At 46.4% G+C, this 72,089-nt stretch overlaps 1 protein-coding gene across 1 annotated transcript; it reads right to left on the reverse strand.

The window, feature by feature from the left end:
- Window positions 1-17,308: 17,308 nt before the first annotated feature.
- LOC126234165 (skin secretory protein xP2-like) lies at window positions 17,309-52,849 on the reverse strand. Its single transcript, XM_049942910.1, has 3 exons — window positions 52,723-52,849; window positions 39,489-39,775; window positions 17,309-17,347 (listed from the first exon to the last, which is right to left on the reverse strand). The coding sequence occupies exons 1-3, from the start codon at window positions 52,847-52,849 to the stop codon at window positions 17,309-17,311; spliced, it is 453 nt and encodes a 150-aa protein (XP_049798867.1).
- Between the last annotated feature and the right edge of the window lie 19,240 nt (window positions 52,850-72,089).

A 72,089-nucleotide genomic window follows, 5' to 3' on the forward strand; every position in this document is an offset into this window, starting at 1 on the left:
CGTGAAGACCCGCCTTAGTGTCGGTGCTTCACCCTGTTGACAGTGGCCCGTATTCTGGTGCTCTGTGCCACTTTGACTGTCCAGCGACGAAATCTTGGGTTACCGGACTCTTTGCCTCTAATTTTATCTGATAACGCCTCATCAGCTGATGTAGTTTTACCTTTTATTTGTGAGGGTGAATTTTATTGTCTGATCTAAGTTATAGCACATGTCCTTTGTCCCTCTGTGTCCACCCTAGTTCTTCTAGGGTTGAGGCTTTAAGGTTTTGCAGAGTGGCTGGCTTCTTTTTTATTCTCATGGCCAAGTAGCCATAGTAAACTGCTGTTTTGTTTTAATCTCTTCATCCCGTTTTTTGCGTATCTGGTTTTCTTGCCCTCTTTTGTCCATTTACATGTTTGTTGCCATTCATCGTTCTTGTGCTTCTTCCTTTCATTCCGTATTGAGTTATCTGACTCTTTTGTTTTGTTCTCACACATGTGGCATTGTTTTATTCAGAAAAATTGTCTGATGACCTCGAGTTTGGTCCCTTTCCCCCTCTTTCAATCCAACCAATCACGCCTTGGCAGACAGGTAGAGTTCGAATGTACCTACTGGTACAAGCCAGGCCCAGGGAGGGGTTGTCGCCTGAGCTGATACCTTCCCATACTGCCGATTGGTCCCTCTGTCAGGTGTTTGAATGCCTCATACGGGTGCACACCTCGCGAAGACCCTCCCAGTCGCACCACGGTTCCTCATGGTTGCACTTAGAGAAAATGGTCAACGCTTTGCTATGGTAAATCCGTTTGTTATTCAGAAAGGTGTTGATGCAACTGATGGCCCTGTGAAATCCTGCTGTCGTTTACTCGATGACACTACTTTTGAAGACTACTTCTGATTCTCGAGCACAACAACCGCTTGCAACTTCGGTCCTCCACGGCTATCCTGTTCAAGTCGAGACCCATCAAACACTGAACTCTTCCTGTGATGTTACTTACACTAGGCTGCTTAGGAGAGAAATCATGCCTTCATCCAAGAGGTACGTTTCGATTTGAGTCCATAGACGATGAAAAAGGCAGACGCATCATTTGTTTTCACCTGCACTCTTTTTCTCACTTTTGATATTGTGGTGTTTCCATCGAAGATCAAAGCAGGCTGTACAACTGTCGCAGTCCGACCGTACATTCCAAACCTGATGCGCTACTACCAGTGTTATCATTACGACCACGTTCAAATGTCCTGCGACACCTGGCTGAATACTGACGGCTCCAAGACCACCTTTGGAGTCAAGAGTGCCTGTATGATTGACTACACTCGTATTAGATTTCGGCTTCCATACCAGTGTTCGGTTTCTACTGCAGAGCTTTATGCCGTTCTCCAGTCTGCGCACTACATCCATCGCCATCAGCGGATACAATAAATTACATGCTCTGATTCGCTCAGCTCTCTTCTCAACCTCCAGGCTCTTTATCCTGTCCACCCACTGGTCCATCGGATACAGGTCTGCATCCACATGCTCCACTTGGGGGAGCATCTCTGTGTCATTCTTTATCACGTATACTAGCATGGCCTGTGATCCAATGAGGCAGCCGATACAGTGACAAAAGCTGCTGTCTCTTTTCTTTGGATCGCTGTTCGCATGGTTCTCATTGCTGAGCTACAGAGTGTGCCATAAAAGAGCAATACAACGAGATAAGAAAAACCGATCGGTCTGAACTTCAGGATGATAAAATTACCTCCTTCCAACGACGAGCCCGGGAGGAAGAGGGTATTTAACTGTCTTTTTAGGTCTTTTTAGTCGTAGACATGTAAGTGGCGATCCTCCCCCGCTTTGCCCCACTGCTCTCAAACGTGGATGGTGAGACCTTTTTCTTCAGAGCCCCTATTTTAATCCGCTATGCACCCGTTTACAGCTGCCGCCTGATATATTTACCCCTTTAGCAGATGTCGCGTGCTCAGCCTATCGCGTTCTTGAGCTTATAAGTGTTAGTGAGATGCCATAGGTCATTTGAAGCTCTTCGGGGAAAACAACCCCTCTTCAATAGCAGAGTTGTAGGATTTCCTTCCATTTTTTGTTTCCCTCCTCCTCGAGTTTACCTCCTATATCTGCTGACTTAAATTCTGTTTTTACCCTTAACTAAGCCACAAGATGGGCTTACGACATAGTGGTTTGCACCTTAAAACCATAATTAAAAAACCTACCAAATGTTTAAATTGGGGTAGTACTGCTCACAACAGCGATTGTCTGCCGCCTCCTCCCCACTGTATCAATTGCAATGGTGACCAAGCAGCCTACTCTTGATTGTCCTGTGTATCTCGACGTGCCGGCCGTCTGGGAGATCTGGGTGGAGGAAAAAGTGCCGTGCCGTGCCTTGCCTTGTTGCTCACAAGTTGTCGGCTACTCAGAAACCCTGTGTTCTGCCATTTGGCACTTACAGTACTGTTCTTGCTACATCTTGCTCCACGAAGGACATGGCCACACAGACATGCGACCTCAAATTTAGCACCATAGTTGTAAAATGGAAGTGTCATGGTAGCATCCTCCTCCAGCTATGCAACAAGCCACCAAACTTTCATCTCATAGGGCGGAGTCAACTGCTACAAAAATGGCAGGCCAGAAAAAAAAAGAAAAAAAAACAGAATACTCCCACAAAGACCTTTCACGTCTCTCCAGCCAACATACATCTGAGAATTCCTCTGCCAACCGTAAAGGCTCCAAGAAATCAAACAAAGGCAAACAGTTGCCTCCTTCACTGACCTGGAGATGCTCTTCAAAGGTGTCTCCCCGTGAGACTGTCGCACAACTGACCTCTGTCACACCGGTACACACCATCAAGGGAGAATGCTGACACCTGTGTAGATATTATGGAGCAGGATCCTCCAGTCTCTGTCCCCTGTACCAATGAGTCTTCGAAGGCTGGTACTCGGCAGTGCTGAGCTAACACCTTTTATTTTTCCCTCCTCCACTTTCCTAGTCATTTCTCTCCTCCAATGGAACGTTCATAGCCTTAGATCCGACGAAGAGGAATTACAGCTGCTCAAGAACATGCTGAATGGACCATTCAGGATTGGCATCATGTTCTCTTCACCAATGAGTGTTGCATATGCCCTCAACCAGACAATCGTCAGAGACGTGTTTTGAGGCAACGGGGTCAGGCTGAACTCCTTAGGCACACTGTCCAGCGAGTGAAGCAAGGTGGGGGTTCCCTACTGTTTTGGGGTAGCGTTGTGTCGGGCCACCGTACGCCGCTGGTGGTCATGGAAGGCGCCGTAATGGCTGTAAGACATGGATTCCATCCTCCAACCACTAGTGCAACCATACCAGCAGCATATTGGCGAGGCATTCGTATTCACGGACAATTCGCGCCCCCATCGTCCACGTCTTGTGAAAGACTTCCATCAGGTTGACGATATCCCTGGACTAGAATAGCGGCATGTTCTCCAGACATGAACCCTATTGAACATGCCTGGGATAGATTAAAAGGGCTGTTTATGAACAATGTGACCCACCAACTACTCTGAGGGATCCACGCTGAATCGCCGTTGAGGAACTATCTGGACGAACAGTGGCTTGATGAACTAGTGGATAGTATGCCATGACGAATACAGGCATCCATAAATGCAAGAGAACGTGCTACTTGGCATTAGAGGTACCAGTGTGTACAGCAGTCTGCATGGTGGTACAACATGCAATGTGTGGTTTTCATGATCAATCAAAACGGCGGAAATTATGTTAATGTTGCTCTCTATTCCAGTTTTATGTACAGGTTCCAGAACTCTCGGAATTGAGGTGGTGCAAAATTCTTTTAATGTTTCTATGAATAATCTTGCCTTTCTAATAATTTCTATAACACTTTTAATACACGGTTGTAATACACATTTTGAAACAATACTGACACGGCGGAGTTAGTCATACATCCTCCCTTTATCACTTATCGATACAAACAGGTGAAGATACAGAAATTAATCAATTCATAAGCGTATCTCTTCTCTTTTTTGTATCAAAATGTTCTCTCTGCAACAAAATAACTTGTTACTTTACCGTTGGTTTATATACATATAGCTTATATGTATAAAAAGGAAAGAAGAAAGAAAAAATATTATCCATTACAACGTCCCGTTCCGTTGTTGCACTAATGAATGCCACAACGCAATCCGCACTTTTAACCATCATCATACAACGGCGAAATGCATTCGTTACAAGCAATTGTGTGCCCAGCATCGTCGCCTTCCTCAAGATAGCAAAAACATAGCTGGATTTCATTTACTTGTTTAACAGTTCCACACACTTTTCTGTCGTGTGGGACACATCCGACGGCTCTTTGGGATCAAGGTCCATTCCTCAGTTTCCGGCGTGAATGTAGCAGATGACGTAATAGTGCTCTATTGCTTTCTTCAGCACCTTGCGCCGCTATTTTGCGATATTCACCCACCATCACCCTGTTTTCTCCATCGGAAGTGAGTAGAGGGAGCTCGGGTGATACCCTCCTCTTCTCAGAATCGTGAGTGCTACAGTCCCGCCTTTACCATGAGGTTGCTAGATCGTGCTCTCACTTCCTCCATATACTCCACCCCAGTGCCGGACGATGTTCACATTCAGATGGTTCAGAACCTCTGTCTTGCGCGCAAGCGTTTTCTCCTTCATCCGTACAATTGCATCTGGGCAGAGAGCACCTTTCCCAGATGCTGGCGTGAAGCCACTGTCACACCCATAGCTAATCCCGGTAAGACAAACACCTTCCTTCTAGCTGCTGCCCCATTTCTCTCATCAGCTGTGTTGGCAAGGTGATGGAATGCATTCTTCATGCCCAGCTGGTAAGGTGGCTAAAGCGTCGCAATTTATTAACTACTGCACAATATGGATTTCGAGCGCGTCGATACGCCGGTGACCATCTTGTCACTTTGTCAACCCATGTCACGAATTGTTTTCTGCGAAAATATCAGACTGAGGCTTCCACATAATCGAAAAATAAGGCCAAAGACACCTGCTGCAGGACTGCTATCCTCTGTACTCAATACAAATGGGGCCTTGAAGCCCGCATGTTCCACTTCCTTCAACAATTTTTAAAAGATCGCGTCTTCAAGGTACATGTGTGTTCTGCCCTGTCGAACGCCCTCATCCAGGAAGACGGTGCCAGGGTTCCGTCGTGAGCATCATCGTCTTCGCTATAGTCATTAACCCTGTTATGGCCTGTCTCCCGCCATGCATTATTTTGCCATCTTTTGCAGTTATGCACGGCGTTGTCTCCTTGAGCGGCGCCTTCAGCGATGTCTCTATCGTCTTTACTAGTGAAGCATCGACAATAGCTTTCGTTTTTCCACTGATAAAACTGTTTGTACGCATTTCTAGCGGCGCAATTCGTTTCTTCCAGTGTCTTTACATCATCGTCCTGTTGCTCTTCTGTTTTCTGAAATAACGAAATTGCTCATGTTTCATCGGAAACTTTCTCGGTCCTCCCACGTGTCTTACCTACCCGCTCGCTGTACGTGGTTCCTCGGTGTTCTATGTCCTCTCGGCAGTAGTTCCTGGGGAGAGTGTTGGACCACCCTCCTCCGTTTGTACCAATTTCTAATCAGTTCGAAACTAAGTTATGGGTGTTTCGTTAATGCATCTGCATGTCCGTCCATCTTACGCTGTCTAAATACTATCTACCATTCTGGCATCTGTTTGGCCATTGGCACCTTTTACACTAGTCCGGTTGAGAGAGTGTGGCGAAGCAACTGAGCTACCAGCCGTAACACCGTGACTTTCTCCTTGGCAGATACACCTGCCGTTTGTATGCCATGCGTGGTCACCCACCCTCTGCCACTTACTTCGACGACTTCTTCTTTGATCGCCAGTATGGGGCACATCCCTATTTTCTGTTACTGCTTCTACTCCCTTATGACTACTGCTCCGGCAGTTTTTCATGCTACCTGCCAGTTTCCCAATGGGCGTTAACCATTCACCACGTTGGCTTCGTGCAACGGCCTGTGTTGGTCTCTGATTTCATTCGCTTCCTAAGGACACTAGTACTCCAGACTCGCTCTATTCCCTTAAGTTTCTTCAAACAGAACTTCGCCATAGTACCTTTGGATACACTGATGGTTCTGACAGTGTGGCGTCGGGTGGGCCTTCTTCATTGGCACCGACATTTTTCAATATTGACTTGTGGAACACTGCTCAGTATTCACAGTGGAGTAGTTCATCCACATTCAGTACAATCAGCGACATAGGCTTTTGAATAGCGTCATCTGCTCCACCTCTGCGTCCTTCACAGCCTCTGTGTGCTGTACCGTCCAGGTATGCTTTCACTTGCTCACTCTTGGTGCAGCCACTATGATGTTTATGTGGGTACTGGTCACATCGTTCTGACGGGAAATGAGGCACTAACGCTGCTGCCAAGGCTGCAGTCCTCACACCTCGGCCTGCTAGTCCTTCCAGTCCCTCCAACTACTGACAGACAACAACACACAGATCATTGGTGTCACTTCCACATCTCCATTGGTCCTCCCTTCAAGGAAACAAGCTCTGGCGAATCAAATGTCCCCAGCTGCTTTGACATCATCTCTCAGCCCTCTCGCCCCCAAGGAGATCAGTTTACGTAGGTTGCGTATTGGGTACTATCGTCTTAGCCATCGCCATTTGTTAAGTGATGATCCCACCACTGTGCTCATTGCCCTCAACATTTGACAGTCTACCATTTCCTGATAGGATGCTCTTTTTTATCCACCTTCATTCTCATTTATGTTTGCCATCTTAGTTATAGGCCATTTTAGCGAATAACGCTTGTGCTGTTTTAGTTTTTATCCATCGTACCGATATGGCGAAGGAAATATGATCTTGTGTCAGAACCTCCTTTGCCTCTGGGGAGCATTTTATGGACCTTTCTCTAAGTCCATGTTTTTAGCTTTTTTTCCTTCTGTCGATTGGGCTTAACGTTTAGTCGTTTTTAACTCCTGATTCATCTTCGTGTTTTACACTTCTGACACGGGCGCCCTAAAACAAAACAAACGCAAACCGTGCCAACAAATACCACTGCCGCCAGGACCATCATCGTGGTACTGACCGGTGATACCAACTGGTTTTGCAATGCAGCTGTACCCTGGACTGTCTCGCATTTCCAGTCTGCATTGCACATGCCTTCGACATTCTTTTGCATGTAGCAACAGCTATCCCCTACCCACCCTGTAACAGATCACCAAATAAGCACTGCAGCTGCATTTAAATATTATGATAGCTGTCACTTCTAGGACAGGAAGTTACAAACGTTTGTTGGTATCTCGATTATGAAATACTAATATCCTTACAACTTCCCATAATACTTGGGAAGCCATTGTGGAAAGGATGCTCTCTTAAATGGTCAGATACCTGTGGTATACTTCCATGAAATGGAACACAGCTCTATATTGTGAGCTCGAGCACCCTACAAAAGAGGCAGTGATGCTGTTGAAGAGAAGACCATCACCCAAATTCGAGTGAGAACTGGCATGATGTAATGGGGCTGATAAATAGCACAGTGGTTTGGAAGTTTGCTGAAAGCATGGTTGAATGTGACACTCTTAACATTCAGGAGAGGGGTTTGCGTAAAGCATTCAGCCATGTATACCTCTATATCTATTCACGTATTTGTGATATACTTTATGGAGGTGAGGTTTCATCCCTCTTTCGAAAGATATTGTCACTAAAAGAAAAAGGATAGATTAATGTCTAGTCAGAAGTGGCCATTCAAAGTAATATTAAACCCCCTTTATCTAGTTTCAAAAGATAGAAGTTAGATAACAAATGCAGTCCTTTGTAATAATTCAACTACATCTAATGTCCGTGGTCATTATAATCTCTAAGCCATTTCGTTCTTAATAAAACTCCAGGACATTTCAGAAGCATATTGGACTCGCATTTAGGATGACGACGGTTCAATCCCTCGTCCGGCCATCCTGATTTAGGTTTGTCGTGATTTCCCTAAATCGCTCCAGGTAAATGCCGGGATGGTTCCTTTGAAAGGGCATGGCCGACTACCTTCCCTAATCCGATGAAACCGATGACCTCGCTGTCTGGTCTCCTCCCCCAAACAAACAAACCCCAACATTTCAAATTCTTGAGGGAGTACTCTGAATATTCAGTTTATATTTACAGACTTGGAGTTAATAGGAAGCCAGAAGATGACCATGAACACACATTGCACAACAAAGTAGTAAAGCATGAAGTAGTTCGACCACTCTAATTTCCAAAATTCGCTCCCTTGGCACCCCAAACATGTAGATGTCATGCAACTACCAAATATTGGGAAGCAACACTGCTCGTGAATCAAAAGAATGTCGCTCCTAATTTGTCAAAACATTTTGGTACACGACATTTGTCACAGATGCGTCAAATCTTTCACCAAGAGATATTATCTAGGAGGACACCTCATAGTTTGCTCGAGCCAGGAACAGCCTTATGTGGAACTGCCTGACGTCCTTAAAGGTGAAGAACACCCACTACCAGATCCAATGTGCCTTCATTGGGCGTATACAGATTAAGTTCCTCCTAGCTCCTGTGACACGTTTCTGATTATGACCCCACTGCCACCCATACAGTCGTCACAGAACATTTACCACCATACTCAGCAGAATATGAATTTGTATACTCGTATGACTCGTATCACCAGTTTGATTCACATGTCGGGAATAATCCTGTGAGACGGTGGTTGGCTTAGCTCGAGAACCTGGTATGGAAGTTGATGGGATTTATCGCAACAACATTTTCGTGACTGACTCGTAGAACAATGATGTCCTGTATGAGCAGGCAGCCGATCGTCGTGTTGGTGGGCTGCCATTGCATAGAGAAGACGAAAGTCCTTGTAGAGACCATAGTGATATATGGGGGAGGTTCCACAGTGCATCTCACAACTAATGCAACTTAGAGCCAACTATCAAGCTCTTCTCCATCCTCTTTCACAATCTGAGTAGGCGTGATGCCCACTTACTCGTTCAACACTTGGTTGATTCTGGGTTGAAAGGTGATAAGGTTAGTCATTCCTGCTACCATTGAAAAGAACATTTCATCTTCCAAGAGAACCACACCAAATATATTGCTTTGATTCCTGGAACCGCGTTGCCTCGTGAACGTGTCTCTTCACAGTCTTCGCCCCAGGAATACATGCATGTCACCAGACCACATATTCCAATGATGCAAGATTTCAGCTTGTGATAGAGAAGGGGTCTGTCCACATGAAATCCTGGATTTGTTGGAGACGCTCTATGAAACCGCATTGCCTGACATAACCACACTGTCCAGTATACTAATGGGCACTGCAATAATGGAAGTGGAGGATGTGCAAGATGGGAATGTTTGTTTGGAGTTTAGCGTCCATTGCTTAGGAGAATATGCTAGATTCTAGACGAATACCAATGTACGCTTCATCACGTACATTTTAGAGTAGTTCTGCCTGAGAACATAGAAAGCAGAATCCAGAGACTATTTCGTCATGCGAGGGCTTTCGTGGGATTCGGTACATGCAATATGTCAGCATTGAACGGTTGACTTGTGTTAACCTCTTTCTCTTCTATGAATGCAGAATTCGTGGGAAACATTCCCAGTGACTACACAGTACGCCAAGATGAATAACCCATGAATTAGTGACGAGCAGTACAGGCGATCTAATGATTTATCTAATATCATTTACTTAGATGTAAACCACCTCTGTGCGTTCGCCGCACAACTGTTAGCCATTTCCAGGGTCCCGATAGATGTGTAGAGGAGAAATTGCGAGACTGAAGGATAAGATCCATGAACCAGGTGGGGATGCCGGTTAAAGAAAGATCCTGGCCTTAGAACTGGCGTATCTCGCCCATTTGCATGGTGAACAGTCAGGTGCCAATATATTAAGAACTTCGGTATGGAGCCCTTTTGTGGGACTGGGCTCTCTGGACACGGCCGGGGAACAAAGATCATTATATTCTGCCCCGTAGAAACTTCAAGTAATGCCACAGATCTTGTATGGAATATGTTAGAATCACGCGCAGAAAATACTCCGAGCAATGCTGCCATGTGAATTTTAAAATTTTCCCGGTGAATTGACTGTTCAAACAAATTTCGGGCTTGCAGCCGGTCGTCGTTCAATACTTCGCACGATTGTCTGCGACGGCTCACCTGAAGATCTGACAGGTGCCCAGTTGAAATACAGGGCGAAGTATTGAACGACGACCGGCTGCAATCCCGAAATTTGTTTGAACAATGTTGCCATGGGTTTCCATGTTAATGAAAGACTGTAGAGATGTCCTAGATTCCAGTGCAGTCCATGAAGCCTTTCTAGATTGGTATGTGTGTTGTGGACCTCTCCAAACTCCGCATGTACCGCTTTCAGTATGAGTATGCGAAGCCAAACTTCGTCAATCCCAAGTTACAGTGTATGGCTGTAGTCAATTTAATCTACTGGGTTAAAGGCAGCGATCCATCTGAAATAATTAGATATTCGTGAAGAACTGAACACTTCTGGACACGCAGCTAATAGTCCTTTTGAAATAATACCAGAAAACAAGTAGGTTATTGGCCTAATCAAAGATGAAGTGAATGGATCACAGAATGTGGAGTTTGTTGACACTCATATGAAAGATGTGCGAGTACTGTGTAGATGCAGATGCCACCTAGTGGCGGGCTAATAGTGCGCATAGTGTGATCTCAAATGTTATCTCGATAGAGAATTAGTGTGCCTGCTTTATGGGATTGGTGCGGCTCCTCAAATGGTCAGTCTATAGAGATGTGATGAGGGCTGCCGCATCATAACATACGGTCCATCTGTGCAGATGGGATTGGCACCATATGGTATTCACAATACTCACTGGAGTGATTGTGTGGCTCACTAATTTATTTGAAGGTGGGAGACGAGTGTGTGTAATAATAGGATGAGCCACTCTGTGTGTGTGTGTGTGTGTGTGTGTGTGTGTGTGTGTGTGTGTGTGTGTGTGTGTGTGTGTGTGTGTGTGTGTAAATATAACACCAAAAAACTTGAGAATAAATGACACTATGTGATCAGAAGTATCCAGGCATCTGCCTGAAAATAACTTAGAAGTTCTCTGCACCCTCGACTGGCAATGCTGGAATTTAATATGGTGTTGGCCCACCTTAGCCTGGTGGTTTCTTGGGAAATGGCAGCCCGTTATTCATGGAGTGCTGCACTGAGGAGAGGCATCGATGTCGGTCAGTGAGGCTTGGCACGAAGTCGGCGTTCCAAAACATCCCAAAGGTTTCTATAGGATTCGGGTCAGGACTCTGTGCAGAACAGTCCATTACAGAGACGTTATTGTCGTGTAACCACCCTGCCACAGGCCATGGATTAGGAACAAGTGCTCGATCGTGTTGAAATACGCACTCACCATCCCCAAACTGCTCTTACACAGTGGGAAGCAACAAGGTGCTTAAAACATCAATGTAGCCCTGTCCAGTGATAGTGGTACGCGAAACAAGGGGTGCACGCACACTGCGTGAAAACACGACCACACCATGACAACAAAGCCTCCGAATTTTACAGTTGGCACTAAACACACTGGAAGATGACGTTCACTGGGCATTCGCCATACCTACACCCTGCCATCGGATCGCCACATTATGTACCGTGATTCATCACTCATCACAACGTTTTCCCACTGTTCAATCGTCCAATGTTTACTCTCTTTACACCAAGTGAGGTGTCGTTTGGCATTTACCGGCGTGATGTGTGGCTTATGAGCAGCAGCTCAACCATGAAATTCAAGTTTTCTCAACTCCCACCTGACTGTCATAGTACTTACGGTGGATCCTGATGCAGTTTGAAATTCTGGTGTGATGGTCTGGACAGATGTCTGCCTGTTACACATTACGACCCGCTTCAATTGTTGTTGGTGTCTGTCAGTCAGACGAGGTCGGCCTGTGCGCTTTTGTGCTGTACGTGTCCCTTCCCATTTCCACTTCACTATCACACCGTAAACAGTGGACCTAGGGATGTTCATGAGTCTGGAAATCTCGTGTACACACGTGGCACCCAATCACCTGACCATGTTCGAAGTCCGTGAGTTCCGTGGAGCGCCCCATTCTGCTCTCTCTCTCACTATATATAATGACTACTGAGATAGGTGATATGGCGTACCTGTCAGTAGGTTGCAGCACAACGCACCTAATATGAAAAAATACGTTTCTGGGGTTGGCCGGATGCTTTTGATCACATAGTGTAGTAAATAGACGCATTGTGTGTACATCAAATACATACCATTGTGAATAAAAATGAAAAATATTAATAAGCAAAAACAGTAAAAAATGTATTACAAAATCAAAATTGTTCATAATCTGTTGGCTAGTTTGTTGGAGGGTCTATAATAGTTACATCCAAATCCCGCAGCTGGATGATAACTAGTTACAGCAAACATGAGTTTTTTTCCCAGTAATGCTCAGACCTCGAATGGGAAAGCCTACATAGTCGACTTAGTTATGAAGGGTTATAATAAGGGGGGCCGAAGGTGAGCTCGAATGTTATTGGTCCACCTTGGTTTCGTACTATTTTATTGTGTTCCAATTGGCTGAGAGAAGTGGAGTGGTTGCATGCGAGTTTTTAAGAGTATATCAAATAACCTTCATCGAGTAACGTCATGGTCTTGAATATAACTCGCACAATTGCCTAAGGAGTGCGGTTAGTTCCCATGGATGACCTTGATGAAATCCCAGTGGTTTCCTGTGAGAATGGGAGTGATCTTGATTGGCGAAGTGGGTAATTTGACTCTGGATGTTCAATAAGTGGTTAGATTATCTTTGCTGAAACATACATTGCTATACTGTTGCCCTTTAAATCGCGTCCCCTTAAATCGTGTTCTCTGGAGATGCCTGTCCCTCTGAATCTAGAACATACGCTGCTATCCTGTCCCCAGACAAAGCTTATTTCACTCGCATGTGACACTTATTGGGATAGAATTTTTAGTATCATTAGTGCATATAACTAGTGCATAACATTTTTGCAATTAAATGATGTTGACTCAAGGAACCAGATTCCTGTGTACTGTAGAATAATTTTTACATATCAGTAAATAGTTCATTAATTGTAACAAAAGTTCCACATTATTTTGCCACTGAAGTTATGTTTTATGGTGGTTTTTGTTTTGAAATGAGTTTTCCTCCGGTATTAAGATGAGCACTGAAAGGAAATGCATATTAACATTTTGAGGACTGGGCAGCTAGGGTTTCTTTACTTTGTAAGAGGGCGTTTTGCCTATGAAATCCTGCAAAGAAACAGACTTAGTATTAGAATTTGTTATATATGCCTTAATATGAAAAAATTGCAAACATTTTGCAAATGAAGTCCTGTTTTACTAGCACCAGGGATATTCTTAGTGTTGTGGTTAATTATGTTTCTGACATTACTAGCAAATTACATTATTACGTTGTACAATGTGTGCTCATTCATTTCTTACAGTTCCCTACACACAAACCGTCCAGAAGGCTAACGATGTTGCCCTTGGAGTTAGCAGAGGAGGTAAGTGTTTTTGTACATTATTCAGTCATTACTGGGGGGGGGGGGGTGACATTGACATATTAATAACTAAAATATGCAGCGTTGATATTGCTCAATGAAACTAACTGAAAATGCAATTTTACATTGGAAATTGGTTACATTTACCTCACTGTGTAGAATTTCCAAAGGTTTTGGAAAATGAATCTGTATATCACAATCTTCAAAATAGTGCATGGCATCTTCTCTCGCATTTGTGGAACATCATTACTGTGTATTTAAGTTTTTGATGAGTGTATTTCTTTTACATGGTTAATTTCTTGGAAAATGTACTTCTGTGTGTTTTCTTCATAATTGCTAGGAAATCGTATCATATTGCTCAAAAGTGTAAGTTGTCTCACATTTTTTCACTTGACCTTCTTTGTCGATGAATTACGTTGAAAAATGAAAAACGTAATGGTAGGACACACAAATGTTATTTTCGGTGTCTTATGTATGGTCTGTTATCTACAATACTTATAAAAGCAAACACACTTGAATGTATTTCTAGGTTGTTAATATTTTATCTCATTGTCGATGTACGCACATAAAAAACTTCTGCATCACCGCAGTTCCCAGAACTCCTGAAAATAGATGTTGACTGAAGATGTTGTATTACAGGCAGTCTGACTGTTCAGATAGATCACTAAACCCACCCAAAGATGTAAACAACCATGCATGAGCAACGCCTATTACACAGACGGGGTCCGACAGCCGATCAGTTCTAGTCATTCCACCAGGAAGGAGGTACATGCTCGTGTTGTCTGTAGGTCAACCATGCTTAGACAGTCAATACCGCGGTTTGGTCGCTTCCACATTGTTACTTTGTGCCAGGAAGGGCTCTCAACAAGGGAAGTGTCCAGCCGTCTCAGAATGAACCAAAGCAATGTTGTTTGGACATGGAGGAGATGGAGAGAGATAGGAACTGTCGATGACATGCCTCGATCAGGCCGCCCAAGGGCAGAGGATGACCGCTACCTACGGATTATGGCTTGGAGGAACCCTGACAGCAACGCCATGTTGAATAATGCTTTTTGTGCAGCCACAGGACATCGCGTTAAGACTCAAACTGTGCCCAATAGGCTGCATGATGCGCAACTTCACTCCCAACGGCCATGACTAGGTCCATCTATGCAATCAAGACACCATGCAGTGCGGTACAGATGGGCCCAACAACATGTAGATTGGACTGCTCAGGATTGGCATCACGTTCTCTTCACTGATGAATGCCCCATATGCCTTGAGACAATCGTCGGAGATGTGTTTGGAGGCAACCCGGTCATGCTGAACGCCTTAGACGCACTGTCAAGGGAGTGCAGCAAGGTGGTGGCTCTCTGCTGTTTTGGGGTGGCGTTATGTGGGGCCGACGTACGCCGCTGGTGGTCATGGAAGACACTGTAATGTGTGTACGAAACGTGAATGCCATCCTCTGACCGATAGTGCAACCATATCTGCAGCATACTGCCAAGGCGTTCGTCTTCATGGAGGACAATTCGCGCCCCCATCATGCACGTCTTGCGAATGACTTCCTTCAGGATAACATCGCTCGACCAGAGTGGCAGCATGTTATCCAGAAATAGACTCTCTCTAACATGGCTGGGATAAATTAAAAAGGGCTGTTTATGGGCGACGTGACACATCAACCACTCTGAGGGATTTATGACAAATCGCCATTGAGGAATGGGACAATTTGGACCAACAGTGCTCTGATGAACTTAGGGATAGTATGCCACGACGAATGCAGGCATGAATCAGTGCAAGAGGTATTAGAGGTATCAGTGTGTACAGCAATCTGAAGTACCACCTCTGAAGGTCTCGTTGTATGGTGGTACAACATGTTATGTGTAGTTTTCATGAGCAATAAAAAAGGGGGGGGGCATGTTTATGTTGATCTCTCTTCCAATTTTCCGTACATGTTCCAGAACTCTGGGAACCAAGGTGATGCAAATCTTTGTTTGATGTGTGTACGTAGTTCTTGTTTATTAAACACGTTTTCAATTTTTGGTCTCCCCACTCCCTGAGGCTCGGGGTTCTATCATGAGCTCATGCATGGCTTATACAGGACCCAGAGTTATTCCAGCCGTTTTTTCCCTACCACTCTGCATTTCCGTACCCATTATCCTCCTTTCCTCCCTGTCGTAACTCCTTCCCCTCTGCCCCCTCTTTCCTCTCTTGGTTTTTGTACCTACAGTATGTTGACCTGGCCAGCCATCTGGTTTTCTGTACTCCTTCCAGTTTTGTTGCCATTGCTTTTTCTTTTTGAACCTTCCTTGTTTAGTGTGTCTGGTCCCTCTTTGGAGTTTGACCTCCACTTATAATTTTTCTCTCTGAAGCGTGAGATGAACAATTTGGGGAATAACTCCCTCCTAGTACCTATGGCGTCGATACCTCTCCCCCTTCCTTCCCTGGGGTAGCTCCACATGGCATTCTCTCCTTCAACTCTCCCACTGCCTTCAACTCTCCCACTGCCATTTCGTATTCGCCATACTAGGTTGACCAGTAGTTTTTAACCCAGCAGTGAGCGCCGCCCCCAATCCCCCTCACCTTGTAGTTGCGCCCCTCCCCCTCCACCACAGTCATCCAGATTTTGCTGGATTGCCCCTGCGTTTCGGCCCTTCTCACTACATATCCCCTCCAATCTTCCTTGTCCTGCGTGTTAGCAGATGATCCTCAAACAGTAACATCGGTTCTCTTCGCGAAAATGGTGTGTCTTCCGGTGTTTAAATCTTCGAATATTCGTCTGGAACTGGAAGCCATTAGTTAGCGTTCACATTGCTTATGGAGCCCTTGGCCTTGCCTCCACAGTGGCCGGGTTCTTCTCCCCTTTTTTCCCCTACATTTTGCCTGGTTTCTCTGCCATTTTGATTCCCCTTTTTTGATCTTCTTCTCGTGGTGTTGCCCACATTGTCACGATCATGGGATTGCGCATGCTACGGTATTCTGTATGGAATGGTATGGTGTGGTGTATATGGTGTGAGTGGTGGAGCTGATGCTCCAAAGCGCATTGCGTATCTGTGATGGTCCTGCTCTCTCTGTTTGCGCCCACCCCATCCTGATCTTTCCTCTACCTGCTGACCTTTCGTACCTTTAACCTCTTTCTTTGCCCATTTCACCTTCCCCTTGACTGACTGACTGACTGTCCTTTGTGTTGTCTCTCTTTTTCTGCCACCTTAGATCACAGGACTGATGGCGTTGCTTTTTGGTCCCCTCCTGCCACCCCCGCCCATCCCCAATCAACCAACGAAACAACCAAACATTCTTGATCTGCCCTTTACACTCCTTGATGTCGCAGTTTCGCTGTTTTGGAACAAATATCTTCAGGTACTGTTTCCTTAAAATTGAGTAATTTACTTTTACTAACTTTATGGTTAAGGCTGTGAGATGCTCTGTTTTGTGAAAACTGCCTGCATGTTAATTCCACTACATGGGCTGACTAGCAATTACAGAATATGCAAGTGGGAAACCGATCTACTGTAGAAACACAGTAGAATCTGTACTATCGCATAGCAGTGTTGCTCTGTGCCATTCTCTCAAAAAATGAGACTATAACAGAAATATGTGTCTGTATAAATGGTCCAAGTTGAATACTTGTTTAGTTTTTCTTTCGTTCTTCATATTGATTTTATTACCTTTTTTGTTCTAGGAAAAAGCTTCAGCGTATCCCATAAATACTTGTCTCTGAATGTACAATGGCAAAAAATGTATGCTAGACTTTCGTACTGTCAAACCCTATCTTGGAAAGTTTTTCCTATATAAGTCAGTACTTATCATTAAGTTCCTTCCTTTGAAGAATTTATGTAACAACATTATAACAGAACTCGCTCCGTCCATTTTTCATTCAATTCTGATTCTGTTGTTTACTTGTCTAAAATCTTGACTTGGCTGCAAACAAACACCTGCACAATAACAATACTGAATTTGTTCTTACTTTAATGCAGATCAGTGTTGTAGTAGTTCCATGTAGAGAGCTCTGTTTGAGACTTACCTACAATGGAATAATTACTACCACCGCCATTTCTCCCTACATTTCGTCATTCTACCAAAGCTTTTACACTTCAGCCCCTGGCAGCTAACTATTGCTGCTATTTTATTCTCGAGTCAGAAACATACAAATTTACAGTAGCCAAACACATCAATAAACACTGTATTTATATTACATGTGCCCAGTACTTCGCAACCTCCAAGGCGCTTGGAGTGGCTTGCAGGAGATCAATCTTCGAGCAGGGTATAGGGCACAAAAGGCACTGGAGCATGTGGCTTATGGTTTGTTCTTGTCCACAATCACAGGACGTATCTTCTGTTATGAAGCCCCATCTCTTCAGGTTGTCTCTGGATCGTCTGACTCCTGACTGTAACCTTTTTAAAGATTTCCGTACCAGGCAGCTCTTGTTGCGTCCAGGTGGTAGTTCTTCAGCTTCTGGCGTCTGCAGGTGAGGCGTCGACTTCTTCCATAACTCCAGCCTTGCCTTCTCTGGTGAAATGGTGAGCTTCTCGGATGTTCTCAGGAAGCTCTTTCGCGATCTCAGCCGTTGCTGTGGTGGATTATGTCCGTGCAGTGGATGGGCACTGTCCTGTTCCACTTTGTCCCTCCTTGTTGGCAGCCACTGTTCTGCGTACCCATGGTGGCGTTATTCCAGCCAGGCAGTAGAGCGTATCAGTTGGGGTAGGTCTTAAGCAACCTGTGATCAATCTACAGGCTTCGTTGAGAGCGATGTCTACTTGTCTGGCATGAGATGACCTGTACCAGACTGAGAAACATATTCAGCAGTAGAAAACACACAGTGCCATTGCAAAACAGCGAATAGTTTGTGGATGTGACCCCCACTGTGTCCCCGCTAGTTTGCGAATTAGGTTGTTTTGAGCGGAGATTTTCATTTTGGTGTTCTTGCAGTGAGTTTTGAATGTCAGAGTTCTATCGACAGTGACTCCCAAGTATTTAGGTGCGTGATGATGCTGGAGTTGGATGCCTGACCGTGCAATATGTAACTCACGATTAGCTTCCCTCACTTGTATCTTCGAAGGGTTTGGTGTGAGTTGGTTCCGATTGTAGTAGCTTCACAGTGTTCTAAGTGCTGTTGTGAGGTTTCTTTCCACTCTTTCAAAGCATGAGCTCTGAGTAGCAAGGGCTAGGTCATCTGCATATAAGAATCTCCTTGTGCCTGGGGTCAATGGCTGGTCGTTGATATAAATGTTGAAGAGAAGTGGAGCCAAGACGCTTCCCTGAGGTAGACCATTTTCCTGTGCTCTCAAGCGACTGTGTTGTCCTTGGAATATAACAAAAAACCTGCGGTTTTGGAGGAGGGTGCTGGGTAGTCTAACGAGGTGGGCGTTCTTGATCATATTGTATAATTTTGCATGGAGTAATCGATGATGGACAGTATCATACGCTGCTGTGAGATCCACGAAGACCATGCCCATTACTCGACGGGTTTCGAAGCCATCCTCTATTAACTGAGTGAGATTCAAAAGTTGCCCTGTGCAGCTTCTGTTTGGTCGAAATCCTCCTTCTTCGGGCATGAGAAGAGGGTCTATTACTGGTAGGATTCTATGCAGAATCATACGTTCGAACAGTTTATAAAGGTGACTCAAAAGTCTAACTGGTCTGAAATTCTTCGAACGATTTGCTTCCTTTCCGGGTTTCAGAAGAGCTATCACCCTGCTCTTTCGCCAGATCTTTGGTATTTGGCACTGGTTCATGCGGTTGTTGAAAAGCTGCAGGATCCACTTTCTTGTTTCTGGGCCGAAATTCTTGATTTGCCCCATACGGATGTCATCTAGACCGGATGCTTTTCCAGTTTTGCTCTCCTTGATAGCTTTGTTTAATTCAGATACCTAGAATGGGAGAGTCAGATCCCTCGTTTGTTCTTGGGCCTCTTGCTGTACTTTCGGAACTTTGATTCTATAGCTTCCTTTCCCATTCATGATCAGTTGGTGTGCTATCTGATCTGCAGTAATGTTGCAGTGTGCTGTGGACCTGGTTGGTCATTATTGAGGCGTCTCAATCTCGACGCTTTATGACTTTTTTTTATGACTGTTTCTGATGAGATCGAGTTCTTCCATCGTTTTAACCCAAGAATTCCTTTTGGATTCTTTCAGAGATGCAATAAGTTTATTCCCAGCCGATAGCGTTGTCTCGTCGAATGGATCTTCTTCGAATAGTATCTTATACTCTAGATTGAGCACTGAGTTCTGAAGTTAGACCAGGAATGAATGATGTTCGACAACCACGAGGAATTGCAATTCTGGAGAACCTCTTTACAGCCCTCATAGAAGTGTCATACGAGTCAGGTGAAGGTTCAATACTGGGAACTGCAGCGTCCAGCGTTTCTGTAAACTTCGGCCAGTTGGCTTTCCTGAAGTAAAACCTCCTCCTGATCGGAAGTCTGTGGTCTAACTGCTAAGTAGATTTCGCACATGATCGGTCTGTGCTGTGTATTTGGAATAGGGTTGCAGACAGTTTTTATGCACTGTTGTGAGATGTTCTCGCTGCAAAATATCAGATCGGGGTTGTATTCACCTTTCCATCTGCCACATGAAAAATGCAGGTTGCTTAGGGTCATGTATAAGGCTCCGATGGTTGCCTTCCGTCCATTCTTGTAATGCTGTACCATTCTCATCATCATGCTCATAGCCCCACGTGGTGCTGTGACAGCTGAATTCACGAGTCACTATTTACATGTGTTGACTATAAAAGCTATCAGGTAGATTGATTTTGAGATCAACGTCCGGTGGTTTGTATACAGATGCGACTGTACAGGTTTTGATTTCCAAAGTTAATATTTCAATATCATTTGCTTCAGTGAAGGCTGATGATATTATCTGTGTATCTGGTTGGACAAATATAGCACTTCCGTATTTTGGGTGGGGTCTTTCCGTAGCCAGTCGCATTCCGTTTATTTTTGGTCTGCGCATTTCACAGCTTCTGTGGGTCTCCTGTATGCAGAGTACACCGCACTTGGTTTGTCTGCACAGCTCTTGTAACAGTTCTTCTTTTGGTGGTGATATACCTTCTATATTCATCGATAGGATGGTCAACTGTGGTCCTGAAAAGGACCAAGATGATGATTCTGGTGCGGAATGATCAGCCGCCAGAGAAACCTGACGTCCAGGGTACGCCCGATTGGAAGTCTTATCTTGGTCGGAAATCATTGCAATCTTCGTGGAGGCTCCTTTCATGTACCCTATTGCTGCTATGTCCACGGATGAGGAAGCTGTGTCCAGTACGAAGAAATGCTGTAACACAGTGATACTGAGCGCCATTCAAATTAATGCTTCATTATGACAAATAGTGAAATCCAAAAATTTCAGTCAGTTGTCACATTCTTGGCAAACAGGGCTTGCTAAGAAAATTAACAGTTAAGATAAAATCTGCATGTACCTGTTAACACAATATTGTAAGGACCTGGGTTGAGACACAGTTGGGGATGGGAAAATGTGAAGTACAGCGTTTAGGGCTCGTTGTTCCTCTGTGCACTAATCAAATATCATTACAAAGAGAGATTTATTAGATTTAAGCATTGCAATGAAATCACCTCATTTGCAGCTGCGTTGAGAATACTAGATTCTGCATCAGTCGCAGAAAGCAGTGACTTGTCCTCAACAGATACTGGAAGTCATTGCCTCAATTGCCGCTGCTTATGTAGCAGTGCATCCCTGTGCAGGACAGTCGGTGGAAGCTCTAACTGCTTTTTACTAGGGCGCTCTAGTGGACATCGAAGGGTGTCTGCCTGAGTGAACTCGAGCAGCTCTGCGTGGGATGTGTCTGCTCTCAGGTGCAAGTCAGGGACAGCAGACTTTAGCGTGCCTCCTGGATATGCCAAAAGGTTGCCGTTGCACAAAAAAACTTCAGCCCTTGGGAAGCTGGAGGTAGATTTCTAAATTTTGCATTTCCCATGATATCTCCAGGTGGCAGAACAATATTAGACATTTGAGCCATATCCATGAACGTAAAACAATTCTACGTCCAGTACACAAAACTGAACCGGCAACCGCTGTTTGGTAAGATTGTTCTGTATGGAAACTCTACTTCTCATCGGAACATATGCTTATTCCAGGTAATTGTCCAACAGAAACCATAAAATGGCACGTGGTCTGCTAGCATGCAGTATACTGGTTAATGTTCCTCACATACACACCAACCTATTTCAGCCCCTGAAGTTTCCTTGGACTGATAAAGAACTGGAATACTATTCAACACTGGATAGTAGTTTAGACTCTAGCCTCTATATGGACACACACTAATTTCCACAGTACTAAAGCTACCCATTAAACTACTGTATTCACTAGCAGTAAAGTTCTCATGTTAACTTACTCAAACTTTTAATTTCAACTCCACTGTGCCCATAACAAACGGACACTCACGGCCTGACGACTGTTTGATGGCCTGACAAAAGTCAAACTGCTGTTAAGACCGTATTAAATTTCGTGATCCTTTAAATTTGAAGAAATGAGTAGAGAACCGCATTTTTTAAACTGATCATTGTATGTTACGTCAGTGAATTTCTCAGCAGCTAGCTGAGGATGAGTGTAGACTGTTTGTTGCTGCATGATTGGAAATATCCAGATGACAAATGCACTGAACACACAGTTTACTGTACCTCAGATTTGACAGCGGTCACCTGTTCGGCACTGAAGTCGCTTCTGTACAGCCTACTGGCCGGCGGTTGCACCACCTTGCAGACCAGCGACTCTTTTGTGAATGTGCCAGTGGCCTTCCTGAGGCCTTAACAGATCGAAATCATCCTCCTCACATCGTGCAGAAATGTATCTCCCACCCCTTCTCTCAAGTAATCTGCCATTTCTCAGTGCACAATGTCCAGCCACAGAGGAGTGTCCCCCTCACAACTATGTACCTCACGAGATGGAAGCAACATGATGATGTATTATGCTGAAGTTTCGAGTACTTCTCATTGTGCCTGAAAATGTGAAATATTTCCCACGTCTTCAACAGCAGCATTCCACTTTATACCCGACCTAAGCAGTATCGGCATCCTTCCCAATTTGAACACAACTCCCTACTCCTTGCTGCACATCACGTATCAGTAGAACATAGCTGTGAGACCTGTCCCGAGTGTCCTACCACTGTAAACTATTTTTGTCTCATCGTGGGTATCTCCTGCAGTGTCAGAAGCAGGGCCACCTGTGAACGTGGCCACACAGTCTACTGACTCGGCGCCAACCACTGCGCCGCACCCCCCAGTGGGGCTCGCCACATTTTGGCGGGTTCGTGCTCGGCTACCATGAGGCCCCAGTCTTTGCAGCATCTTTTCCCTTCTGTGCTGCATGTATATCCTCTCGCTATTCTTTTTCCCCTCCCTAAGAGAACATGTCTGTGGTATTATTGGGAATGTTCCGCATTATCTGTGGCTGGCATAAGAGCAGTCTCACCCATGTTTTTCGTTCCCTTTTCCTTTCTTTTTTTACCTTCTCCTCTCGTTCCTCCGCTTGCGTGTTCGAGGGTCCTCATTTTCTTCTTCCTCCCTGTGCACTCCCGAAGTCTGGCCCATGCGTCTGATATGTAACAGGTGACTGGGCCTGGCCTCTACCATGGGGTACGTGCCAACTCTACCTGTCGACTCGGGGCTGAAAATTACGCGTTACCCAGAGAGGGATGATTGCCTGAGCTGCAACCTTCCCAAATTGCCGATTGATTCCTCTGTCAGGTGTTCGCGAGGTGCGGACAGTCACCTAGGGCAGGTGCGCCCACTTGTCAAGGAGTGGGCCATGGGAGATGCTAGCAGTCGTGGGGGATTTTCTCGCCGTGAACAAATAGTCTTTACAGTCTACGTCTATGAAACGTGAACGGTATGAGGCTAACGATTCAAAGTCCCTTCCAGCTGCACCACGGTTCCTCGTCGTTTCACATACTGAAAACAGTCAGTTCTTCGCCGTGGTAAATCCGTTTATTATTCAGAAAGGTGTTCATGCAATTTTGAGCCCTGTGAAATCCTGCTATCGTTTACAGAATGGCATGTTGCTTTTGGAGGCTGCTTCTGATTCTCAAGCGCGACAACCGCTTACCACCTCAGTTATGCACGGCTACCCTGTTTGTGTCGAGGCCCTTGGACGTCTGAATTCTTCCCGTGGCGTTAATTACACTAGGCTGCTTGACGGTTTAACCGAGGCTGAAATCCAATGTTATCCATCGGGTTATAAAAATGGTAGATTCCTCCGTTATGCCAACCCGCACTACTTTTCTCACCTTCGATATAGTGGTGCTTCTGTCCAAGATCAAAGCAGGCTATGAAATTATAACAGACCGTACATTTCGAACCAGATGTGCTGCTACCAGTGTCGTCGTTTCTACCACACTAGAAGGTAATGTCGACACCCAGCCACATGTGTAATCTGTGGTAGTGATGTGCATGAGGGCAATTGTCTTTCTCCTCCTCTCCACTGTATCAAGTGCAATGGCGGCCATGCCGTCGCCTCTCGGTGTTTTCCTGTATTCCTTGATGCGTGGGCTGACCGAGAGATCTGGTTAAGGGAAAAGTACCTTACCCAGTCACTCACAAGTTATTGGCCAGTCGCAAATACTGTGTTCTCCCGTCTGGTACCTATAGTTCTGTTCTTAGTACGTCTAGATTCAGGAAGGACATGCCCACACAGACATGCGACCTCAAATTCAGCTCTGAGGTTGTGAAATAGCCCAGCTTCACGGTAGCATTGCCATCCCCCCGTCCAGATGTGCAACAAGACATCAAACTCTCACCTCAAGGGGCGAAGCCACCAGCTACACAACCGGTAGGCCAGAAAGGGCAGGAGTAGTTAGTACTCCATGGAGACTTCCTACCCCAGCTGGCCTGAGTGTTGCCAGTGCGCACCACCAACCGTTTTTCTGCGTTGGACTCCATAGACCGACAGCACAAGCAAGCCAATGCTTCTGTGCACCCCATGGAACAGGATCCTCCTGCATTTACGCCCTGAAGCAGTGCCTCTTCGCAGGCTGACACTCGGCAGCCACCGAGGTGACACTCCATCTCGTCCACATCGTGACTCTCCTCCACTCGAACGTTCGTGGCCTTCGGTCCCACAAAGAGTATTTACGGCAGATTTTAGCATCGCAGCATCCCCTTGTACGCTGCCTTCAGCCAACGAAATCCCACTCTCTCGACCACTAGAAGCTTTGACATTTCTTCCTGGGTCGTTTCACCTTCCCCCTGGGGTCGGCATTCCATCTCATTGGGGTGTCATGCTGCTCATAGGGGATGACATTCATAGTCTACCCATCTTCAAGCTGTTGTAATTCCCCTTTATCTTCCTCACCTGCCTTTTCCCTCTGTAACGTTTATATCCCTTAGTCATTTGATGTCGCCAGGGCAGACTTCCTTCAGCTTATTGGGCAGCTACCTCCTGCATTTCTGCTACTCGGTGACTTCAATGAACACCGTCCCCTTTGTGGTTCTCCCAGAACCTGTCGGAGAGGATCCCTCTTGACTGACCTTCTTAACCAACTCTACCTCTTCTGCCTTAACAGTGGAGCACCGACATTCCTTTCTGACTCCCATCGTCTTGTGTGGTCCATTCTTTGTAACACCTACTTGAGCGTCCATTTCCCATGTGCTATCAGTCTGCTGACTCCTACCTGACCTGTGTGCACACCCAAATGGCACCTTACTAAGCCTGACTGGCGGCTTTACTCCTCCATGGAGACCTTCAAAGAACAGTATTTACCCAGCTGTGATGACCAGGTGGAATATCTCACAAATGTTATCATTACTGCTGCATAACATTCCATTCCTCGCAATTGCTCTTTACCACGTCGTGTCCCAGTCCCTTAGTGGACTGAGGCATGCCGCGACACAATTCGTGCACGGAGATGTTCTCTCCGCGCTTTTACTGCCATCCTATATTGACAAACTGCTATCACTAAAAGCAGATGCGTGCAAAGTGTCGTCGCGTTCTTCAGGAAAGGAAAAAATCTAGCTGGATTGCATTAACTAGGTCTTCTAACAATTCCATCTCTTCCTCTGTCATGTATACCAACTTCAAAAGACTGTCTGGGACCAAGATCCATTTGCCAATTTCTGGCTTGAATGTAGCAGACGATATCATCGTGGACCCTATTGCCATCTCAAATACTTTGGACCGCCATTTTGCCGACCTTTTGAGCTCTTCCCACTATCACTTTGCCCTCCTCTACCACAAATGAAAGAAGGAGGCTCTGGCGATACCTTTCTCTTCTCAGAATAGTGAGTGCTACAATGCCGCCTTTACTATAAGGGAGCTAGATAGTGCTCTCAGCTCATGTCGATCCTCTGCCCCAGGGCCAGATGATGTGCAAATTCAGATCTTGCAGCACCTCTCTCTTGTGGGCAGGCATTTCCTACTTAACATGTACAGCCGCATCTGGGCAGAGGGCACATTTCCTGGCCATTGCCATTAAGACACTGTCACCCTCGTACCTAAGCCCAGTAAGGATAAAACCTTCCTTCTAGCTTAGGCCCCATTTCTCCCACCGACAGTATTTGCAAGGTGACGTATGAATCACGCCCGGCTCCAGTGTCATTTACTAACGACTGCACAGTGTGGATTTAGAGTGTGGCGTTCTGTAGTTGACCATCTCGTTAGTTTGTCCACCCGTGTCATGAATGGTTTTCTGCGGAAATCCCAGACTTTGGCGGTGTTTTTCGATTTGGAGAAGGCCTACACCACCTGATGGAGAACTGTTTACATGTGGGGCTTCCGTGGCTGCCTGCCCCGTTTCCTACGGGATTTTTTGAAGGCATAGTTTTCAAGGTGCACGTGGGTTCTGCCTTGTAGGACACCTTTATCCAGGAAGGCGGTGTGCCTCAGGGTTCTCTCCTGAGCATCATCCTATTAGCTATCGCCATTTACCCTATAATGGCCTGTCGCCCACAGGACATCTTCGGCTCCCTCTTTGCCTTCTATTCCAGTTCTCACGGACCTGTCACTGAGCGGCGTCATCGACGACGTCTCGATCGTTTGTACTCCTGGAGCACTTACAATGATTTTCGTTTTTCCACTGACAAACCCGTCGGTATGAATTTCTGGCGGCGCAAATGGTTTCTCCTACCATCTTTACATCTTGGGCATGTTGCCCTTCCGTTCGTTGAAACTACGAAATTCATGATGCTCATGCTCGCTAGGAAACTCTTGGGCCTCTCATGGCGCCATTTACACTACCCCAGGTGATAGCCTGTATGCTGAAGCTGCTAAACTACCACTGTCCTACCGTCACGACTTTCTCCTCAGGCATGCTGTTTGTCTGCCATGCGTGGCCACCAATCCTATGCCTCCTCGTTCGATGCTTACTTCGATCGCCAGTACGGGGCAAATCCCTCTTCTCTGTTACCTCCTGGAGTCCGTTTTCGGCACCTGCTTCGGCAGCTTAATTTCACACTACCTGCAACTTCCCCAGTGAGTGTGAATTCTTCGCCAATTTCGCTTCGTGAAGTGGCCCTTGTTAACCTTGGCCTTCATTAACTTCGTAAGGACACTACTCCAGCCTTACTCTATCGCCTTCAGTTTCGTTAGTTTCGCACGGAATTTCGCGATAGTCTGAGAGCCATCAGTATACACAAATGTACAGACTGTTGGAAACCGACTACTAAAGACGTGAGTGCCAATGAAGGAACATCTGACCCTACACACTGCTCATTATTTACAGCATAGCTCTTCGCCTTTTATCAGGCCACAGAGCACATCTGGCGTCAGAGACTATTAAATTGTCGTGCTCAGACACACTCAGCGCCCTTCAAAGTCTCTGTGCGTTTTACACCGCCCAACCCTTAGTGCAACGGGTTCAGGAGAACTGTTACTTGATCACTCGTGGTGGAGCCACTGTGAAGTTTGTGGATTCCTGGTCATGTCAGTCTGCCAGGAAATGAGGCTGCTGACGCTGCTGCCAAGGCTGCAGTCCTCTTACCTCAGCCCGCTAGTTTCTATATTCCCTCCAGTAATCACTGTGTTGCTGTAGATCAGGAGGTGGTGTCCCTTCGGCATCGCCATTGGTCCTTCCTTAAAGGAAGAAGCTGTAGATTATTAAGCTTCTCCCAGTGGCACGGGTGGCCTCCTCTCGGCTCTCCCGCCTGGAGGAAGTCATTTTAACTCGGTTGCGTATTGGGCACTGTCTTTTTAGCCATCGTCATTTGATAAGTGGTGCTCCTCCACTACTTTTTACACTGAACCAAAATTTTAACTGTCCGCTTCTTGCTGGCTGAAGCCGGCCGAAGTGGCCGTGCGGTTAAAGGCGCTGCAGTCTGGAACCGCAAAACCGCTACGGTCGCAGGTTCGAATCCTGCCTCGGGCATGGCTGTTTGTGATGTCCTTAGGTTAGTTAGGTTTAACTAGTTCTAAGTTCTAGGGGACTAATAACCTCAGCAGTTGAGTCCCATAGTGCTCAGAGCCATTTGAACCATTTTTCTGGCTGAAAGTTCATTTCTTAACCGTTTCTGTTCCCACTTGCCGTCTGATTTATCGACCGTTTTAGCATTGACGCGTGGGCTGTCTACCGCGATTTACTTTGTCCGTGAAAGCAATATGGTGAAGGGCATTTAATTTTTAGTTTTGGACCTCCGTTTCTGTATGGTGTGTTTAGTAGCTCTTTCTCCACGTCCCTGTTTTTCACTGACTTCTAAAACGTCGATTGGGGTTGACGTTTAGTCATTTTTAACACCTCTGTCTTCGTGTTCTCTAGTTTTGACGTGTGCGCATGTGACACCGGTTGTTTTTGCGCCGAAAAATGAGAAACTGTACCGCATTCTATGTGAGCATCTCCTCTGACGAGCAGTTTGTCACTGTGAATGGCCACTGCTAGAATGTGGCTGAGAGGCAGCTGGCCCGCCCATTTTGAGTTGGCTGCCTGACCTGATGTGCTAGACTTCGACTGCTTCGTGGTCTGCGCTGTAACTGTTCGGGCCTCATCTACACCTGCTTCTGTCCCAACTCCTGCTCCCACCTCAGCTCTACGCACGCCTTCTGTCGCCCCATCACCCCCCCCCCCTTGCACCTGTACAGTTTTTTCACCTTTTCTGCTACTCTCCCCAACCCTTCCCCCCTTCCCCATCCAACCGTCCTGTCACAACAATATGTATGCTTCCTCCCATAGGCAGCACTGCAGCATCCTACGCCACCCTTTCCTTATACTGCCCTCCATCCCCATGACACATTTCTTGTGTAAAGCCACATCAGCTGAGATAGCTGTTCTCCACGTTTAGGCCTTACTAACCTTCCCTGTGTGTGCATGGTTTTTGTTTTTCATCATTTCATGGAGGATTAAGTTCTGTAGCTTAAAAAACCGTGTGTTCTTATAATGTGCTTGGCTGATGCTCAACATCTCTTCCATGTGGTGAGTTGTAATTTATCCTATTTCATATTGCTGCCCCATCCGAGATTTTCTATCACGTAAATTACACATTTCGACATTCTCAGAATCCTTGCATCAACACACCCTAACAGAATCTCAAAAGATGTATCAATGTAAATAATATTGTTTGCTAGGAGAGTAATTGTGCTTCACCTACACTGTCCACATATTCTCGTAACTGTGGATTGCATGCACTATTTGACGAGTGCTGCTCGATTAATCTCATCTTAAAGCACGATGGTGGAATGTGGTGTATCACATGTAATGGGATCTTGGCTTGACCACGCACATTGTGAGGATGGTGAAAACCTCTATAAATAGCGCCTCAGGTTTGAGGTGGGCTGTGTGCCAAAGAGATGCACAGCTGTGGAGATGGAACAGTCGTTAGCGGGCAACCTCTGAGGGACCTGCTGCGCCTCAGTTGTATAAAGTCTACCTAGGCACACAGGGCTCTATCTAGAGAAACTTATTTAACTAGTTGTTCCTGGGACCGAGATGGATCCTTCAAATTTTTCTCTTCCTCCTCCAGTGGAATGGATGGGCCACTGGCAGGTCCCCACTGCAGATTCGGGGGTTAGAATAGGCCCGCGGTATTCCTGCCTGTCGTAAGAGGCGACTAATAGGAGTCGCCAACGTTTTGGCCTTATGTGATGGTTCCCTGTCGGGTTTTCCGAAGAGCGAGCCGATTGGCGAAGGGCGCCTTACTTTGTGCATTGTGTCCATCTTGCATCGATAACTTTCGCCAGCTTATTCGTCGTTGCATTGCAGTCCAGCCTGCTCTCCATCTCTTTGGCATGGATACGTTCCTGCGTGCACTTTCCGCCATGCAATGTGCAGTGCCAATTTCTGCACTGACAGCGACCATGGACTACGTGTCACCTAAAATCCAGCATGGTAGCCAGTCCGTTGTGGTGGGGTCACCATGTACCCTGTCGGTTTTTTGTTTTTTTTTTGTTTGTTTTTGGAGTTAGGGCGCAAAACTGCTATGGTCATTAGCGCCCGGTCCGTGACTGAGGAAATAATAAAAACTGAAAATGGAAAACAACAAAATTGGGAGCAAAACTCAAAAAATTGGAGAAACTAAAAGCAGAAAGAAGGCTTAAAATTCCACTACAGAGAGGGGTTGGTGGTCCCCGAAAAAAGAGAACGCGGTCGGCTGAGCGCGTGTCATCGGCTAAAATCGACGATAGATCAGGCGATAGCTGTAGACGGGAGCGTAACGGATTAAAATAGGGGCATTCAATTAAAAGGTGTCTTACCGTCCACAGCTGAGAGCAGTGGGGACAGAGTGGGGGATGATCGCCGCTTAAAAGATGCCGATGGCTAAAAGGACAGTGCCCTATCCGGAGTCTAGCTAAAATTACCTCCTCCCGACGACGCGTTCGGGAGGAAGAGGTCCAAGCGCAAGGAAGGGCTTTCACTCCCGCAATTTATTACGGGGAAGTGTTGACCAATGCGCATGCCATAAATGAGCAACTTTGCGACATAAACCGCTCCGTAGATCGGTGAAGGGAAGCGACTGAATAGCTGGCCGAGGAAGAGAGACTGCAGCCTTGGCCGCTATATCGGCCGCCTCATTCCCACAGATACCAGCGTGTCCCGGGAGCCAGAGGAACGCCACCGAGACGCCCCCCAGGTGGTGCAAGTGCAGACAGTCCTGAATCCGGTGGACCAGAGGGTGCACAGGATAAAGAGCTTCGAGACTGAGGAGAGAGCTGAGAGAATCTGAGCAGATTACGTACTGTATCCGCTGATGGCGGCGGATGTAGTGGACAGCCTGGAGAACAGCGTAAAGCTCCGCAGTATAAACCGAACACAGGTCAGAAAGCCGAAAGTGATTTGGGGTGTCGCCAACAATATAGGCACTCCCTACACCTAACGATGTTTTCGAGCCGTCGGTGTAAATAAATGTGGCGTCCATTATTTGTGCACACAGAGCAGCAAATGCCTGACGATAAACAAGTGTAGGGGTATCATCCTTGGGAAATCGACAAAGGTCACGGAGCAGGCTGATCTGGGGACGGAGCCAAGGCGGTGCTGTACGTCAAGTTGTCAAGAAGGTTTTAGGAAAGCGGAAGGAAAGAGAATGGAGCAGTTGACGGAAGCGGACTCCCAGGGGTAGTAGGGAGGAGGAGCGGCCAGCATACCCTACATCAAAGGAGGCGTCGACAAAAAGGTCATGGGCTGGATTAGCAGGCATGGAAGACAGATGGCTAGCATAATGACTCAGGAGGACTGCTCGCCGATTGGATAGTGGAGGTTCAGCAGTCTCAGCATAAAGGCTTTCCACAGGGCTAGTGTAAAAAGCTCCAGACACTAAACGTAATCCACGGTGGTGGATAGAGTCGAGACGCCGAAGAATAGATGGCCGAGCAGAGGAGTAGACTATGCTTCCATAATCCAATTTCGAGCGCACTAAGGCGCGATAGAGGCGGAGAAGGACCACTCGGTCAGCTCCCCAGGAGGTACCATTCAGGACACGGAGGGTGTTGAGCGATCGCAGACAGCGGGCCGAAAGATAGGAAACGTGGGAGGACCAGCACAGTTTTCTGTCAAACATAAGACCCAAGAATTTTGTGACGTCTGAAAACGGAAGGTTGACAGGACCTAGATGTAAGGAGGGCGGAAGAAACTCCTTACGTCGCCAAAAATTAATACAAACGGTCTTACTGGGAGAAAAACGGAAGCCGGTTTCGATGCTCCAAGAGTGGAGGCGATCGAGACATCCTTGAAGACGTCGTTCAAGAAGGCTGGTCCGTTGAGAGCTGTAGTAGATCGCAAAATCGTCCACAAAGAGGGAGCCCGAGACATCAGGAAGGAGACAATCCATAATTGGATTTATAGCGATGGCAAACAGTACAACACTCAGCACGGAGCCCTGGGGTACCCCGTTTTCTTGAGAGAAAGTACGGGAGAGAGTAGTGTTCACCCGCACCCTAAATGTTCGCTCTGCCATAAATTCGCGAAGAAAAAGGGGCAGCCGGCCTCGAAAGCCCCAAGAGAACAGTGTGCGGAGGATGCCTGTCCTCCAACAGGTATCGTATGCTCTCTCCAGATCAAAAAATATTGCTACCGTTTGGCGTTTCCGGAGGAAATTGTTCATGATATAAGTGGAGAGAGCAACAAGATGGTCAACTGCAGAACGATGCTTTCGGAATCCGCATTGGGCAGGTGTTAAAAGACTGCGGGATTCCAGCCACCAAGCTAAACGGTAATTCACCATACGTTCCAAAACCTTACAGACACTACTCGTGAGAGAAATGGGGCGATAGCTAGAGGGGAGATGTTTGTCCTTTCCAGGTTTCGGAATGGGAACGACGATAGCTTCCCGCCATCGTCTGGGAAAAGTACTGTCGGTCCAAATTCGATTATAAAGGCGAAGAAGGTAACGCAGACTATGGTTTGATAAATGCAGCAACATTTGGACATGGATACCATCCGATCCTGGGGCGGAGGAGCGAGAAGAAGAGAGGGCATGTTGGAGTTCCCGCATGGAGAAAACAGTATTGTAGCTTTCGTGATTTTGAGAGGAGAAAGCAAGATGTCGCACTTCCGCTGCGCGTTTCTTCGGGAGAAACGCTGGCGGGTAATTTGAAGAGCTCGAAATCTCAGCAAAGTGCTGACCCAATGAGTTAGAAATTGCGATGGGGTCCACTAAGGTATCATGCGCGACAGTGAGCCCAGAGACCGGGGAGAAACTAGGCGCGCCTGAGAACCGTCGAAGCCGACGCCAAACTTCCGAAGAGGGAGTGAAGGTGTTAAAGGAGCTAATAAAGAATTTCCAGCTTGCCTTCTTGCTATCGCGGATGCCGCGACGGCATCGCGCACGGAGCTGCTTATAGCGGATACAGTTTGCCAAAGTAGGATGGTTACGGAAAATGCGAAGAGCACGTCGCCGCTCACGTATTGCGTCACGGCATGCCTCGTTCCAACAAGGAACTGGGGGGCGCCGGGGCAATTCGGAGGTGCGTGGTATTGAACGTTCCGCAGCTCTAAGAATAACGCCGGTAATATGTTTGACCTCATCGTCGACGCTGGGTAAGCGACGGTCATCGAATGTCGCTAGAGACGAAAAAAGTGTCCAATCGGCTTGGGCAAACTTCCAGCGTCGCGGGCGCATATATGGCAGTTGAGGCTGCAGCCTAAGGACACATGGAAAGTAGTCACTCGAGTGTGTATCATCAAGGGCGAACCATTCGAAGCGCCGAGCTAGCGGAACAGTACCGATCGCAAGGTTCAAATGAGATAAATTTGTCGTGGAGGCAGACAAAAACGTGGGGAACCCAGTGTTGAGGCAAACTAGATCCGCTTGGTGGAAGACGTCTAGCAATAGGGAGCCACGTGGAGAAGGAAGTGGAGATCCCCAAAGCGGGTGGTGGGCATTGAAGTCCCCAACCAGCAAATAGGGGGGTGGAAGCTGACCAAGAAGATGAAGGAGATCAGCTCGTGCCATTGGTGTGGACGATGGAATGTATACAGTACAAAGAGAGAACGTGTATCCAGAAAGGGAAAGACGGACGGCGACAGCTTGGAAGGAACTGTTTAAGGGGATTGGGTGATAATGGAGAGTATCATGGAGAAGAATCATGAGTCCTCCATGGGCTGGAGTGCCTTCCACAGAGGGGAGGTCATATCGGACAGACTGAAAATGAGGGAGAAAGAAGCGGTCATTAGGACGCAGCTTTGTTTCCTGAAGACAGAAGATGACCGGCGAGTAGGATCGTAAGAGGATCGACAATTCATCCCGATTGGCTCGAATGCCGCGGATATTCCAGTGGATAATGGACATAGGGTGAACAGAAAATGGAGGATTGTGACCAAGGGTGCTGTCAACTCAACGACTGCTCAGAGCTTGCGACCGACAGCATGGAATGGCATTCAGCCGAAGGCAGAAGATCGTGATCCATAGGTTGGTCAGGAGCAGCTCCTGCCACCAGCGATCGGCCGGTTGACCGGCCACCAGCAGTGCGCCTCGGCGACACAGAAGACGGCCGAGGGCGATTTCCGCCAGGTGGCGCTGTGGATGGGACACGCCTTGGCGGAGAAAGAGAGGAACTGGGTTTCTTTGTAGCCTTCTTGGAAGTATGAGGTTTAGATGAAGGAGGAACCGATGGTGGTGAAGTTTCCATACGTAAAAACTCTTCACGAGTATGCTCTTTCTTCGAAGACTTGGTGTCTAACTTTTGGGCTCGAGATTTAGCAGAACCCGACGAAGGGTGAGCCATAGAGTGGGCAGGCGAAAGTGGTGAGGTTGAACGGGCGATCTTGGCGCTGGCCGATCGGACGACCGTGGCACTAAAGGGGAGGTCGCAAGTCTGCGTGGTCGCCTCCTTTGTTGGCCGAGGAGAAGCAAGGACAGTGCTGTATTTGCCTGTCTGAGGCACGGTGGGCTGTCGACTGGCGAATAATTTTCGAGCAGCAAAGGTCGACACATTTTCTTTCACTCTTAATTCCTGGATGAGCTTTTCGTCCTTAAAAACTGGGCAATCTCTAGAGGAAGCAGCGTGGTCACCCAAACAGTTGATGCAGCGAGGGGATGGAGGTGGACAAGCACCCTCATGGGCATCCCTGCCACACGTAACACATTTGGCCGGATTGGAACAGGACTGGCTGGTGTGATTGAACCGCTGACATCGATAGCAACGCGTAGGGTTTGGGACGTAAGGGCGAACGGAAATTATCTCATAGCCTGCTTTGATTTTCGATGGGAGTTGAACTTTGTCAAATGTCAAGAAGACAGTGCGGGTTGGAATGATCTTCGTGTCAACCCTTTTCGTAACTCTATGAACAGCCGTTACGCCCTGGTCAGACAGGTAGTGCTGAATTTCTTCGTCAGACAGTCCATCGAGGGAGCGTGTATAAACGACTCCACACGAGGAATTTAAGGTACCGTGCGGTTCCACCCGGACAGGGAAGGTGTGGAGCAGAGAAGTACGCAGCAATTTTTGTGCCTGGAGGGCACTGTGTGTTTCTAGCAACAGGGTGCCATTCCGTAATCTGGAACAAGACTTTACAGGACCTGCAATTGCGTCGACACCCTTCTGAATAATGAAAGGGTTGACCGTGGAGAAGTCGTGACCTTCATCAGACCGAGAAACAACAAGGAACTGTGGCAACGATGGAAGAACTGTCTGTGGCTGAGACTCAGTGAACTTACGTTTGTGAGCAGACATAGTGGAAGGTGAGGAAACCATTGCGGAAGAATCCCCCGTGATTACCGGCGTCTCCGATGGCGCGCTCCTCCCTTGTGGGGGCCCTCACTGAGTCTCAGGGGCTTCTGGCTCCATCTCAGAGTGGGTTCCGTAAGACTCAACTAGCCAACTCAACCTCTGGCTCATCATGGGTTTGAGCAACTTGCAAAGAAAGTAGGTGAGGTTAATGGGGCGGTAGCTGTCTTGCCAGGTTCTTGCCAGGTTTCAACATGGGGATTACGATGCTTTCTCACCATTGTGACATGAACTAACCCTCAATGCAGATATGATTGAAAAGGTCTAGGAGGAATCGCTGGCAGTCCACTAATCTGGTCACTCAAATTTGTTGCTTCTGGAAGCAGCTAGATTCTTCATGCACACCCGCCTTAGGTGATTGTCGGGAGGTGTGACCTGAGGTGTGAACAAACGGACGGAGGGACCAATCGGCACTTTCGGAAGGTATCAGCTCGGGTAATCACCCCTCCCTGGGCCTGGCCGTTACCAGGGGGTACGTACGTGTCCTACCTGTCTACCCGGGGCGGGGAATTACGCGTTACCCCGTCACCGGCTACGGCTTCAAGAGGAGCTGGCCCCAATTCTGGAGGAGAGGGGACAGTCAGGCAGCACCCCTGAGCCTGGCAGAGCACATGTGAGTTTCACCAGGAGCAAGAAAGTTAGATTTTGTAGCATATAATGCAAATCACATTGCTTCCTGACCTCTTTGCACAAATTAAATCAGCCCAGAGGCCTTCAGACACGCAGTTCAGTGGGCAGTCGTTTTGCTGTTTTGTGTCCTCAGAATGGGACTGGCTGCTCATGTCACACACCAACATACCTAATAACCAGTGTTCAGCTTCCTGTGTCAGAATGACAACTGTAAACTTTCATGAAGGATGAATGCCTGTGAGTTCCTGGTGCTCAGAGTTGGCTGTTTGAATGTGTGTCAAAATTACAGTTGCGAAAACTCTCTCTACTGCATGAGCTGAGGTGCCCTGACCACCCAAATCTCCCTGTTGTGCACTAGGCCCTCCTCTCTGTATTGTAATTATTTCCTCTGCTTTTCTGTGATAACTGGCAGTTCTTTATAATCATATAATGCTCTTCTGTGCTGAATTCTTACAGAGCATGTTTTGCAAGTTCATACCACCAAAAGTTTGTACACCATTAAGATTTGTAGTGTGGCATATTAGACTGCTCAAGGGTAATTTTTAATTCCAGAATGGTGTTGCGTGTTGCTGAACTACAGATTACTTGTACTGACAGTATGTTCAGTTAGATAGCTGCCATCCCCTCTTACTCAGCATGGTCACACTGACATTGTACATGAAGTGACTCGCAATTCCTCTTTATATCCTGAAGACCTTGGTAAGGACACGATAGATGAGCACTCTACTCCCAAACATATCTCGTGTACCACTCGTGACTAATCCTTCAGTCACTTGTTAAGGAATGTTCCCAGTATTACCACAGACAGGACAACTTAACTGCATTCCTAGTCTTGGCTCTGGCATCTTCTCTCTTTGCCAAAGTGGAAATTTGCCACCTGACGTATTAAGTAACCTGGTCCATTGTTATGCCATACTTCCTCCCAGACCCTTTCCACATCAATCATCTGCCTGTGGAAGAACCAAATGCAAGGCTAGCCATATGCAGCAACACAACTGATAATATTACAGCTCCTTCAGAGGAATTTACCATGCTTCAGAGTCATATCTCACCCTATCAGAGGCAGGGCCATCCTTAAAATCAAAATGTATTCCAGCTCTACTGTAACTTCTGTATGATATTTTACCTGAACTGGCACATGATGACCATCTCAAATCGCAGTGAAGAGCACAATTACTACCCATGGGCAGAATGTGCTGCCAAGAAAGAGATGCTCAGCTACTACCTGGCTTCATGACCCACAGCATATGGGTTCCCAGCATTCCGACTTCACCACTGCCATTGTCTCCAATATCAGATTATCTGATTAAAGTTCATGGGAGTTGCCTTATATCATACCTTTGTCCCACAAGCCTCAATCATCACTTGCTCCTGCCCCATGCACACAGACATATCCACCCTGCCCTGTTTGTTGTATTTCATTCTCTTCACTTAAACTTTCTCTCCAACTTCGTCCTTCCATTTTCTGCCCCCCCCCCCCCCCACCACACTTTGTCCCATCACACTCATCCACACTAAGCTGTGTACCACATGAGACTTCCCCACTCTGCCAATGGCTGGGGCACATATGGGCTGTTCCATTTCGATTTGGAAAACAGGAAACATTTTTTGTCTGAGTTCATTTTAGTGTAACCTAACATGGACACTGAGTTATTCTTCTACAAACTCACAGCTGTCATAAGTAGACACTTTGTTTCTTTGAATCAGTTACTTTAATAAAAAAAACACATTATTCTAAGACTTATCTGAACCTGTTTGAAGTGAAATTCTCAAACACAATTCAAAATGAAAGTAATATTGTATAGTTTTGGTATTTTTGTGATAGTTAAAGAACTTAAGTAAATTTAATTTTCAATACAGTTAATCTTTTTCTCAAAACGAGATTTAACTTGGAATAAAAAGTACTTTGTGTCATTCAGCATTGATATAAAAAAGTATTATTGAACATTTTGTGGTACCTTCAATCGAGAGTTACAGGAAACATAAAAAAAAAAAATTGAAATAAATTCAAAACCTGATGGTTGCGCTATGCCATATTACAAAACACCCATGAATCATGATGCCATTGTTGATAGACTGCTAATCGTTTCACAGTGTGAAGATGCTGACAACTGGGATGCTATGACCATGAATAAGACTGTTTTTGTTCCCATGAACCAAGGCTGGGCAGGATGAGCAGGAAAGAAAGGAAAGTCAGGGAGTACAAGACCATGGACAAACTGACCTACACTGAGGCTAAGAGAAAATTTGAACACCTACTTCCTGTACATATGGCATTGTCTTAAGCCACCAGTACAACAGTTCTGGCACGATCAGCTCCGACAACCCAGGTCACCTCTCAGAGCCAGAAGACTACACCTGCCCCTGCGATGGTGGGAGAATTTTCTTCCCTGTTGATCCTGCACCACCTACTTTAGGAGCAACACCCCCCCCTCCCCCGCCCAACCATCGGGGACATCTGTCCCCAATTCTAAGCCAGAGAAGTGTAAGTCTTCTTCAGTTTCTTTCGCTAGGATGGGGTCCTGTGGGTCACTCCCTTCCCAGCTTTCTTCTAGTGGCAAAGATGACACCCACCAGTGGCTGAAAAGACCAAAAGCAGCAGGTCATATGGCTTCAGTCCCAGAGACTGAGCCAGTGAAGTCCTCCCGGCCAGAGGAACCCAAGGAGCAGCGAGAGAATTCCAACAAGAAGCCTCCTAATGCCAAGGAAATTGCAGTGGCACCCACACCATCGCTACGTACAAGCTGTGAGACTGAGGATCGGATGGAAAATTTCGGCCTCTGCTGAGGACCTAGATCTCGCCATACCCTCACACTACAGATGTAGACTGTGCAGGCCATAAATCGGTGGCAGCAGGTGACTATGAGGCGTAAACTGCCTCATTAAATGTTGCTTCCCCGTCTCATGTCATCCTCCAGTGGAATTGCGGCAGTTTTTTCAACCAGATGGCTGAGCTATGGTGACAGTTAAGCTTTACACCTGCTATCTGCATTGCCCTCCAGGAAAACCTGGTTCCCAGCAATGTGGGCGCCTGTACTAAGTGGCTATAAGGGATATTAAAAGAACTGTAGCGACTGTAATACTGTCTGGTGGAGTTTGCGTCTATGTCCTAAACTCATTCTGTAATGACACTGTGCCCCTTCACACCCCTCTTGAAGCTATGGCTGTCAGAATAAGGACGACACAGAAAATAACTATCTGTAATATATATCTTCCTCCAGAGGGTGCAGTACCCTTGAATGCATTAGCTGCACTGGTCGATCAACTCCCTAAACCTTTCCTACTTTTGGGAGATTTTAATGCCAATAACTACTTGTCAGGTGGTACCAAGATTACTGGCCGAGGCAGAGATGTCGAAACTTTACTGTCGCAATTCGACCTCTGCCTCTTAAATACTGGGACCACCACACATTTCAGTGTGCCTCATGTTAGTTACTCGGCCATTGATTTATCAATTTGGAGCCCAGGACTTCTCCCATCTATCCACTGGAGAGCGTATGACGACCTATGTGGTAGTGACCACTTCCCCGTCTTTCTGTCACTGCCCCAGTGTCAGGCACATGGACGCCTGCCCGAATTGGCTTTGATCGAGGAGAAGTGGGGAGCTTTCGCCTCTGTCACTGCTGAATCTCCCCCACATGGTAACATTGATGTGATGGTTGAGCAGATGACTAGCACAATTGTTTCTGCTGCAGAAAACGCAATCACTCGCTCTTTAGGGTGCCCAAAGTGTAAGGAAGTCCGTTGGTGGTCGCTGGAAATTGCTGAAGCAATTAAAGAGAGTTGACGAGCTCTACAGCGGCATAAGCGGCACCCTTCCCTGGAGCACCACACAGCCTTTAAACGTCTCACTTTGCCGGGAACTTTGCCAGACACTTTGCCGGACGCTTTGCCGGGCGCTTTGCCGGGCGCTTTGCCGGGCGCTTTGCCGGGCGCTTTGCCGGGCGCTTTGCCGGGCGCTTTGCCGGGCGCTTTGCCGGGCGCTTTGCCGGGCGCTTTGCCGGGCGCTTTGCCGGGCGCTTTGCCGGGCGCTTTGCCGGGCGCTTTGCCGGGCGCTTTGCCGGGCGCTTTGCCGGGCGCTTTGCCGGGCGCTTTGCCGGGCGCTTTGCCGGGCACTTTGCCGGGCGCTTTGCCGGGCACTTTGCCGGGCACTGCCTCAGATAATTACCCCCCAGCCTTTTGCACACTCAAACGGCAGCTGGAATGGAACGCCCCCTTTCACTACACGCAGCAGTGTATCCTATAACACCCAATTTACGGAGTGGGAGCTCCCGGTGCCCTTGCACATTGACCCGACACAGCTCCTGGGTCTGATCGGATCCACAGCCAGATGATCTCTCATCTGACTACAAGCGACATCTTCCAGTCATCTTCAACCAGATTTGGTGCGATGGTGTCTTTCTGTCGCAATGGCGGGACAGCACTATCATTCTGGTGCTCAAACCCGGTAAAAACCTGCTTGATGTGGATAGATATTGCCCCATCAGCCTCACCAACGTTCTTTGTAAGCTGCTGGAACATATGGTATGTTGGCAGTTGGGCTGGGTTCTGGAGTCACGTGGCCATTAACGGTCTAGCAGCAGCTGTCGGGCGCTCAGACTCACCTTCTCTATATGCAGACGACTTTTGCATTTCGTACTGCTGCTCCAGTACTATTGTTGCTGAGCGGCGCCTCCAGGGGACCATCCATAAGGCGCAGTCACGGGCTCCAGCCCACGGCTTCCAGTTTTCACCCGCAAAGTCGTGCGTCATGCACTCCTGTCGGAGTTGTATCATTGACCTGGAACCCGCACTTTACCTTATTGACGATCCACTCACTGTAGTGGTGACATATCAGTTTCTAGGATTGGTTTTCAATGCTCGATTGACTTGGCTCCCTCATCTTTGTCAGCTTAAGCAGAAGTGCTGGCAGCACCTCAATTCCCTCTGCTGCCTGAGCAACACTATTTGGGATGCAGATCGCTGTACACTGCTGCAGCTCTACTGAGCCCTTGCCCAATCCCGAATTGACTATGGGCGTGTGGTTCATGGTTCTGAAACGACTTTAGCATTGCAATTACTCGACCCTGTGCGCCACTGTGGGGTTTGATTAGAGGCAGGAGCTTTTAGAATGAGTCTGGTGACAACAATACTGGTGGAGGCTGGTGTCCCTCCACTGCAGATCAGACGTGCGCAACTGCTCACCAGTTACACAGCACACATTCATAGTTGCCCTGACCATCGGAATTACCGTCTCCTTTGCCCACCCGTGGTGGTCCATCTCCCAGATCAGTGGCCCAGATCGAGTCCAACGTTGGTGGTTTGCGTGCGGTCCCTTCTCTCTGAACTGGAGTCCTTCCTATTACCACCTCTACTTGCGGTCCATTCACGTATACCTCCCCCCCCCCCAGGGGGTCCACAACTCTTCTGTGGATACGTGCGTGGCGAGCATGGGGCCCCGAGACATTACAGCCTTCTTTCTCTCCCGGGCTGCATTTCCTTTCCCTTCCCCTCCTTTCCCCTCCATGCTCCTTTCCCCTCGCCCTCTCCTCTCCCTCTCTTGGTGTCCTTGCTTATGTTGGCCCCCGCTATCCTCCTGGTTCTGTTGGTTTTACACTCCGGCTTTGTTGCGTAATCATCTCCTCCTTTTGGCATTCCTTGGTCCCCCCCTGGGGTTTGACCTCCATTACAAAATTTCTCCTCCATAGTGTGAGCCATTTGGGAAAGAGCACCTTACCTATTGTCTCTGACGTGCGCCCTCCTAGTACATTCCACCTTTCCTTTCACGTCGTTGTCTGATGCTAGGGTGCATAGCCAGCACGGTAGCCAGCCCGTGTGGTGGGGTCGCTATGTACCCTTTTGGTTGAGCCCCCTGAACACACAGGGATCACACTTCTGATAACTGAGCTGTGACCTCCTCATGCATGCCTTGGAGTGGTTGCTCGTCATTCTGGAGCATCGGAACTCCCGGCAATGGCCGCCGTGCCAGACGGCCCTTGCTGTGGCTGGGTGGCGCCTGTGAGGAGAGCCCCTGATCGGAGTGGGTGGTATCAGGGCGGACACTATGCAGATGAAACGCATACGGGTCCAAAACTCTGGCCGTTCTTCTGCGGCCGTCTCTCTGCGTGGTACTGATTCCTCAAGTGCTGCTTCTCTTGCCCCTTCGGCCTTCCTTTCCATGGCTACCCCCTGGGAAGAGGGTCAGGCCCGTCGTCTAGGGGCAAAACATTTCCCCTGTTATCTAGTTTGCACCAGGACTGATGGAGATACTTTCACCAGTGTCAAACCTTTATTCTTTGTGGAACACATTGAAGACAAGTTCGGCGAAGTGGACTCCCTGAGCAAGATGCGGTCGGGTTCGTTGCTGATAAAAACTGCTTCAGCTGCCCAATCTGTGGCCCTTCGTGCCTGTACCCATCTTGGCACAATTCCTGTGTCCATTACCCTCACCAGTCTCTAAATATGGTACAAGGTGTGATTTTTCACAGGGACCTCATCCTTCAAACTGATGAGGAACTTCGGGACAATCTCGGACGGCGGGGTGTTCACTTTGTTCGGCGTGTTCAGAAGGGTCCTGAAGATAATCGTATTGATACTGGTGCCTTTATCCTGGCCTTTGAAGGGGATACCCTTCCTGGGGAAGTTAAGATTATGGTCTATCGCTGTGATGTGAAGCCGTACATCCCACCTCCTATGCGGTGTTTTAAGTGCTTGCGTTTTGGCCACATGTCTTCTCGCTGTTCCCAGGACCCTCTCTGTGGTGACTGACTACCATGACAATTTACACATACAGGAGGGGGAACACAGGGACTCCCCTCATGGAGTGGACGTCCACATTCTCCACGTTCACCAGATTGCCCAGTATATAAGAAAGAAAAAAAGATACAGGAGTATAAGTCCCTCGATCGTTTAAGCTACACAGAGGCCCGTAAGAAATATGCACGACTGCACCCTGTGTCCATGACATCTAGTTACGCCTTGGTTACATCTACACCCCTTCCTCCCCCTTGCTTACACCCATCCCGGACCCCTCTCCTCCCCCCCTCCCCTGCGACTCCCACACCTTCCCCTCTGGGCGCTACTCCCCCTCCCCAGCCGGAGAAGTGTCCCACTCCTTCGGCGTCTGCCAGGCAAGGGCGCCTCTCCCGGGATGCCCCTTCCCGGCACCTTCCAGGTCAAAGGTCTGCTGCCGCGCGGCGACCGCGAGAGCCGCGGTCTGTCGGCCCCCAGGTCGCCAGGTCTCTTTCTGTTCCTGATCTTGCTGCAGCTGGCTCCTTTATGCCACACAGCCCTCCTCGATCTCAGCCTGAAAAGAAGAAGAAACATAAGTCCCGGGACAAAGAGCCTCTGGTGTCACCGAAGGTCCCTTCCCCGACTTCACAACCGGATTCTGACCTGTCGTTCATGGATGTCGCCCCCTCCTTGTCGGTGACGGGTGGGGGCCCGGCGGTATGACTGGATTTAGCGTGTTCAGCCCTCATTTAAACCATCGTTCTGTGGTTCTCCAATGGAATTGTAATGGATACTATCGTCACCTTCCGGAATTGCAATCCCTTCTTTCGTCCTACTCTGCAGCTTGTGTGGTTCTCCAGGAATCTCATTTTACTGATGCTCACTCACAGACCCTCCATGGGTTCCGTGTTTTCTGTCGAAATCGGGTCGGACCCTTGCTGGCTTCTGGTGGCGTTTGTACGTTGGTCCGTACAGACATTGCTAGCACGTGGATTCCTCTCCAAACTACATTGGAAGCGGTTGCTGTTAGGGTCCACTTAGACTCTGCAGTCACCGTTTGCAATCTTTATCTCCCTCCTGACAGGACTCCTACACCTGCTGCCTTAACCACCCTTCTTCAGCAACTTCCTCCTCCCTTCCTCCTCCTTGGGGATTTTAATGCTCATCATCCTTTGTGGGGCAGTGCCTTTCCATCTAGACGAGGTCTTGTTATAGACCAATTTATTGCAGACTACGACCTGTGCCTTCTTAATGATGGCTCTCCTACTCATTTCAGTGCCGGTCATGGTACCTTTTCTGCCATTGATCTTTCTCTTTCTTCTCCCTCTCTCCTCCCTCCTCCCTTCATTACACTGGTCGCCACACGACGACCTTTGTGATAGTGACCATTTCCCGTTGATTATCACGCTCCCTTCCCGCTCCCCAAAGGACAGGTTACCTCGTTGGTCTTTCCACCGCGCCGATTGGCCTCTATACACTGCACAGGTCGAGTTTTCTCCCTCTTTGTCGGGTTGTATTGATGACGTCCTACGTGACGTGACGTGTCTGACGCGATAGTTCGCGCTGCTAACCTTGCTGTCCCGCGCTCATCTGGACCATTTCGTTGCCGGCAAGTCCCGTGGTGGAGTACGGCCATTGCCATTGCCATCCGTGATCGCCGTCGAGCTATGCAACACTTTGAGAGGCACCCATCCGTCGCCAGTTTTACTACGTTTAAACGCCTCCGTGCTAAAGCCCGTTATTTAATCAAACAGGGTAAGCGGATATGTTGGGAACGATTCGTATTTTCCCTTGGTTCTACTGTCCCTCTGTCACGGGTATGGGCTACACTTCGTTCTCTCCAAGGTTGCCATCGGCAGTCCTCCCTCCCAGGCCTTCACCGCCCAGATGGCATTTGTACAGACCCATTAGTTCTTGCAGAACATCTTGCAACCCATTTTGCAGTGGCGTCAGCGTCAGCCTCCTATCCAGCTGCTTTCCTTCATCAAAAACAGCAGGCTGAAGCTCTCACCTTATGTTTCACCCCTTGTGAGTCAGAATCTTACAACGAACCTTTTACTGAATGGGAATTTCTTTCTGCTCTATATTCTTCTCATGATACGGCCCCTGGCCCGGATTCCATTCATAACCAACTGCTTCAACATCTCAGTGCTCCACAACGACGACATCTTCTTCGGGTGTTTAACCGTATCTGGCTCCAGGGTGACTTCCCTTCTCAGTGGAGGGATAGCATTGTGGTTCCTGTCCTTAAGCCTGGAAAGAACCCCCAATCTGTTGACAGCTATCGGCCAATTAGTTTGACCAATGTTGTTTGTAAGTTACTTGAACGGATGGTAGCCTGTCGGCTCAATTGGGTCCTCAAATCTCGGGATCTATTGTCGCCTTACCAGTGTGGCTTTCGCGAGGGACGGTCTTCAATCGATCATTTACTTCGCTTGGAATCCGCAGTTCGGCAGGCTTTTTCCCAGCGCCGCCATTTGGTTGCAGTGTTTTTTGACCTTCGCAAGGCCTATGACACGGCCTGGCGCCATCACATCTTACTAACCCTTCATCAGTGGGGTCTTCGGGGCCCACTCCCGATTTTTATCCGCCAGTTCCTGATCCATCGGTCATTCAGAGTTAGAGTTGTTACTGCTTTTAGTTCTCCACGGACCCAGGAGACCGACATCCCACAGGGTTCTGTCCTGAGTGTCCTTTTCCTCATTGCTATCGATGGACTTGTGGCCTCTGTCGGTCCCTTGGTCGCCCCTGCCCTGTATGTGGATGATTTCTGCATTTGGGTTAGTTCCTCCTCGATGGCATCTGCAGAACGGCAGCTCCAGGTGGCTATACAGCGTGCCTCTGCATGGACCCTCTCACACGGGTTTCAATTCTCTCCTTTAAAATCGCGGGTGGTCCACTTCTGTCGCCGTACTACGGGCCACCCTGATCCAGAGCTCTATCTCGCTGCACAACGATTGCCTGTGGTTCCACAGTTTCGTTTCCTGGGTCTTCTTTTCGACAACAAGCTCACTTGGCTACCCCATATCAGACTCCTAAAGGTAGGATGTTTCCGTAAACTGAATGTCCTTCGCTTCCTTGCCCACTCGTCTTGGGGTGCGGACCGTTCCCTCCTCCTCCGTCTTTATCGTGCTCTAGTTCTGTCTCGCTTGGACTATGGTTGTCAAGTTTATGGTTCAGTTGCTCCTTCCACACTGCACGTGCTGGATCCAGTCCACCATCGTGGTATCCGTTTAGCCACCGGTGCCTTCCCTACTAGCCCTGTTGATAGTCTCCTGGTTGAAGCTGGGATCCCCCCCCTTTCTGTTCGGCAGTCCCAGCTTCTGGTGTCTTATGCACTCACTATCCGTTCCTCTCCCACTCATCCTTCCTATTATATCCTGTTCCCAGACCATGGACGTCGCCCACCCGACTCCCACCCTCGTGCGTGTTTACCGGTTGGGCTGCCCCTTGCGTCTCTTTGCCGTGATTTTCAGCTTCCTTCTTTGTCATGTCTTCCTCGCTCCCTCCCCTCCACCCCTCCTTGATTAGTTCCTCGGCCTCGACTTCGGATGGATCTCCGCCGCGGTCCGAAAGATTCCATCCCCCCGGTGGTGTTCCGTTCCTTTTTCCGCCAAATTTTGTGGGAGTTTAGGGATGCTGTTATTTTTTACACTGATGTCTCTAAATCTGCTGATCGTGTTGGGTATACCTTCACGTCCTCTGTTAGAACGGAAAGTCATCTGCTGCCACCTATATGTGGGGTGTTTACTGCGGAATTGATGGCAATTTCGCAGGCCCTTACCTTTATTAAACAGTCCCAACACAACCGCGTTTTGTTATGCACGGACTCGATGAGTGGCCTTCTTGCTATTGACCGGTGTTTTTCGCGCCATCCCTTGCTCTCTGCCATCCATGACCATCTCGCTGATATTCACCGTGCTGCTTGTTCCATTGACTTCCTTTGGGTCCTTGGACATGTGGGTATCCCGGGAAATGTGCTCGCTGATCGTTTGGCTGGGGGAGCAGTTACTTACCCTCCGTTTTCTGTAACATCACCTGCAGCGGATTTACGGCTTCACATCAAATCCCACTTCGCACAGTCATGGGCCAATTCTTGGGAGGCTACTCCCCGGTCTAATAAACTTCGTGCGATTAAGGTGGCACCAGGGCCGTGGCGTTCTTCCTTTCGCCTCTCCCAAAAGGACTCGACCACACTGTGTCGTCTCCGCATTGGCCATACCAGGCTGACCCATGGTTTTCTTTTGCGTGATGAGCCACCCCCACTATGTGGTTGTGGAGCCTTCCAGTCAGTAGCCCACATTTTGGTTGAATGCCCCCTTCTTTTGGCTCTGCGTGCTAAGTACGGACTCCCCCGCACTTTACCTTTGATGTTGGCTGACGATTCCCGGATGGTCTCTCTGGTTCTCGGTTTCCTCCAGGAGAGTGGTTTTTATTCTCAGTTTTAAGGTTTTTAATCTCTCTGGTGTTGGGGCAGGGCGGTGACTGTTTGGGTGTCTCGCACTGTAAGTAGTGTTTGGAGATTCCCGATTCCCCTCTCTGACTGACATCCCCTTTTCTTCTCCTTTTACTCTATTTTTACCCTTTTTTTCCGGCTTGGTTAGTCTTTTTATTCCCATACGTACTTTCTACATTCTAGCAGTTGTACCTTTTCGTCACAGGTGGTCTTTCCTATGCTGCTTCAGCATAGTGTTCGTCCTCTTGCTGACTTCCCTCTTTTTGTTTTTTACCAATGAAAACATGACTGCCCTTTTACGTTTTTACCTTTTTCCGTTTTATTTTTCTGACTATACTGAGATGTCCCATTAGCGGAATGGAGCCTATCTGAAACAAGGGACTGATGACCTTGCTGTTTGGTCCCTTAAACCTCAAACAACCAACCAACCAACGTATACCTCCATGGTGTATGCCTTGACCACAGCTTCATCTGGACATATTGCATGGCCCTAAGGACTCCATTAAGCCCGCCGCTCTCTTCTGCCACTTCCTCTAGATTCTTGACGAGTTAGGGGGCTCTGAAGTGGTTTACACCAACAGCTCAATGGCTCATGGTCACGTAGGCTTCACATATGTTCATGGAGGACATGTTGAGCAGCACACCTTGCCAGTTGGCTGCAGTGTTTTCACTGCAATGCTGGCGACCAAATATCGTGCTCTTGACTACATCCACTCGTGCCCTGGCGAGTCATTTCTCCTGCGTACTGACTCACTGAGCAGCCAGCAAGCTATTGACCAGTGCTATCCTCTCCATCCTCTGGTAGTGTCCATTCAGGAGTCCATCTATTCCCTGGAACAGTCCCACCATTCCGTGGTGTTTGTGTGGACCCCAGGACACGTCGGAATCCCTGGCAACGAAATTGCCGACAAGCTGGCCAAACAGGTGACGCAGAAATCACTTCTGGAGATCAGCGTCTCTGAAGCCGACCTGCATTCTGTCTTACACTGCATGGGTTTTCCGGCTTTGTGTGATGGAATAGCATAACAGCACACACAACAAAACTGTGTGTCATTAAGGAGACAATGAATGTGTGGAAGTTATCCATGCAGGCCTCTCACAGGGAGGCAGTTGTCCTCTGCTGGCTCCTCATTGGCCAAACGTGGCTAACGCATGGTTACCTACTCTGTTGTGAGGACCCACCCCAGTGTCGCTGGGGCTCCCAAATGACAGTCGTCCCTCTTGCTTGACTGCCCACTTTTAGCCGCTCTGCGGTACACTTCTAACTTTCCCAGCACGCTGTCTTCAGTGTTGGGTGACAATGCCTCCACATCAGTTTTATTTTTAAGTTTTGTCCATGAGAGTGGGTTTTATACTTCTATGTAGGTTTTAGCACATGTCCTTCATCCCTCAGTGTCCTACAACCTAATGGTTTTAGGGTGGAGGTTTTAATGTATTGTGGTATGTCTGACTTTCCCTCTTTATTCTTGTGGTTGGCAAGCCACTGTAATCTGCTTTCATGTTTTACTCCCTTCTGTTTCTAGCTTCTCTCTCTTTTCTTGTTCTCTTTTGTTCCTTTTAGTATTCGTTGTCTTCCCTTTGTTCTTGTGGCTTTTCCTTTCTTTCCGTTTTGTGTTATATGTTTCGTCCATTTTATTCTCACCCTTGTGGCATTGTTTTATTGGGAACAAATAAGTGACCTTGTAGTTTGGTCCCTTATCCCACCTGTAAATCAACTATCATCTGTTTCATACATATTCACACCAGATGGAATAGTTCTGTTTCATTACGGCTGCTCTCCCAAGGCTGTTAGTAGTTACGACAAGATGTTGTCCACTCCATGAACCTTGTTTTGACTCAGATCCTTCAGGTTCTTGACGTATCATATCTCCCATCTCATCTTTGTCCACATCCTCTTCCATTTCTATAACATTGCCCTCAGGTTGACGTCCTATGTACAGACCGTCTATATACTCTCAGCTTTTTCTTCATTATTTAAAAATTGCTGTCTATCTTGGTTCTTGATATTCATACTTCTGCTTCTGTTACCTGCAAAGGCCTCTTCGGTTTCCCCTAGTGACATCTGCTTCTGAATCCTTAAATTTGGACTGTAGCCTTTCTTGCTTAGCAATTTGTTACTGCCTGTCACTCATTGACTTTTTATTCACTTTTGCATGCTTCATTTGCTGCATTTTTATATTTTTTCAACAACTGAATTCTGATCTCCTGTGTTGTCAAGTGATTTCTACTGAGCCTTTTCTTTTCACATAATTGGTCGTCTTCTGCCTTCATAATTCCAGCTCTCAAAGCTACCTATTGCTCTGTTACTGTGGTAATGGGCAATATCATTGGCTTTGGGGGCATTCTTGTGTAGGCAGAGGTTAGCAGAGGGTCACAATTCTTAAATGATAGCACGCAATAGTTTATTTTGCATTTAAAGAAAGTTATAAATTGTTACAAAAAATTCTGACTGTATTGGGAGGCCTCACAAAAACCACTGGTGGGCTGCTATTAGCCCACACTCGTCTTATTATGTTCCTTTTCTCCTGGTATTGTCAGTCATTGCATAATGCTCCCTCCATTATTTGCAACAACCTCTGGCTCTTTCAGCTTATTCAGGTAATATGTCCTCCTACCTTTTTGACATTGCTTAAATTTTAATCTACAATATATAACCAGTACATCATAATCATTCTGCATTGCACCTTGATATATCTTTGAATTTGGACACAGATTTCTAATTCTCTTCTCCCAAAATCGTATAATCAATCTGAAACCTTGTGGTGACTGCAAATCTTCTATGTGTGTAACCTTCTTTCATGATTCTTAAACCAAGTGTAACTGATGATTAAATTGTTCTGTGCAAAATTGTACCAGGCAGCTTCCTCTTTCATTCCTTTTCCCAGTCCACATTCCTCCACTATATGTCCTCTTTCTTTTCCTACTATTGAATTTCCAACCGCTGTCACAATTAAATTTCTGTGTTCCTTAACTATCCAAATATTGTATTTTGTCTCACCACATTCAATTTCTCCATATGCAGAGCCAGCTGTATTGTAAACTTGTACCACAGCTGTGGGTTTTGGCTTCACATATCTTGGCTGCAATAATGTTACAGTGTTGTTCTTAGTAGCTTACTTGCATTGTTATTTTCTGATTCATTATTACACCTATTCCTGCATTACTACTATTTAGTTCCTTTCTACAGCCCTATATTGACTTAACCAGAAATTTTGTTCCTCCTACCATCAAACTACTCTAATTCCCATGACATCTAACTTCAACCTGTACATTTCCCTTTATAAATTTTCTAGGGTCCCTGAAAGATTAAATGATACAATTTACCAGCTCAGACTTGTATGATTCCAGTTTTGTTTCTCCTGCTATGGCAACAAACTCCTGAGTGGTCCTTACCTGGAAATCCAAATGGGGGATCATTTTTAGCTCTGGAGTCTCTTCCTAAAGAGGATACCATCACTTAACCAAACAGTAGAGCCGCATGTCCTTGATAGATAATGGCTGTAGTTTCCTCTTGCTTTGAGATGTTTGCTGTACCAGCACAGAAAGACCATTTAAGTTGTCACAAGGCCACATCAGTTACTTATAGTGGCTTATTTATGTGCTACTGAAAAGGATGCTGTGCCCTTTTAAGGAACTACACTTTTGACTAGTCCCACAAGAAATACTCCTTCTTTATGGTGGCATCTATGGCTCAGTATCACTAATGCATGGAAAATCCCAAAGAAAATGCACCTGGTGACTCTTGAAATGGATGTAAGTCCCCCCACATGCACACGCATACATGTTCGTAAGTTCATGCAACCTGACACAATAGTCTTTTGCTCATGCCTGTCTGCAGCTCAACATGTCATCTTTATGGTGAGTATAAATCTATTATTTTCATAATATTGTTAATATTCCAACCTGGGTTTTCTATTGTTTAATTTGCGCCATTTTCATTCCATGATTAAAAACCCTTTGTCCCTCTTTCACGTGTATTATAGTTGTCTTATATTTGTGCCTAAATTTTGACAGTAACTTTAAATTGATCTTTCTTCCTGACAATCAGGACCCACATTAGCAGTTATGGAGGAGACTGGTGTTCACAGGGGATGACAAGAAGAAAGAGAAGCACTAATGGTGAGTTTCATTAGCAGCATACGAGTACCCCCTCCCCCCTGCAGGTCCGGGGTAAGAATAGGCCCGAGGTATTCCTGCCTGTCGTAAGAGGCGACTAAAAGGAGTTTCAACCATTTCGGCCTTCCATGTGATGGTCCCCCATGGGGTTTGACCTCCATTTTTCAAAATTCTACAGAAGTAAGAGCCTTTGGGGGAAGGACGCCTTATGTGGTGTACCCTGGCCCTCCGTGCACTAAGACCTTGGCACTCAGCATTGTACCGGCGTTGTAACCATACCCACTATTCCTCAAATTGGGCCTAAACGCCTGATGGGTTGTACAAGTTACGCCCATAGTGCGTCCCCATCTGCACCTACGATCATGACGGACTTTCCATGGCACCAAAAATCCAGCACGGTAGCCAGCCCGTTGTGGTGGGGTCGTCATGTACCCTCTACGTTGTAGCCCCCTGACAACACAGGGATCGTACTGCCGATACCTGAGCTGCACCCTCCCCACGTCGGCCAAGGAGTAGATGCCCGTCTCCTTGGGGCATCAGGACTCCCGGCAACAGTCATCCTGCCAGGTGGCCCTTGCTGAGGCTGCGTGGCACCCGTGGGGAGAGCCCCTGGTCAGAGTGGGTGGTATCGGGGCGGACGTTTCACAGATGAAAGGTCAACATGTATCAGGTCGCTCTGCGGCTGAGTCTTTTAAAAAGAAAGGTACTCTCTCCGGTTCTGGTTCTCCTGTCCTTTCCCCCTTGGCCACTCCCTGGGATGAAGGACAGGTACTCCGGCTTGGGGCGAAGTACTTCCCCTCACTATTTGGTCTGTTCTCGGACCGATGGGGGGACGTTCGCCGCCTCCAAGCCCATGTTCTTTGTTCAGCACATCGAGGACATCTTTGGGGAAATCGAGGCTCTCAGCAAAATGCGTTCGGGGTCCGTTCTTATGAAGACCACCTCCGCCACACAGTCGGCGGCGCTCCAGGCGTGCGACCAACTAGGGGACATCCCAGTGTCCATTGTCCCGCATCTGGCACTGAATAGGATGCAGGGGTTATTTTTCATCGAGACCTCCTGCTGCAATCTGATGAGGAGCTCAGGGCCAACCTGGAGTGCCGAGGCGTGCATTTCGTCCGGCGGGTCCAGCGCGGCCCCAAAGACCGTCGCATCGACACCGGGGCCTTTATCCTTGCCTTCGAGGGGGACGTTCTCCCGGAGAAGGTAAAGGTGGTGTGCTACCGGTGCGACGTGCGACCTTACATCCCGCCTCCTATGCGCTACTTTCGGTGTTTGCGCTTTGGGCACATGTCATCACGGTGTGAGGCTGAGCCAATTTGTGGCGATTGTGGACGTCCTCTTCGTGAGGAACATACATGCACCCCACCACCTCGGTGCGTTAATTGTCCTGACATCCACTCGCCTAGATCTTTAGACTGCCCCGCGTATCAGAAGGAGAAGAAGATTCAAGAACTCAAAACTTTATTCTGAGGCCGGGAAGAAATATGACCGCCTCCATCCCGTGACGTTGACAACTTCGTTTTCCTCAGTCGTGTCCACTCCTTCCACAGTATCCTCACCCCTATTCTGTCCTGCCTCCACCTCCTCCCCCCATCCAGGGTCTATGCCTCTGCCTCCCAAATGCCTCCTTTCCAAATCATCCTCCCCCACGGCCCCCGCCCCCTCTGCCCCAGGGGCCACCCTTCCTCCTCCTCCCCCTCCCCCCCCCCCCCGCCGCCTGAGAAGCGATCCTCTTCTCAGGCATCCATCGGGGAAACGTTCCGGACCCCGGCTTCCGAGGTCCGGCGTTCCAAAACAGACCCCGCGCGTGAGGACCTTCTTTGGGTCCAGCCCACCATCCCCGTGCCTCCTTGGACTTCCAAGAAGGCCTCCAAGAAGAAGTCTCTATCCCCCTCTCCACTCCGGTGCGCTTCGTCTGACGCTCCATCCGTGAGTCGCTGTTCCTATACCCAAACCCGGGAAGGATAGACACCTTCATCCTAGTTACCGCCCCATTTCTCTTACAAGCTGTGTCTGTAAGGTGATGGAGCGCATGGTTAACGCTCAGTTAGTCTGGATTCTTGAATCTCGACGGCTACTTACCAATGTTCAATGCGGCTTTCATCGCCGCCACTCCGCTGTTGACCACGTTGTGACCTTGTCGACATTCATCATGAACAACTTTTTGCGAAAGCGCCAAACGGTAGCCGTGTTCTTCGATTTGGAGAAGGCTTACGATACCTGTTGGAGAGGAGGTATCCTCCGCACTATGCACAGTTGGGGTCTACGCGGTCGCCTGCCCCTTTTTATTGATTCCTTTTTAACAGATCGAAAGTTTAGGGTACGTGGGGGTTCCTTATTGTCAGACGTCTTCCTCCAGGGGAACGGAGTGCCTCAGGGATCCGTCTTGAGCGTAGCCCTTTTTGCCATAGCCATAAATCCAATTATGGATTGCATTCCACCTAATGTCTCAGGCTCTCTCTTTGTCGATGACTTCACGATCTACTGCAGTGCCCAGAGAACATGCCTCCTGGAGCGCTGCCTTCAGCGTTGTCTAGACAGCCTATACTCGTGGAGCGTGGCAAATGGCTTCCGGTTTTCTGAAGAGAAGACGGTTTGTATCAACTTTTTGCGATATAAAGCGTTCCTTCCGCCATCCTTACATCTCGGTCCCGTTGTTCTCCCATTCGTGGAAACAACTAAGTTTCTAGGGCTCACATTGGACAGGAAACTTTGTTGATCTCCGCATGTCTCTTACTTGGCGGCCCGTTGTACACGTTCCCTTAATGTCCTCAGAGTTCTTAGTGGTTCATCTTGGGGAGCGGATCGCACTGTCCTGCTTCGCTTGTATCGGTCCATAGTCCGATCAAAGCTGGATTATGGGAGCTTCGTCTACTCGTCTGCTCGGCCATCCCTCTTACGCAGTCTCAACTTCATCCATAATCGGGGGTTACGTCTTGCGACCGGAGCTTTCTACACTAGTCCCGTCGAGAGTCTTCATGCTGAAGCTGCCGAATTACCGTTGACCTACCGGCGCAACGTACTGCTGTGTCGGTATGTATGCCAGCTGTTGTCAATGCCCGACCACCCCTCTTATCAGTCCTCCTTCGCCGATTCTCTCGACTGTCAGTACGGGTTGTATGTGTCTGCCCTGCTGCCCCCTGGAGTCCGCTTCCGTCGCCTGCTTCGACAATTGGATTTGGCCCTCCATACCATCTTCATAGAGAGTGAGAGCCCGAGACCACCTTGGCTCCAGGCTCCGGTTCATATTTATCTCGACCTCAGCTCGCTCCCGAAGGAGGGTACTCTGGCTGCAGTGTATTGCTCACGGTTTGTCGAACTTCGTGCGCGACTTGCCAGTCACACCTTTATTTACACCGATGGCTCCAAAACTGACGATGGTGTCGGCTGTGCCTTTGTTGTCGGGGCCATCACCTTTAAATACCGGCTCCTCGAGCAATGTTCGAGCTTTATGGCTGAGCTTTTTGCTCTACATCAGGCCGTTCAGTATGCCCGCCGCCACTGCCATTCATCTTATGTACTCTGCTCTGATTCACTCAGTGCTCTTCTGAGCCTTGGAGCTCCCTATCTGGTCCATCCCTTGGTGCAACGGATCCAGCAGTCCCTCCATTCTTTTGCTGATGGTGGCTGTCCTGTCAGCTTTCTGTGGGTTCCCGGACATGTAGGAGTGCCTGGGAATGAGGCTGCTGATGCTGCAGCCAAGGCTGCAGTCCTCCTGCCTCGGCCAGCCTCCCATCGTGTCCCGTCATCTGACGTTAGTGGGGTTTTTGTAAGAGGCTTGTGTTGTTGTGGTGGGATACTTGGTCATCCCTTCAAGGAAACAAGCTCCAAGCAGTAAAACCGTTCCCAACTGCTTGGACAACCTCCTCCCGATCATCTCGGCGAGAAGTGGTCCTTCTGACCAGGTTGCAGATTGGGCATTGCCGGTTTAGCCACCACTACCTGCTCTCCGGTGACCCACCCCCGCAGTGCCCTTGTGGTCAAGCATTAACAGTGCACCATATTTTATTGTCGTGTCCCCACTTTAGTCAATCTCGTGTTGTCCTGTCCCTGCCATCTACTTTACAGGATATTTTAGCTGATGACCCTCGAGCAGCTGCTCGTGTTCTTTGTTTTCTAACTTTGACTGGCTTGTCCAAAGACATCTAACTCTTTTACTTATTTTATCTGCATCTTTGTAAGGACTTTCTGGTGTCCCCCCCCCCCTCCCCTTGAGTTTTACTAGATTCTATGTGCTCTAACAATTGTGACTGGGTGCTAATGACCTCAGTAGTTGAGCGCCCTTAAACCCAAACAAAAAAAAAAAGAAATGAAGAGTACCCCCACACTCGTTCCCATTTTCGTTCCAGGGCACCCCTCTTTTCGTGTGCATGGAGCTCCAAGCAATGAAAATACATTGTGTGCTACTATCCCTTTCCGTAACTTTTTTCATTTGAGACAAAATGTCCCCCAGTGCATTATTTCTGATAATATTCACAATTTATTTCATCAAATAATCTCCTTTCTACATAACCCACCCACCTACAGGACAAATAATAGAGTTCAGTATGTGCTTTTGTGCACTGCTATCTACAAACTGCAGTCCCTTCCAAATGGAAGCAGAAAGTAGACTGTGAAGCCAACAGTTACACTTTGGAACAAATGACAATGACAATGAGAAGCTCCTGTCCTGGTGTGACTAATTATGCTACTTTCAGGCTATTAGTCATCACTAACATGTGGAAAAAATTTTTTGAACTTTGCCAGTTTAGTGCTACCATAATGTTTGTATGATGACTGATACACATCAGTATATCAGGAATGAGTTAACTTACTGAGGAAGCATGCAAGAGGGAATTACTAGATGTAAGAATACTTGGTACTGACTTACAAAGCAAGGAGAGCTTCTAATTCTGAAGGCTTAGGATAGGAATTGCTAAACTTCTACTACCCTTAATAACTTGAAAATGGACCCAGAAACCACTGCCAAACTTTGAGGAAAGGGTCTTCTCTCTTTATGCAGACTGGTCTGTCCACACTAAGTTCACTCATGATTTTCTTTATCAGAGAACACACCCAAGTTCAGTGTATTCCTCTCCTCACATTGGCTCATATGCTGACAAACTATTCTACCCTGGCTGGCCTGAGGAGAGATGGATGCATACTGATGTACAATGAAACAGCTGTTGGGCAGGTCCTGAGATTCATAGTGGATTTCTCCATTAAATTTGATGATCCTCTCACCTTCGTGACAGAGTTTGTCAAGAATCTGAAGGCAGAGGATATTACCACAATAACAGCCCTAGATGCTTCCAGCTGCATCACAACCTCATGCTGATCTACGATGCAGTTACTTATAGCCTATTAAGCATGCAGCCCCTTTAGCTGTGACAGGTCTTGTCTGTCTTCTTCTCCCACTGCAGATCTAAATGATGATACTATTTTCCCTGCATTCCTCTAACTTCATAGTTGTGGTGCAGTTGGTATTGTGGGGTGGGACACACCTACCATAAGAAGTCGACATGGGTTTGCTGGCTGGGTCTTCCCCTGCACAGCAAATACAAATCAACAGTACTCCAATTTTTTAAAAAAATTCACTTTTGTTTAAGTAAACTTTAATAAAGACAGCGGTTTAAATATCAGGATGTTCACACCTACTTGATATTGGTTAATTAATGAATTACAGTCATTTTATGATGAATGTACTCCCTGCAACTTGTCTGAACATGTCCCATGTAGGGAGTTTCATACTGCTTGATGTTTAATGGTAGATTTGACCGCTGTTTTCTTCTATGGTTTCCATTCTAGCTGTCCTCTGGAAGTCAGTCAACCTGTTGCCCATTCTCTATGGGCAATGAATTCTCAGATGGCGTGTCAGGCCTATAGCCTTTGGTTTGGGCACAACTTGAAACAGAGTCCTCAACAGTAGAGTACTTGAAACGCTCATTCCCTTCCGTTGTAAGAAAAAAAATTAACCTAGCAAAATTTTCCAGTGTTGTAGTAATTCTTCCTCTCTAGGCTTCATTGTTACAGAATTCCAAAGGAAAATGATGTACCACAGAAGATACTAAATCCAGCAGTGGAATACAATAAAAATGTTTTTAGTGCCAAGTTACTACTGTTTGTAATATTCCACAGATGCTGCCAATGTTAAGTTGTTTTGAATTGCTTTTTTAGTGTATTTACTTTTACTTCCAACAGTGGAATCTATACACACATGCTCAGCAGTACCTCCATGAATGGCATTAACTGCTAAAAGAAGTAATTTTTTCAACATTTGTCACATTAGAAAATTTTATTTCAGGTGGAAATTATCTTTACACTTGAAAATACTGGAAATCACTGTTAACAAATGAACCATATGATACCCCATATTATTATTATAGAATGTGACCTGCTGGTTGAAGTGAGTTAAGCCATCAACCCATCTACCGCTCTACTCCAGATATTTGTATAGATTTCTTTGCTGCTCTCTCATCATCCACATTTCCCGAGAGAAAGTATATTTTACAATATGTTTTCTTTCCTAGACACGTGTTGTATTTTCTATTCCTCCACTTTTGCTTCCATTTCAACTTTACAGTATTTTTCTTGTTGTGGGTGCCAGTTCACTGCTAGTCCTTTGGCTGCCCCATTCCAGTCATGCCCCTGCTCACGATAGTGATTTGCCTGGATGAAATGCAAAGAAGCCTTAAAAAATGTCCAGAGCAGCTGCTCTAGCAGCTTCCATAGCACATGCTTGAGTGTGCCAACAATAGAGCATCCATCCATTATGGTAACTGTCTAGCTGTAGTGTTACATTTTAACTTTAAGCCTTCAGTTTTGATGTTTAGTTTCCCTTGAAGTGATGTAGTACCTGAATTTCGCATATCACAAAATATAAAATTACATTGCAATTTGTTTTTGAGAAAATTGTTGATTGGTTTCTTACAAGAGTTTTAACTTCAGTCACAGTATTCTCTATAACTATTGTCCATTGTTCAGTCATAAGCACCACTTTAATTTGTGATATCTTTGGGGGTTCAGCTGCCTATTCACTTCAACACAGTTTCTTTATTTACCGGATATGGCATTTTGGAACTGTTGGAACTGTCATAGCCATGTGCTATTCCTTCATGCTCACTCAAAATTCCTCCCTTTTGTATTAGTATAAATACCTTTTAAGCTGTCCTAGTGCTTTTTCCATTATGATACCATACACTGCCTCATCCTCCATTTTACTTAAATCTCCACTATTGAATGTGTAAATTTGACTTGGGTTATTGTGCAGTAGCTTAAAAACATTAACAGGATTAACTGGCTTTCATCTACCCATTCACTACCAAATACAACAGCAGCCTCACTTATACTGTGTTCAGTTGCAATGCAGTGAGGGCGAACACCTGCATGCTAGGCACCACCTGCATGTTTTTAAGAGTGGATACCATCAATACTAAATTTTAAGTATGTTTACCATCAGTTGTAGCTGTTTGAACTTGGAGTAGTCTCCTTATCAGTAGTGAGTTGTCAGCTGTCATCACAATGCTCTGCTGACTGTTTGCGCCCCCTTCATGCTCATATTACACTGTAAAAGGTCATGACATGTATCTTAGGTAAACTGCTCTGAGCAACTTACTTCTCTAGTGTTATTACACTACCATAAAACTTGGCATTCTAGTTGATTTGGAAAGGATGCTGAATTGTTGATTGTCTGTGCAGGAAAATGTAATGTAATGCTGATGGCGAGCATTGTTTGATCACAGACAGACAAAAATGATTGGGAGTTCAGTATACTCACCAGAATTTGCTTCATGCGATATAGGACAGAGATGAGAGAACAGTCAGAGAATGGAAAAAATTTCGATTTGTTTTCATGACAGTAATCCCTCATATTTTTCTTGGTCTGTAGTGTGGAATATAGGGTAAGCATGACCTGGAAACATCAAAAACCACCAATGAATGCACAGTCAACAAGAGACAGTTGATATCGATCCACACTTGGTAGTCACTGGGGTTATACAATTTGATGTCCTGTCAGCTGTGTGTGCCCCCCCCCCCCCCCTTCCACTCCTCCCTCTCCCCCTCCCTCCCCATCCCCCTGAGCTCAGTTAGTGAGGAGCACTGGGGAAACATTACTGCCATGATCTGATGGTGATGTGGCTAGAGGACACCCGAGGTACTTCACAGTGGGGGCAGAGGTGTTGTAAGTGTTGGTTCAAACAGTGTCAGTGATAGGGGGGATCAGCTGTATATAGGGCACTACAGAGGTAATAATCTTGAATGTGTCGTGAGGGGCCTATTGGAGGTGTCAGTCATCAGTGTGTAAACTCCCCCATGAGGCTGACCACTCTTTTGAGCATTCATGCTTGGCTAACACAGGGCACCATCCTTTGGACACCTTTTCCTTATGTGCTGCCTCTCTCCTCCTGCTATTCTTTCTTCCCCTCCCTTGGGGACCACAAACGTGATATTTTTGGGATTATGTTCTGAATTTTTAAGTAGCATGACTTAAGAGCATGCCCTGAGCTGTTCTTTCCTTTCCTGTTTCCTGTAATTCCTCGCTCGCTTACTTGAGCCCGCCCCCCCTCCCCCCCTCTCTCTCTCTCTCTCTCTCTCTCTCTCTCTCTCTCTCTCTCTCTCTCTCTCTCTCTCTCTCTCTCTCTCTCTCTCTCAACAGGCCATAAAGGACATAAGGAATACTTCCACAGAAACTCAAAGGCAAATATTTTTCTCCATTACCGACTCAAAGATCCCCTTTGGTGGTGTCATGACGTGATAGCCTTATCCTGCCAACCTCCATTTTTGCCGGTGTGTGCGACCAACCATTTTCATGCCCTGGAGTCTGCAGACTGACTGAGGGAGAATGCTGACACCTCTGTAGGTGTAATGGAGCAGCATCCTCCAACCTTTGCACCTTGTAGAAATGGGTCTTCAAAGGCTGGCTCTTGGGAGCTTCTGAGGTGATACACCTTCATTTTGTACCTTATTTTTTTCCCCATCATGACTATCCTCCAATGGAATGCTTATAATGTTGGATCCAAAAAGGAGGAATTCAGACTGCTCTCAGAATCACTGTGTTCACTTGTTCTCTGCCTCCAGAAAACTAATTGTGTCCTTATGGCTTCTTTGACCTCTTGCATTTCTGTTTGGCATATTTTGACCTTCCCCAAGGATGGAACTTAATCTGATGGTGGAGTCACACTGCTCATCCAGGATGATCATTTTCAAACCATCTCGCTGAACATGTGGCTGCAAACTGTTCTGGTCAGCATTTTCCTTCCTCATTTCACCTTTTCTCTTTGTACCACCTAAATCACACCAGGGCAGACTTACTTCACATTATTGGGCAGCTACCTCACCCATTTCTGCTACTCTGTGACTTTAATGCTTTAATGCTTATGCCCTCTTGGCCGATCGTCTTAATCAACTCAACCTCTTCTGCCTTAGAACTGGAGCATCCACATTTCTTTCAGACTCCTTGCACACCAAGTCCCATTTGGACCGAACCTTCCGCACTGCCAAACTTGCCCATTATCTTGAGTAGTCTATTCTCTCTGACACTCGAGCAACCATTTCCTGTGTGCTATCCATTTGCTGACTCCTACCCCACCCATGTGTAAAGCCAATTTGCAGCTTTCTGAGGCTCACTGGAGGCTTTAATCCTCCTTGGCGACCTCTGATGAACATCATCTGCCCAGTTGTGCTGACCAGGTAGAATACCTTACAAACTTTATTCTTACACCACAGAACATTCAATTCCTTGTGCTTCACCTTTGCCGTGCCATGTCCCAATCCCTTGGTGGACTGAGGCATACTACAATGCAATTTGTGCGTGGAAATGTGCTCTCTCATTCTTTGAGATAGCAAAGCAGCTAGCTGCCTTTCAATTATTATATATTTTAACACTTCCACTCCCTCTTCAGTCATGTGGGCCATCCTCAGATGGCTCTCTTGGAACAACGTCTTTACCACTATTTCCAGTGTGACCGTAGCATATGATATCATCATGGACCCTTTTACTATCGTCTGTACCTTGAGCTGCTATTTTGTAGAGCAGCGCCTTCCTCCATCAGAAACAAGTGGAGGAGCCTCAGGTGATAACCTTCTCCTATAAGAATCATGAATACTACAATACTGCTGTTAATTTGCAGGAGCTAGATCATTCTTTCACTTCATCCTGACCTTTCATGCCAGGGCCAGATCAAGTTAACATTCAGATGTTGCAGAACCTTTCTCTTGTGGACAAGCACTTTCTCATTCATACGAACAATCCCATCTGGCAGATGGCACGTTTCCCAGTTGCTGGCATGAAGCCACTGTCGCACTCATACGTAAGCCCAATAAGGACAAACACCTTCCTTCAAGCTACCTCCACCTCTCTCCCACTAGCTGTGTTTGCAAGATGTTGGGAAGTTTGATTCCTGCCCAGCTGGTGTGGTGGCTAGTCTCACAATTTACTAACCACTGCACAAAGTGGATTTAGAGTGCACTGTTCTGCATTTCATCATCTCGTGACTTAAACCCATGTTGTAGACAATTTTTGTGGAAATGCAAGACTGTGGTGGTGGGTTTTGATTTGGAGAAAGCCTACAGCACATGCTGGGTACTGGTATCATCTATACTCTCTATACGTGGAGCTTAGAGAGCAACCTACCCCAATTCCTTCAGGAATTTCTTAAATACAGATTTTTAGAGTATGTGTGGGTTCTTCCTTGTCAGACAGCTTAATTCAGGAAAGCAGTGTGCCTCAGAGTTCAGTCCTGAGTGTTGTCGTCCTTGCTATCGCCATGAACCCTACTATGGCTTGTCTCCTACTTTGCATCTCTGGCACCACTTTTCATGATTTTTGCGACCTATTGCAGTTCTCAGTCATCTTGTCTCCTTGGTTGGCATTTTCAGCATTATCTCAATTCTTTTTACTTGTGGAGCATTGACAATGGCTTTTGCTTTTCCACTGATAAAACCATTCGTATCAATTTTTGGCAGTTCATTGGGTTTCTTCCAGTTTTCACATCTTTGACCTGCTGCTCTTCTGTTTGCTGAAAATGCAAAATTTTTGGGGCTCATGCTTGACAGAAAACTTTCTTAGTCCTCTAAAGTGTCTTACCTGGCTGCCTTCTGTACCCAGTCACTTAATGTCATATGTGTGATCAGTGATATACTTTATGGGGAGTGGCTCAGACCACCTTCATCTGTTATTATCAATCCCTTGTCTGTCTGAAACTAGAATGTGGGTGTTCCATTTATTCCTCTGCATGTCTTTCAATTTTATGCCATCTAAATACCCTCCACCATTGCAACATCCATTTGAACACTGGTGCATTATACACTAGCCTGTTTGGGAGTCTTTATACAGAAGCAGCCTAACTAATGCTGTCATACACTCCTGTTCCTCACTCTTGATTGAGCCACTGTGACACTGTGATGTTTGTCAATCCCTGGTTACATTGGTCTGGTCTGAAACAATGTTTCTGACACTACTGCCAAGGCTGCAATCCAAACCACCACCCCCCCCCCCCCCCTAGTTCTTTCATTGTTTCAAATGATCTCTGTGTTGCCATCGGTCAGCAGGTAGTGTCCCTTTGGCATTGCCACTGTTCTTCCTTTAATGGGAACAAGCTCCAGGGAATAAAAACCTCTCTCAACTGCTTGGCCAACCTCCTCCTCGACCCTCTCACAGTGAAGGGATCATTTTAGGTAGGTTGTATATTAGCCACTGTCATTTTAACCGTATCATTTGTTAAGTGGTGATCCCTTACCATTTTGTGTTAATTGTCATCAACCTTTGATGGTTCACCATTTCCTGGCAAAATGGCTATTTTTTAACCACTTACAGTCCAATTTTTTTCCATGTGAGTTACTGGCCATTTTAGCAAATGATGTGCAGGTCATCAACTGTGTTTTACTTCTTATCCATCGTAGAAATATGGACATTTCATCTTCAGTTCAGGACATGCCTCCTCTCTACAGTTTATTTTATGGATCTTTTTCCAGGAGGAAGTTGTTATTTTTAGCTGTTTTTGCATCTGTCAGTTGGGATTAATGTGTACCCATTTTTAACACCTCCTTTGTCTTTGTTCTAAGGTCCTGGCATGGGTGCATTTGACCTTAGTAGATTTTGTGCCACAGAACAAAACAATTAGTATTAAGAACATCCTTGATGGATCTGCTAAAAACAAATCCATTTTAAATCTGAAGAACCTTACAGATGTGCAACTCTTCACAACTTTGACTGGGCTGCCTTTATGGGTGCTGACAAGAAATCTACTATTGGGTTCTGTAGAAGTCAAGTAGGGTTTTTCCATGTATAAGGAACTATTGAGCTCAAAATGTCTGCAACTTGGCGTGTAAAAACATTGAAATGACAGAAGCCTTTAAATGGGGCAAACAAATTTAATGTAGCTGATAAAAATCAAATGAAAGTGATTTCATCAGCAGCTTTTGGTATGTATGTTTAGAAACTTCTTGTCCCTTTGTGGCCATAATTTGTCACTAAAAATACTCTATTTATTATAACTTTTTGTAGGAAAGAATAAAGAGAATAAGACACAATTTGCTGTATGACATACTTGATTATTTTAAAAAACAGTTGATCAATTCCTATAAAATACATGATGTATTCCATCATAGAGTTAAAATTTGGTAAATTGGAATACATTTTGCAATAAACATTTATCATTCTTTCACCTTTTAACAACAGACAGTATTGCTGAACTGTGAAGAATTCTGTTCATAGCAGTTCCTCTTGACACATGCACTGATGAAAAGTTTGTTGTTAAATCAACATAGTACTGTAAGTGATTGTTGAATGGCAATAGATTGTTAGCTGTCTGCCACCTGCCCACACCACTACTAATTCGCAGCAAAACCATGCAGATTGATGCTTATCAATCCTATTCCCTCATCACTTGTACTTGCACCAATACAATTCATTTTAATGCGGAATATTGTGTTTATAATGAATCATTTAAGATTCTTTTACTGCCACAAACCATTAATTATTACTGCACAAGTACTTTTGGTGTGTGTAGTTTCTTAAGCTTGGATACATGCATTTAATGGTGTCATTTTTTGTCCACTGGGACTCAAAATTTCAAATTATATTTAAAAAAATATTGACGAGTGGGAGCCCGCTGTGACATGCGGAGATTTGTATGGGAGAGCTGGTGTGGAGAGCTGCATCAATCCAATGTTCTGACTGAAGACAACAAGAACATTATTTTTGTTTTGAGTTGCTGTGCACTGAAAGGCAGGAAGTGCTATCATATGAAATCAGTATCATTGACAGGGTCTAGGTCTTGTTTTCCTGTCAGATCACACATTGTCAGTTTCTTCCTTTACTCCTCCATTTGGTCTCCTATCTACACTCCTGGAAATGGAAAAAAGAACACATTGACACCGGCGTGTCAGACCCACCATACTTGCTCCGGACACTGCGAGAGGGCTGTACAAGCAATGATCACACGCACGGCACAGCGGACACACCAGAAACCGCGGTGTTGGCCGTCGAATGGCGCTAGCTGCGCAGCATTTGTGCACCGCCGCCGTCAGTGTCAGCCAGTTTGCCGTGGCATACGGAGCTCCATCGCAGTCTTTAACACTGGTAGCATGCCGCGACAGTGTGGACGTGAACCGTATGTGCAGTTGACGGACTTTGAGCGAGGGCGTATAGTGGGCATGCGGGAGGCCGGGTGGACGTACCGCCGAATTGCTCAACACGTGGGGCGTGAGGTCTCCACAGTACATCGATGTTGTCGCCAGTGGTCGGCGGAAGGTGCACGTGCCCGTCGACCTGGGACCGGACCGCAGCGACGCACGGATGCACGCCAAGACCGTAGGATCCTACGCAGTGCCGTAGGGGACCGCACCGCCACTTCCCAGCAAATTAGGGACACTGTTGCTCCTGGGGTATCGGCGAGGACCATTCGCAACCGTCTCCATGAAGCTGGGCTACGGTCCCGCACACCGTTAGGCCGTCTTCCGCTCACGCCCCAACATCGTGCAGCCCGCCTCCAGTGGTGTCGCGACAGGCGTGAATGGAGGGACGAATGGAGACGTGTCGTCTTCAGCGATGAGAGTCGCTTCTGCCTTGGTGCCAATGATGGTCGTATGCGTGTTTGGCGCCGTGCAGGTGAGCGCCACAATCAGGACTGCATACGACCGAGGCACACAGGGCCAACACCCGGCATCATGGTGTGGGGAGCGATCTCCTACACTGGCCGTACACCACTGGTGATCGTCGAGGGGACACTGAATAGTGCACGGTACATCCAAACCGTCATCGAACCCATCGTTCTACCATTCCTAGACCGGCAAGGAAACTTGCTGTTCCAACAGGACAATGCACGTCCGCATGTATCCCGTGCCACCCAACGTGCTCTAGAAGGTGTAAGTCAACTACCCTGGCCAGCAAGATCTCCGGATCTGTTCCCCATTGAGCATGTTTGGGACTGGATGAAGCGTCGTCTCACGCGGTCTGCACGTCCAGCACGAACGCTGGTCCAACTGAGGCGCCAGGTGGAAATGGCATGGCAAGCCATTCCACAGGACTACATCCAGCATCTCTACGATCGTCTCCATGGGAGAATAGCAGCCTGCATTGCTGCGAAAGGTGGATATACACTGTACTAGTGCCGACATTGTGCATGCTCTGTTGCCTGTGTCTATGTGCCTGTGGTTCTGTCAGTGTGATCATGTGATGTATCTGACCCCAGGAATGTGTCAATAAAGTTTCCCCTTCCTGGGACAATGAATTCACGGTGTTCTTATTTCAATTTCCAGGAGTGTATTTCCTGGGGTTTGGTTCTGCTCAGAAATCATGATAACTTTGTAGTGCCTTTCAGAATTCATCACTGGCATTGAGTGCATTTTTAATGATGATGCTAGTATTTTATTTTTATATAGTGATTCAACCTAGCTGAAGAGTACAGTGTTGTGCTGTCGCCTCCCTAACTGCCAAAGTGGGAGGGAGTGCTATTTTTTTAAAGGCTGTTGTCAGTGTGGCTAGTGTGTGATGATGAACACTATGAACTGCAACACACCTTCCAACAGCAGGTAAAACTTGATCTTTTATGCAAGTCATTGGTGCTTAAGCTAAAAGAAAGTGTGCTAAATTGCCATGTGAAATACATACCTAAAGGCCAAGCCTCATACAGATGAATTGTGTTGCACCGAAGGATGAAATCACCACCTGCTGCTCCAGTGTAAGGTTTGAGGATGACACCATTGTGCTTTCTTAACTGTGGAGTTTCAATGGAGTGATTAAAACACAATAGGATAGAAGAGGTCATATCAAGGAACTGGATAAGGAGTTCATTGTGGCTTTCGATATTGGAATACAGTGTTGCAGATGCACCTAAAATTATGTAGCATGTCCACAAGTTGTACTAACCAAGTGAGAATAGTGTTATGTTCTACTGTGCTTTAATTACTTCACTGAAATGCCACACTTACATTTTAATGCTGAATAGTGGAATAACATAGGTGAAAAGAAACGTCTGTTTTGGGAAAAACCACAACACACACATTGGATGTGTGAGCATGTATTAATCATACAGATGTTTTAGTTTCTTGCCAAATAGTACCACATCTATGATTTTGGAATCTTGTAGTAGTAATGATTTGCTGGATACTATTGTTTCTTCAGTGGCTTATTTCTGTTGTCCCTGTCATGTCTTTCAAACAAAAATTATACACAAATTTTGAGCTTTACAGCTAAATGATTTTGAAAGGTGGTAGCACAGAAGCAGACTAGTACTTAAAATCACGTTTATTCAGGTTTAGACTATGGAGTGGAGGTATTTTCCATGGTAGTATACTTTAACTGATAACGTTCCAGCTGCCAATTAACTTTCATTGTAGTCCATTTGGTAAAAGACATACTGATGCCACTTGACACAGTTGCTATTTGTTCCATGTGTGTGTCCTCTCACAGCACCAAACAGAATCCTCCTCTCAAACACAGTTACCTGCTGTAGCTGTGTATTGTAAGCAGATGGCATTGACTGGATTCCTCTGCTCTAGTAGCAATATAAGTATTTGTGACTGTTGCTTCCTGTTTTCCTGAGTTATTTCTGTTTGTGATCCCCTATAATTTCTGAGAGACTGTCCAGTTCTGCATGGTCCAATTGAATGATATTCAAAGATGAAATATTTGTTTTATAGCTTGATGCAATAGAAACTGAATAAAATCAATGCTTGGTTCAGCCTACTAAAGTGTGTGTTAAAATAAAGATTGAGGAGCTAGAGTGAGTGTTGAAAGTAATGGTTGTCAGCCACAAATAGTGTGGGAGAGGTCATTGTATCACATTTTGTACTGCTTCTAACTGGTGGTAATAGTAGTTGCTCCTTCTAGAATATACAGTATCGTAACCCAGTCTAACATAAGTGGAATATTAATGAGCACTTACTACAGATATTTATTTGCTCGTATTTGCAGTTACATCAGTCACCACCCTTGGGCGCATTGTGCTTCGTGTGTGGGAAAGCTGCTGTACCTAATGCATCACCACTGTCATCGCGGACAGAGACACGAAAAATAAAACTGTACAAGTGTCTCCAGTTTCTTGCAGAAGATATATTAGACATAGAGATAAATCACGATGGAGTAGTCTGCAATGACTGCTGCTGCATAATTAACATAATTGATGAGTACGAAAGCAAAATAAAGAAGTTCAGGAAAAAAATTCTGCAGCAACTGCTCCATCGTGATGAAGTCTTTCCTCACCATGTGGATGATGCCACACACTCCGCAGGTGAGTAACATTATCTGATTTTTAGTGTATATGATCATTTTGTTTGATGTTACTTGCTAACATGAAGTCTTGAAACAAATTTTCTGAGAGCTCAGGGCACCACGGGGAATGTGGGGAGGATATGGTGTGATCATTCTAGTGGAGAGCTGTTTATGGTTATTGTAATGAATTTTCCATGTTCTAGTTTGAGAGGGGAAACTTCTAATGCTCTCTTTCCTGTTATGTATGAACCATGGACCTTGCCGTTGGTGGGGAGGCTTGCGTGCCTCATCGATACAGATAGCCGTACCGTAGGTACAACCACAACGGAGGGGTATCTGTTGAGAGGCCAGACAAACGTGTGGTTCCTGAAGAGGGGCAGCAGCCTTTTCAGTAGCTGCAAGGGCAACAGTCTGGATGATTGACTGATCTGGCCTTGTAACAATAACCAAAACGGCCTTGCTGTGCTGGTACTGCGAACGGCTGAAAGCAAGGGGAAACTACGGCCGTAATTTTTCCCGAGGGCATGCAGCTTTACTGTATGATGAAATGATGATGGCGTCCTCTTGGGTAAAATATTCCGGAGGTAAAATAGTCCCCCATTCGGATCTCCGGGCGGGGACTACTCAGGAGGATGTCGTTATCAGGAGAAAGAAAACTGGCGTTCTACGGATCGGAGCGTGGAATGTCAGGTCCCTTAATCGGGCAGGTAGGTTAGAAAATTTGAAAAGGGAAATGGATAGGTTAAAGTTAGATATAGTGGGAATTAGTGAAGTTCGGTGGCAGGAGGAACAAGACTTCTGGTCAGGTGACTACAGGGTTATAAACACAAAGTCAAATAGGGGTAATGCAGGAGTAGGTTTAATAATGAATAGGAAAATAGGAACGCGGGTAAGCTACTACAAACAGCTTAGTGAACGCATTATTGTGGCCAAGATAGATACGAAGCCCACACCTACTACAGTAGTACAAGTTTATATGCCAACTAGCTCTGCAGATGACGAAGAAATTGAAGAAATGTATGATGAAATAGAAGAAATTATTCAGATTGTGAAGGGAGACGAAAATTTAATAGTTATGGGTGACTGGAATTCCAGTGTAGGAAAAGGGAGAGAAGGAAACATAGTAGGTGAATATGGATTGGGGCTAAGAAATGAAAGAGGAAGCCGCCTGGTAGAATTTTGCACAGAGCACAATTTAATCATAACTAACACTTGGTTTAAGAATCATGATAGAAGGTTGTATACATGGAAGAACCCTGGAGATACTAAAAGGTATCAGATTGATTATATAATGGTAAGACAGAGATTTAGGAACCAGGTTTTAAATTGTAAGACATTTCCAGGGGCAGATGTGGACTCTGACCACAATCTATTGGTTATGACCTGTAGATTAAAACTGAAGAAACTGCAAAAAGGTGGGAATTTAAGGAGATGGGACCTGGATAAACTGAAAGAACCAGAGGTTGTACAGAGTTTCAGGGAGAGCATAAGGGAACAATTGACAGGAATGGGGGAAAGAAATACAGTAGAAGAAGAATGGGTAGCTTTGAGGGATGAAGTAGTGAAGGCAGCAGAGGATCAAGTAGGTAAAAAGACGAGGGCTAGTAGAAATCCTTGGGTAACAGAAGAAATATTGAATTTAATTGATGAAAGGAGAAAATATAAAAATGCAGTAAATGAAGCAGGCAAAAAGGAATACAAACGTCTCAAAAATGAGATCGACAGGAAGTGCAAAATGGCTAAGCAGGGATGGCTAGAGGACAAATGTAAGGATGTAGAGGCTTATCTTACTAGGGGTAAGATAGATACTGCCTACAGGAAAATTAAAGAGACCTTTGGAGATAAGAGAACCACTTGTATGAACATCAAGAGCTCAGATGGAAACCCAGTTCTAAGCAAAGAAGGGAAAGCAGAAAGGTGGAAGGAGTATATAGAGGGTCTATACAAGGGCGATGTACTTGAGGACAATATTATGGAAATGGAAGAGGATGTAGATGAAGGTGAAATGGGAGATAAGATACTGCGTGAAGAGTTTGACAGAGCACTGAAAGACCTGAGTCGAAACAAGGCCCCCGGAGTAGACAACATTCCATTGGAACTACTGACGGCCTTGGGAGAGCCAGTCCTGACAAAACTCTACCATCTGGTGAGCAAGATGTATGAAACAGGCGAAATACCCTCAGACTTCAAGAAGAATATAATAATTCCAATCCCAAAGAAAGCAGGTGTTGACAGATGTGAGAATTACCGAACAATCAGTTTAATAAGCCACAGCTGCAAAATACTAACACGAATTCTTTACAGACGAATGGAAAAACTAGTAGAAGCCGACCTCGGGGAAGATCAGTTTGGATTCCGTAGAAATACGGGGACACGTGAGGCAATACTTACCTTACGACTTATCTTAGAAGAAAGATTAAGGAAAGGCAAACCTACGTTTCTAGCATTTGTAGACTTAGAGAAAGCTTTTGACAATGTTGACTGGAATACTCTCTTTCAAATTCTAAAGGTGGCAGGGGTAAAATACAGGGAGCGAAAGACTATTTACAATTTGTACAGAAACCAGATGGCAGTTATAAGAGTCGAGGGACATGAAAGGGAAGCAGTGGTTGGGAAGGGAGTAAGACAGGGTTGTAGCCTCTCCCCGATGTTATTCAATCTGTATATTGAGCAATCTGTAAAGGAAACAAAAGAAAAATTCGGAGTAGGTATTAAAATCCATGGAGAAGAAATAAAAACTTTGAGGTTCGCCGATGACATTGTAATTCTGTCAGAGACAGCAAAGGACTTGGAAGAGCAGTTGAATGGAATGGATGGTGTCTTGAAGGGAGGATATAAGATGAACATCAACAAAAGCAAAACGAGGATAATGGAATGTAGTCGAATTAAGTCGGGTGATGTTGAGGGTATTCGATTAGGAAATGAGACACTTAAAGTAGTAAAGGAGTTTTGCTATTTGGGGAGCAAAATAACTGATGATGGTCGAAGTAGAGAGGATATAAAATGTAGACTGGCAATGGCAAGGAAAGCGTTTCTGAAGAAGAGAAATTTGTTAACATCGAGTATAGATTTAAGTGTCAGGAAGTCTTTTCTGAAAGTATTTGTATGGAGTGTAGCCATGTATGGAAGTGAAACATGGACGATAAATAGTTTGGACAAGAAGAGAATAGAAGCTTTCGAAATGTGGTGCTACAGAAGAATGCTGAAGATTAGATGGGTAGATCACATAACTAATGAGGAGGTACTGAACAGGATTGGGGAGAAGAGGAGTTTGTGGCACAACTTGACCAGAAGAAGGGATCGGTTGGTAGGACATGTTCTGAGGCATCAAGGGATCACCAATTTAGTATTGGAGGGCAGCGTGGAGGGTAAAAATCGTAGGGGGAGACCAAGAGATGCATACACTAAGCAGATTCAGAAGGATGTAGGTTGCAGTAGGTACTGGGAGATGAAGAAGCTTGCACAGGATAGAGTAGCATGGAGAGCTGCATCAAACCAGTCTCAGGACTGAAGACAACAACAACAACAACAACAACAATGGCAGGAGTTCCAAAACTACCACTCTGATAAAGCACTCTGAGAATTCCACTACATTGACGGAGCACCTAGCTTATTTTGAAAGCTAATAAATGTAAAAGAGCCAGAACCTTATTTTATTCAGTGATTTCTTTGGTTTTGAATTAGAACTTGTAACCCTCTCACAATTTTCCGGGAAGCCACTTGTAACACTCAAGTGTCATACGCAATATGTCATTAAAACTTATACTATGGTAAGTTGACGGGCTTCACCATATGAGAAAGGATTTTGGTATATATGTTGACCGCGTGTACCTGAATGGAGGCAAAATCAGACTTTCACCCACTCAGTAACAACCATGATACGTCAAGCAAGTCTGAAGTGCAACTACTCGTTAGGACGGACAAGAAATGACACCGCGGAGGCTACCAAATTATTAATAATACGGTCGCCAGCCTAATTAGGCATTAACTGAGTTTCATCCCACTACAAGTTGAAGTACGTTCATACCAAACAACACGTAACAAAACTGCATAATATGGTAAATTTTAGAAACAGAAAATCTACTGAACTAATAATTCCACTTTCTGTACTAATATGAACAAGCCATAAATACACAACAATACACTATAATGTTTACTACAAACTTCGTACTGTCTACTGATCTGATTAAAATCGGGCATAGGTTACCCTAGAATTAGCACTTTCAAAACACACATACAATGTCAATTGTGAAAAAGGTAAAACACTAATATATTTTGGTTTTATATTGACTTTAACTTTGCTGGTCAAATCAGTTCAGTACACTTCATAATTCAAATGAATAGAAAAGAAAAAAGGGGGTGGGGAGGGAGGACCCTGAAACTGTTATGATCACTGTATTGAAACTATTAACTATTGAAAGCATTGAGCACTCAAGATTTCCAATATATGAGTTACTACTCTTTTTGTCTTATT

This window comes from Schistocerca nitens, chromosome 1 (assembly GCF_023898315.1).
Source record: "Schistocerca nitens isolate TAMUIC-IGC-003100 chromosome 1, iqSchNite1.1, whole genome shotgun sequence".
Classification (NCBI taxonomy): domain Eukaryota; kingdom Metazoa; phylum Arthropoda; class Insecta; order Orthoptera; family Acrididae; genus Schistocerca; species Schistocerca nitens.

What these genes read in the sequence shown, in the direction of transcription:
- LOC126234165 (XM_049942910.1), bottom strand. Translation starts at nt 52,849, where the DNA reads ATGGAGCGTCAGACGAAGCGCACCGGAGTGGAGAGGGGGATAGAGACT. An exon ending in AGAAGGTCCTCACGCGCGGG is followed by an intron (nt 39,776 to 52,722) that starts GTCTGTTTTGGA and finishes TGCCCGGCAAAG; the next exon opens with TGCCCGGCAAAGCGCCCGGC. An exon ending in CTGGCAAAGTTCCCGGCAAA is followed by an intron (nt 17,348 to 39,488) that starts GTGAGACGTTTA and finishes GTTATTGTGCAG; the next exon opens with GTGTTTGTTTGCAGCCAAGT.